This window comes from Alnus glutinosa, chromosome 3, assembly GCF_958979055.1.
Source record: "Alnus glutinosa chromosome 3, dhAlnGlut1.1, whole genome shotgun sequence".
Classification (NCBI taxonomy): domain Eukaryota; kingdom Viridiplantae; phylum Streptophyta; class Magnoliopsida; order Fagales; family Betulaceae; genus Alnus; species Alnus glutinosa.
The window spans coordinates 22,132,393-22,204,481 of NC_084888.1; the positions used below are offsets into that span (position 1 = coordinate 22,132,393).

Genomic DNA, 72,089 nt, shown 5'->3' on the forward strand with positions numbered 1-72,089 from the left:
AAAATAATGTGGTATTTAAGACGGTTGTCAAATGGATGCCAAAGAGAAATATAAGCAATGCAGCTACTCATAAGGCATAAATATATCAAGATCAGCCCAACACACAGACAGAGAAGGATTTTCATGCACACTATCTCAAGAAAATATCCCAACAAATATTCCAATATTCTAAAAGCACAAAGACTTAAAAGAATAACGAAAGACATAATGAAGATCATGGGATGAGAAGAGATGAGTAAAGAATGCCAAAATCTCTGGAGAAATCCACAAGAAATACACACAACATGCCATGAGAAATCAATAAACATGCAAATATGTGTATATGGCAGAAAAGGGAACGCAAGTCTTAAACCTGTTGAGAACCTGTCCGAACAAGTCACTTAACCATCTGAACGGCTATTGCTAGAATAGCGTATGGCAAGATTGCGCTCGTCCGGATGTAAGAATAGGTTCGTCCGGATGCTTCACACTGAAAAACAGAAGACTGAAGAAAAATTTACAGAATTTTAATTTTTCTCAAGTCAGTTTCAGAACACGCATGTATAATCCACTGATAACACAATCAGGGAGCATCTCAAAGCTAAGAAGAGATATAGAAGAGAGTTAAGCCTTCAATCATCACAAACATTTTCCTGGACATAGAAAATTCAAATAGATAGCTCAACTCATGCAATGTGTGTGTGTGTGTGTGTGTGTGTGTGTGTGAAGACTTAACCCACAAGGTATGACTATCACAGAAATGACAAAGTGCAACCAGATTTTCTAGACAAGAGAGAAAATCTGTGACAGATTAGCCAAAAGTCAAACCTTATAACTTACTAGGGCCTAGCCACCCTCATCTGATACACTCCCCCTGAGATGCAGCACCTAATTGTTTTACTGCTTGATTCTTATGGTTCTGCAACCTAGAGAGAATGCCAGAGTTTTTAGGTTTTAGGTTCAACTAGCATGTGGTCAATTTGACCATCTTATCAAAAACTTCTTCTCTTATCTAGAATTTCTAGAAACAAAAGTCAAAGAAGGAAAGATGTACCTTTAGGGGAGTCTTGGATAGTGCACATTTTCATCACATGAGAAAAGAAGTTATCCTACTTTTGCACATACAGGAAAACACTTGGCAAATTATAGTCATAAACTCTCAATTATATCTAAGCAAAGCAAATTAATACACAAAGAATTGAGAGATTAGGTGAAAATACATGCAATATCTGATATGCCAAGAGAAAAAAAAAATCCTACAAATTCTCCCCAATTTTATTTTTTTTTTTTTTATAAAAAAATAATGCAATATGGAAATGACATCATATGCACGGCAAGATCAAACTTGATGATGCCAATACAGAAAAACAGTCGCTCGACCTGATTTTTCTGTCTTCCCCAACAAGTGCCTGCAATGCTCTCTCAAGAGAATAGGGGGCACAACAAACTGGTTCCTAGATTGCATAGTAAGCACACAAATATAACAAGTGAAAGTGCAAGCAATTGAACCTGATGCCTTAGGATTATGAACTGAATCCTAGGCATGAGCACCTTCTCTAGCTAGGTGCATTCATTCCCCCTCATGGGGTGAATGGTCTCATCACTCTTAACTCATACCTGCTTAACTCGTGGGGATGGTTTGTGGGTCATGTCCATGTTGGCCATACTCCTGAGCATACCTTGTATTAGGCTCAGCAATCCTTCATAGCCATGGCTGCCATTGGGCTTCTGTGGCTTTCTCTTGTAGCGCCTTGATTTGTTCTTCTTTGGTTTGCCACTCTGATTGGTAGGAACAAACTTCTGCTGATGTCGTGGAGCCTGAAGAGCCATCGGAGGTAGAGTGCCTGATGTAGATCTTGTTAGCAGCTTCCTCTGAACCTTCAATTTCTGGAGCTGTGGACATTTGGATCGGATGTGACCGATGATGCCGCAGTGATAGTAGGTGGGCAAGCTTCTTTTGTTTGAATGCTTCTTGACATTCTCTGCAGAATTAAGGTTATCATTCTTAAAAACAACATTGCCCTTACCTTTTATATGTCTCCTATGCGGTGGGACATATTTTGATGAGGAAGAATCATCAACTTCACTTTTCCTCATAGCATCCTGCTTAATCCAAGGCCTGTGGGATTTCAACAAATAACAATTTGGCCTAATATGACCAATTTTCCCACAATTATGACAAGTAGGAACAAACTTACCTTGTGTTCCTGATTCCTTGGGCTTGGGCATCACACAATTATTCAAGCAAGAATTATCCAAACAAGCAGTGTCTACTATCACAGGCTTAATAATAGTGGAATCTAATTCAGAATCAGAAGCATGTGAAGTAGAAGCACTCAAATCATCAACAATTAAACCAGGCTTGTTAGGAACATATGAATGAATACAAAGCATGCTCTTCAAATTATCACTAGAGAATTTTTTTTCAAGAGATCTTCAGATTCTTTTAATTTATTCTCAAGTTTATCAATAATGTTAAATAGCATGGTATTCTCAGATTTCAAAGAGTCAATCAAAGCATGTGATTTAGACAACTGAACAATCAAAGACTATTTTTCTTGCTTCACCTTTTTGAGCACTTTTGGAGAAATAAGTTTATCGAATTTTGCAAAAACTTTAGAGAGCTCAAATCATAATTTTCTTCAGATGACTGAGAGAAATCCATGATAAAAGGTGCAATAAAAAAAAATAGAAGTCACAAGAGATGAGGATCACATTCAGGAAATAAATCCTTTCAACGGAGTGTGCCTGCTCTGATACCAATTGAAAAAAATACTGGACTTCTAAATTTAACAAGTGTGTGTGAACAGTGTGCAACAAAATATTAAATGCGGAATTAAAGGAGACAAATATTTTGTTGACGAAGTGGAAACTCAAGATGAGAAAAACTACTCCGGGGCAGCCAAACCCAGGATATCCACTATTCAGAAGACAAAACTAGATACAAGATAGTAACACTCACATACCCCTGATGCAGTGGTCGTACCTTGCTCTCTAACGTGTAACCCAACACGAACGCCTCCCAACCAGGTTTCCTACCTGAAGGGGTTTTCAATGGAATCCTTTACCTTATGGCCAACCCCTAAGATAGACTTCATAGCTGATCAAATCATACACTTGGCAAGAGCTAGAGAGCTAGCAGATCTTCAATATCTCCCTAAACACCCTCTCTAAGCTGTAGAGAATTCACCTCCGAATTCTATATTGAAAGCATGCCTCAAGCCTCTTATTTATAGGCTTTGGAAACCCAAAATCGAGTCAAAAATGGAGTCTGAGGCATGCGCGTCCGGATGGGAGCCTTGGGCCATCCGGACGGGCCAAGTTTTTCTTGTCCAAAAAGTAATTCTGGAATTTTTTGTAGGGCCATCCCAATGGGCAAATCTTTCCATCCGGAAGGAGGCCGTCCGTATGCTATTAATGGCCGTACATATTCTCAATTTACATAACTTTTTCTTAGCTTTCCAATGACACTGATTTCGTCCCAATCCGATATTTGAGTAAAAAGTTATGACCAAAATACCCAAGGGTGTCCGGACGGCTTGACCAAGCGTCAGGATGGTCAACTGCAACCGCCTTTCAAAATAGCGCTGAAAGCTTCCATAACAAGGCCGCGTTCGGACAGTGTTGCCCTAGCGTCTGGACGGTTGCACTTTAGCTACACATAATTACCATAATAAGGCTTTGACCGTCCGGACCCTGAAGGCTGATGTCCGGACGATTGAACTGGTGTACGTAATTTCCATATTTGAAGCTTGATCGTCCGGACCATGAAGCCTGATGTCCGGACGGTTGAACTTCGAGTGCACGACTTACCTTATGGAGGACATCGTCCGGACGGGATCACACATCGTCCAGACGGTAGCAACCGTCTTCCCATAACTATGTCTTGAGGCAGAAACCCTAATGCTTGTCAAACACTGAATGGCGTTCGGACGGTATAACCATGTTGTCCGGACTGATGAGCTGGAACACTGGGATCTTCTCGAACTCTGAAGAGCATCCGGACGATTTGCTATTACGTTCGGACGGATGCAACCTTGAACTGTTCGAAGCTTCTAGACACTGATGGGCATCCGGACGGAAAGTTCTCATCGTCCGGACGGATGACGCTTTGATAGAAGAGCGTCTGGACGAAATACCACGTCGTCCGGACGGATGTTGTTGACTGATGAGCATCCAGACGAAAGACCACGTTGTCCAGACGGCTGACAGGGACCTGAAATAAACTTCCTTAAAAACTTCACAGAATCTTCTTGAAGAACATAGCCGAAGAGTAGACTCTGGATAAAGCAGCATCCCTGTGAAAGCAGCAACATTACATAGAAGTGATTTTGTCCAACAGAATGCAGCCAACACAAAAACTAACACTATAAATCTGTTCTTAAACTTGTCCCTATAGAAACAGTCAATGACCAAATCATTGCAAAAATAGACGGTCATTAAAGGACTAAGTAAAGAACAGTGTTGCATCTTAGGGGGAGTGTATCAGATTAGGGTGGCTAAGCCCTAGTAAAATAAGGTTTGACTTTTGACTGATCTAACAATGATTTTCTCTCTTGTTTAGAAAATTCAGTTGTTTTAAATCATATCAGCAAACATCATACCTTATTGAGAAAGCTTTCACACACACACACCCCCACGCATAGCATGAGTTGAGTAAAACTATTTAAAATTTCTATCTGCAGGGAAATTTATGCTCATTGATTACTTGACTCTCAATTATATCTTTGCATATTTTTGAATTGCTATTTGACTGTTTTATCAGTTATTTATACATGCGTGTTCTGAAGCTAACTTTAGGGAAAATTATTTTTCTGCAAATTTTCATCTGAGTTTCAGCTTTTTCAGTGTGAAGTGTGGAGACAGACTTGCCTTATAGTCCGGACGCATGTAGTCCTGTCGATTGATAGTCTGGCTAGTGGACCGTCCAGACACATTGGTAACACATCTGGACGCAATCCTTATAAGTTTTTATCTGCCGCTTTCTTTCTCTGCCATCTGCACAACACTGCATTTTTTCATTCTTGTCTTTTTGTGTGCGGTTTTCTCGCGGATTTCTCTCGAGATTTTGGCATTCTCTGCACATCTCTTCTCTTTCCATGGTAATCTATTTGTCTTCCTCAGTTCTTTTAATTTTTTGTGCTTTTCAGAATATTTGAATATTTGTTGATTGGAATATTTTCTTGAGATATTGTCCATGAAAATCCTATTTTGTCTATGTGTTGGGTTGATATTTATATATTTGTACCATTTGGATTGTTATATTTGCTTTTGTATTTTTTGGGCATCCAATTGACAGCCGTCATAATACCACTTTTTTTTTTGGAACTAACAGCATCTAATCTTTCTTGGTGGTGTTATTTTTGGATATATTTCTGTTCAAATCTTTTCAGGAATATGTCATCCAGGGGCTCCCAACAAAGTGTCAAACAGATGGATCCTTTGGAAAACAAACTATTATTGAAGTCATATGTTCAAAATCCAAAGATTTTCAAGATTTAGATGAGCTTTTCCCTAGCTCATGCAGAGCCTTCCGTAGCATCCTTCTTCAAATCTGTACCAGTCTTGCAGACCAGTTGACTAGAGGATTTCAATCTGCAGATGATTAGTTTCAGGCTTTGTAGACTCAAGTGACTGAAGGTTTTCAGTCTATGAATTTTTCGCTTCGGGAGCAAGAAGCCGAAGTGGCTCAAATTCAAATCAATGTGCGGAACACTATCCGTCACTTGATGCCAGAGGACTAGTGAGATTTGGAGCATTGAGGTTTTTACTTTCCTCCTATGGTTATTTGAGCTTCTGTTGAGACACTTTACTATTATACTTGTTGTTTTGGATTTTAGTACTTTTTGTTTGTGGTTTTTACTACTCTGTTTACCCTTTGTCCTTTTGAGACAGAAAGGGGGAGTATTGTTTTTGGACCGGATTTGGATTTTTAACTGGTCAAGTGATTTTTGTCCCAGAATGACCAAAGGGGGAGTTTGTTTGTTTTATTGGATACATTTTGTTGACAAAATCACTGTCATGTAGGGTTGTTGCTTTATACAGGGTTGTTGTTTTATTCAGAGTCTTCAGATGAAATTGGAGTCGTTGGAAAGCTAATAAAAAATGATACAATTTGACTATCCGGACAACCAATAAAAATGTCTAGATGAAAAGTGAGTGTGTCCGGACGCTCGCCAGAGTTCAAGAAATTTCGGAATTCCTTTTTAGACACGGAAACAGCTAGTAACCGTCTGGACACCCTCAGACTCCATCCAGACGCAGCCTAGAGAACTCCGAATCAGAATTGTTAAAGGTCTTCTTAAGCTAATAAATAGAGGTTTCTAGGTGATAAGCGTTGAATGTTGCACATTCAAGCTCCTTAACTTGCATATGTTAATTCCTTAGCATTGTTATTTATTTGACTTTGTGTTGTTTTATTGTTTTTAAGTTTTAAATAAACATACAATTAATTCCATTGATTTTGGGCTTAAAGCACACTTTGAGAAGACCTAGAAGATATGGTTGAGTTTAGCCAATCATAATAGAAGACCTGTATGATGTGGTTAAGTTTAGTCAAATCAAGGGAATGATTAAATCGGAATTTCTCCAATAAGAGTCAAAATCGGATTGGATTCAAAAATTTGGACTCTGCAGACATCTCAATGTTTTAATCATAACTGTCTTCTCAAGTCTCGGATTGCAATAAAATTTGTGGCATTGTAAAGCTAATAAAAAACGAAACAAATAAGTCAGAAATAGCATTTTCCTAATTCGGACGTTTACTATGTCAAACTTGCCCCGCAATAAAAGACTGCAAATCTGGACGAATTTGGAATCCTTTTCCTACTTGGATTGAATTTTCAATCTCCCACTTGGATTGAGAGAAAAAGTTCCGATTTTTCTTGGATTTTTAGGGCTTCTAGGCCTCTTCTAACTTCTATAAATAGGCCTCCAAATATTGAATAAGACACACTGCTACCTAGAGCAAATTCACAAAAAAAAAAACTTCTTGAAAATAAGTAATCATGGCAGGAGGCCATTAGCAGCGTCATGAGTGGCTAAAAACCTTTGTAGGGTATTAATGTAGCCCTATCCGAGCACAATGGTTTGATTGTATTTTAATTTAGAGAATTTTAGTTTATGCATGTTGGTTGTATAATTATGAGAATTGCTATACTTTGATATTGCTCTCTTTTAATGCAATTGCTCTTCAATTCATAATCAATATTGGTAGAATTCTTCTCTTGCCTTAGAAAGCTTTTTACCTTTATTGAACTCAAATCATTCTTATTTTCTATGATTATGAGAATAATGATTATACAACGGGTTTAATTGGCATATGATCAAGAGGATTAGAAAGGTCATGCCTAGGGAAGATGAATCATACTACACCACAATTTAGTATAATTTAGGTAGACGATTCGTACCAACCAAAGATGGGTTATACTATTCCATTGATTGTATATATCCTATTAAAGACGTAGCTAATCCATGCATAGGGAAGACGGGTCGTACCGCATTTTAGTGGTTAGGTGGACGATCTGTGCCAACCGAAGATGGATTATACTTATGCTTTAATAAGGTAATTTCTTGTTTATATATAACATGCATAGAATGAATTTTTCAAATTAAATATGATTAACCATTGATGTGTGGATAACAGTGAAGTCAATACTCTACTCTTTTTCTCTCTCTTATATTTCAATTCTCTTTTATGTTTATTTTATACACTTTAGTTAATCACAAATTCAAAAATCTCTTCTTTAATTATTTTTAATCTTCATAAACTTGATAACAATACCCTTACAGTCCTTGAGGTTCGACACCCTCTCTATAGCATAATCCTATAAGGATTCATTCTATTGCGAGTGGTTATTTATTATTGATATATTTTGGTAAACAAAAGATCACATCACTAGGCATGTAATAATCCTGAATTCAATATTGAATTGTTTTGTACTTAAAGAGGGTGTTTAATTAGAAATGGTGAAGATCTACTAGCTCTCTAAGGGTTGTCAAGTGTGTGACTTGTTCATGTGAAATCTTAGGAAGGAGCCCTAAGATAAAGGAATCCATTGAAGACCCCTTCAAGTAGGTGTCTTGGTTGGGAGACGTTCACGTTTGATTAAGTGTAAGAGTGCAAGGTACAATCACTGCATAGGGTATGTGAGTGTTACTGCTTTGTCTTCTGAATAGTGGATATCCTGGGTTTGGCTGCCCTAGAGTGGTTTTTCTCTTAATTGAGTTTTCACTTCGTTAACAAAATATCTGTCTCATTTAAATTCCGTACTTTTGATATTTTGTTACACGTTGCACACACACACACACACCGTAATTTAGAAGTCATTTATATTTTTCAAATATGATATGATTGAGTATGAGATGTGATGAGCATGTACTTGGAGAGAAAATGTGAAATGAAAGAGAAAAAGTAAAATGAAAGACTATTGGATTGCGTCCCCTTTGGCAATGTGAAATGAAAAGATAAAAAATGTGAAGTGAAAAGAGAAAATGTGAAATGAAAGAGAAAAGTAAAATGAAATACCACTGGGCTGCATCCCCTTTGGCAAAGTAAAATGAAAGACTACTGGGCTGCATCCCATTTAGCAAAGTAAAATGAACAATTACTGGGATGCGTCTTCTTTGGCAAAGTAAAATGAAAGACCACTGGGCTGCGTCCCATTTGGCAAAGTAAAATGAAAGACCACTGGGTTGCGTCCTGAAAAATATAAAGACTTCTAATTTACAGTGTGTGTGTGAACAATGTGTAACAAAATATCAAAATGCGGAATTTAAATAAGACAGATATTTTGTTAACGAAGTGGAAACTCAATTAAGAAAAAAACCACTCCGGGGTAGCCAAACCCAGGAATTCCACTATTCAAAAGACAAAGCTTACAAAGTAATAACACTCACATGCCCCGATGTAGCGGTCGTACCTTGCACTCTGATGTGTGCCTATACAAGAACGCTTCCCAGCCAAGTCTCCTACCTGAAAGGGGTCTTTAATGGATTCTTTTAGCTTAGGGCTCCTACCTAAGCTAGACTTCACACGAACAATATCACACACCGGGCAACTCTTAGAGAGCTAGCAGATTTACATAATTTCTACCTAAACACCCTCTTTAACCTCTAGAGAATTCAATACTGAATTATATATAAAAAAAAAAATACATGCCTAGAGGCCTCTATTTATAGGCTTTAAAAGACCTAAATTGACACTATTTCGAATTTCTCTAGGCGGCGTCCGGACGGAGGCTAAGAGCATTTGGACAGTGAACTGTGCAACCGCCTTTCCATGACGCACTTCGCATGTTTCCATATTAAGGCCGCATCCAGACGGTGTTGCCTTGACGTCCCAACGGATGCACGTTGAGCTGTCATAATCTTCTTGACACAGGAGGTCGTCCAGACGCTTCATTGGACCGTCCGGATGGGAACAAGGGATCCAACTTTTGCTGAGTTGGAAACTTCACAAAATCTTCCTGGAACTCTAAATTTGCCTTCTAGAAGCTTTTGACACTGAAACTTGTCATAATAAGGCCATTTCCATATTAGAGAAATAATTCTCTGAATATTTAATGATTTTAAAATGATACGGTATCCCTGTTAAGACAGCAACATTACATGATAGTGATTTTGTCAACAGAATGCAGCCAATAAAACTAACAAACTCCCCATTTGGCCATTCTGGGACAAAAATCACTTGACCGGTTTAAAAATATAATCCCGGTCCAAAAATAAAAAATACTCCCCCTATTTGTCTCAAAAGGACAAAGAGTAAACAGAGTATATAAAATCTATAGTTATAAAATTACTAATATCCAAAAACATGAATAAAAGTAAATAGTCTTTAAAAGTATTGCAAGATAAATAGAAGTTTAACAAAAACCACAAAAAAAAAAAAAAAAAAAAAAAAAAAATTGAATGATCAAGCACTCAATCATCCTCATCCTCATCCTTAGGATCCAATTTTTTGAGGCAACGTCTGATGTTAATATGATTATGCTCAACACGGATACTCATATTGGAGACCTCTCGCTGAATGGAAAGCATAGTGTCATGAATGCGGGAGAGCATAGCATCAGTGGCTGGAGGAGGTGGAGCAGTCTGGGAGAAAAAAGCCACAGCAAGATCATCCTAAGCTGGAGGAGATACTACGTCCTGTTTATCCTCAATATGGAGCTGAGCATTAGATTTCATCATTGTATGCTTCCCAAGGGTATCCTTGGTTTTCTCCTTTGGCTCCGTAGCTGGAATGTCAGGTACAACCTGCATACAAATCTTTGTGACTAAGCACGCAAAGGGAAGACATGTTTGATGCTCATCTCACAGCTCAAGCATAGTAAGCACAATGTGCTTGTAGAGACAGAAAGGTATCTGCTAGATCAAAGCATATAAAAATCTCGCTCTTTTAAGGACTAGCTCACTCCGTCGAGCCATAGGCCATTGATTGTGTTGCACAATTTTTGCAAGAAGACGATGCAGAGAGGAAAATATGCCAATCCTGATTGAGTGAGAGACTCTGTCCGGAGCTCGATGCTGAGGATCAAAAAACATGTGCAGTTATTCCATGGAAGGGGGATCCACGGAATATGGGAAAGGGATGCCCTCAAATGGAACTGGATCAATTCCGATAAAAGACCCAATGAGGGCAACATCAACTCTGAAAGTCACTCCCCTGACAGTGACCTGCAATGTGAGACCGCTCTACTCATCCTATGCTACCTCCAAGTACCCATAGAAATCCTGGACCAGTCTGGGATAGACAATACCGAAGCCGTGGTACAAGTAATCCCAATGGTTCTCCTGGATTAACCGATCGATGAAGTCAAAAGGAGGGATCATAACGTCGACTCTAATGACGTTTTTGTCAATAATCACGGGTTTGATTTCTACCCTGGCCCTGGTAGCCTCAAGACCTTCCTCAGTCCTCTAACGAACTCTACACTGGGAACTGCTAGCTGACATAGTTCTGCAAAAATTTAACCAAATAATTGCAAAAGATAATACCAATGAAATTAGTTTCTATTAGTCCCAGAAAAATTTCGGCATTATGAAGGCTGAAAATTGGATGCCCAAAAAATATTACATATGGAAAAATAGCAATCCAACAACAAAGATAATGTTAACCCAACCCCAACAAGCAGTATCACCATTTCATGCACATTATCTAAACTTTATTCAAAATTAAATAATCCTAATATTTCAAAAGTATTAAAACTAATGACAAAATAAAAGGAACAAAAGAAATACTTGGAAATGGAGAAAATATGTAGGACGAAAACTCGTGAGAAGATCGCACAAAAACACAAAATAAAAAATGAGAGAAAACCGAGTTGTGCGGCGCAGGAGAAAGAGGTGCGATTTTTTAAACCTGTAGGGTACACGTCCGGACGTGTCACTTAACCGCCCGGGACAGCTACTGCAAAATCAGCATTCAGCAAGACCGCGCGCGTCAGGACGCAAGAACAAGTCCGTCTGGACGCTTCACACTGAAAAGCTGAAATTAGAGGAAAATTTACAGAAAAAATAATTTTTCCTAAAATTAGCTTCAAAACACAAATGTATAAATACTGATAAGACAGTCAAATAGCAATTTAAAAATATGCAAAGATATAATTGAGAGCTAAGTATTCAATAAGCACAAATTTCCCTACAGATAGAAATTTTAAATAGATTATTCAACTCATGCTATGAGTGTGTGTGTGAAAGCTTTCTCAATAAGGTATGATATTTGCTGATATGATTTAAAGCAACTGAATTTTCTAAACAAGAGAGAAAATCAATATTAGATCAGTCAAATCTTATTTTACTAGGGCCTAGCCACCCTCATCTGATACAGTTCTCCTAAGATGCAGCACTTTTCTTTTACTTAATCCTTTAATGACAGTCTATTTCCGTAATGATTTGGTCACTGACTGTTTCTATAGGGACAAGTTTAAGAACAGATTTATAGCACAATAAGCATTGAATCTTTTTAATTATCCATAATTTCTAAAATTTACGTACTTTTTATCACTTGGTGCTGCAACCTAGAGAGAATGCCAGAATTTATGAGTTCTAGGTTCAACTAGCGAGTTGGTCAATTTGACCATCTTAGCAAAAAAAAAAATCTCTCTCATCAGAATTTTCAAAAGCTAGAAATCAAAGAGTAAAAAAAAAATATACCTTAGGAGAGCTTTGGATAGTGCACAATTTTTCATCGCATAAGAAAAGCAACTATCTAGCATTAAGATGCAACAAGAAAACTTAGCAGATATCAGGCATAAACTCTCAATCATATATAAACATATTTAATTAAAGCACAATGAACTGAGAAATTAGGAACATGCAATATCTGTAAAGCTATTAAAAGAAAAAATAAAAATTCTGCACCTTCTCCCCCATTTTATTTATTTTTTTTTATATTGAAAAAAAAATAAGACAGAAAAACAACAAAGACATAAAAAAAACCATTTCTTAACTTAATAAGGCATTTTCGTCCCCGCATCGATGCTCTTCAACTCGTGATTTTGGAAAGGAATTTCTTTTGGCCATTCTGGGGATGCCTCTTCCAATTGGCTGAAGAGAGCCATGAATGCGCTTACCTCGCTAGTTTGCATTTGCTTTTTACCGAAAAAGGCTTTGAGTAAAAGAAACAATATCTAATGCTAGCATGTGTGGTAAGATCAAAGCTCTCATCAGGGAGAGAGGTTCAGAATTACCAAGACAAAAAAGCAACCGTCAGACGTGCTTCTTCTATCATCCCCATCAAATGTGGGGATAAAACAAATATGGTTCCTAAGAATGCAAAGCATGTGAACAGATATATGATAGGTGAAAATTAAATTGACTTCTAATTTAACCGTGTGTGTATGTGTAACGTGTAATAAAATATCAAAAGTGCAGAATTAAAAGAGATAGATATTTTGTTAACGAAGTGGAAACTCAATTAAGAGAAAAACCACTCCGGGGCAGCCAAACCTAGGAAATCCACTATCAGAAGACAAAGCTAGTACAAAGACAGTAACACTCACATACCCGATGCAGTGATCGTATCTTGCACTCTAACAAGTAACCCAACGTGAACATCTCCCAAACAAGTCTCCTACTTGAAAGGGTCTTCTATGGATTCCTTTATCTTAGGGCTCCTCCCTAAGATAGACTTCAACACGAGCACAGTAACAGCATACTGGCAACAACTTGAGAGCTAACAGATCTTCTCAATATCTCCCTAAACACCCTCTCTAAGCTAAAGAATTCAATACCGAATTCTAAAAAGAATACATGCCTAGAGACCTCTATTTATAGGCTAAGAAAACCTAAAATGAGTCTGTCTATGATTTCTCTAGGCATCATCCAAATAGAAGCATTGAGCGTCCAAACGGTCTTCTATGAAACTGGCTTTCCGTAACGTGCTCCACGCGTTTCCATATTAAGGCCGCGCCCAGATAGTGTTGCCCTAGGGCCCTGACAGTTGCACTTTGTCTGCACATAATTACCATAACAGGGCCGCGTCTAGACGGTGTTGCCTTGCCATCCAGACGGATGAAAAATGTATGCACGTAATTTCCTTATCAAGGATCTCGGCATCCGGACGATGTTGCCTTGACGTCCGAACAGGTGCAGGCTGTCTTCCCATACGTGTCTGAAAAGGAAAACCTAATTCTTCTCGAACTCTGAAGAGCGTCTGGACGTGTTGCCATGACATCCGGATGGATGCAACCTTGAATTGTTCGGCTTCTTGATACAGATGGGCGTCCAGACGCATGACTGAGCCGTCCGGATAGAATCTTGGGATCCAACTTCTCTGAGTTGGAATCTGCACAGAATCTTCCTTGAACATCTTAGAACACTTTTCTGAAATGAAGACTCTGAAAAATATGACATCTCTGGTTAAGACAACAACATTACATGATAGTGATTTTGTCAACAGAATGCAGCCAACACAAACTAACAAACAATAGGAAGAACCCAATGCAGTGCAAGCAAACCTGACATGCTCTAGGAATATGAACCAAAATCCTAGGCATGTATGACCTCACCAACTAGGTGGGTCCATTCCCACTCGAGGGGTGAGTGTCCTCATCCTTTCTATCACAACCCTGCCTTTCCTGTGGTGATGGTTGACAGTCTTTCAATTGGTTTTCCATCCATCTCAGCAAGCTATGCATAAACGGTGTTGCCCTAGCGTACAAACGGTTGCAAGCTACCTTTCCTAATCCGTGTCTGCAAAGGAGTCTAGATTCTTCTCGAACTCTGTAAAGCGTTCGGACAGTATTGCCCTGACGTTCGGACGGATGCACGCTGAGCTGTCAGAATCTTCTCGACACTGGAGGGCATCCAGATGCTTCACTGGACCTTCCGGACTGGAACAAGGGATCCGACTTTTGCTGAGTTGGAAACTTTATAGAATCTTCTTGGAACTCTGAATTTGCCTTCTTGAAGCTTATGACACTGAAACTTGTCATAATAAGGCCCTTTCCATATTAGAGAAATAATTCTCTGAATATTTAATGATTCTGAAATGATATGCTATCCTTGTTAAAACAGCAACATTACATGATAGTGATTTCATCAACAAAATGCAGTTAATAAAACTAACACGTCCCGTTTGGCAAAGTAAAATGAAAGACCACTGGACTGCGTTCCCTTTGGCAAAGTAAAATGAAAGACCACTGGACTGCGTTCCCTTTGGCAAAGTAAAATGAAAGACCACTGGACTGCGATCCCTTTGCCAAAGTAAAATGAAAGACCACTGGGTTGCGTCCCCTTTGGCAATGTGAATCAAAAGACCATTGGACCACGTCCCATTTGGCATTAAGAAGTGAAAGACCACTGGGCTGCATCTCCTTTGGCACCATGAAAAGAAAGACCATTGGGTTGCATCCCCTTTGGTACCAAAACGAGTTGAATGTGAATGATGTGCAAAGAGATGAAAATGGATGTTAAGCATGAAAAGAAAAAGGATGATGTGTAATGTGATGAAAATAATGTTGAGCATGAATATCATATAATGATGTGACATGTTTTATGTTGATACTAATTATGATAATGGTTGCTATACTTAGAAATGTTTTATGCTTGTAATCTATTGCGAAAACTAGTGTGTAATATACTCCTAAGTTGGTGGACTCATACTTTCACCTATGCGGACATGGCTAACACCACGACCATGTAGATACTAATGCTTTGACTGTGGGTACCACAGACATCGATGATGACCCTGATGCAGTCGAAAATTAATTCGAACACACGTGGATTTAAAATTTATAACCACTCGCAATAGTACGAATCTTTGCACTATAGTGAGGGTGTCGAACCTCAAGGACTGTGGTGGTTGTTTTGCTTTATGAAATATTCAGAATTTCTCCAATTTAACTCAGAAAATATATTTTGTTTTGAAAACTAAAACAACAAGATAAAAATGGAAATAAAGGAAAATATAGGGGAATGATTTCATCCAAACTGCATACCAATAGCAGATTGCGTCTCACAGGGATTTTCATTATATGCATAATATGAGCGCCTAATGGGTGTCAATCATATAACGATCTCGACATGAAAATACTTTAGTTAAAAGATAATAATAACCCATCGTAATTTCACATTAATCATCCACCTAACATCTACTTGTGAACTGATTTATGCTCCCTAGCATGGACTATAAAATCTCCTAATAAGCATACATAAAACATGAAAATACTTTAGTTAGGAAATAATGATAAGGCATCTTAGTTTCGCACCAATCGTTCACCACGTAAAACTACACTACAATGAAAAAGCATTTAAACTAAAAAGATGTGGAGTGCTTAGTATTCCCTAGCACGCCCTATAAAAATGACTCTAATAAGCATTCATGAACTTATGTCAAAAAGTATCATTATATAGCCATCGTTTCCTCAATCACAGGAAAAGAAAACGTTTGATTTTATTCAAGAATAAAAGAATTCTCATAGACAAGATAAACTTTTTTCTTCATGAATAAATATAAACTTTAAGATCAATTAACAAAAGTTTTGCAATCCTTTAGGCTACATAATCATTACGCATACACATAAAATCCTAAGAAAAACAATCAAGCCACGGCACTTGGAAAGAATTCCATCAAAACCCTATAATAAAATTAGTTACTCATAATTGATTTGGAAATCTCTTATAGAAGAAGAGAAACCCATGTCTTTTAGAGAAATCGAAAATTATGGGTAATATGTAAATAGACTTGAAAATGAAATAAAACAAAAGCTAATTTTTCTAGAAAATAAAACTAAAACTATTGAAGAAATAACTAAAAGAGATAAAATAAATAAAAACTGAAATTATTCTAAAGACAATGAAATATAAACTCTCTAGAAAGTATTCTACAAAATTTGCATCAAAGGAAACTAAATTAAAAGCTCTATGGAAAATAAACCACAAGGGAATCATGAAATAAAACTAAAAACTATTTGAAAAATAAACTAAAGCTATAGATGCTCTTTGGAAAATAAGCTCCAAAAACAAAACACCCTTTCTCACTCTCACGTCTGCTCCCTTTTATAGAGAAAGAGAAGTTTACAAATATCAAAGGAAAATGGAAGTCGGTGCCCATGTGAAGTTCCAGCCGTACAACTCTTGAAAAAAAAAATCTTAAAATGTAATCATTGTTATTTTCTTGACCGCACAAAACGAAGGAGACGTCACTTGAATTTCAGCCGCACACCTTTGTTTTTTCTTTCCACTACACAGAAGAAGACACGGAGTCAATCGATCGACCCTTACTGGTCGAGGGGAACGTGCTACCAGGTGTGGAATTTCCTCCTTATCACTTGTCTGCAGATATTTTGTAGATATTTTAATGCTTTTGATCAAGTGACCACTACTGGTGATGATTTCTGTTCGATCTTACTTTGACAATGATGAATCTTTACTTCTTCAGTTGAGCTTCATCATTCCTTGATATATTTTAGGCCTAATTTCAATGATTTTGCTCTTGTTTTCAATTAGAACCTAAAAATGAGTCAAAATACTAAAACATAATAAAATCTATATTTACAACACAAACTAAGGTTAACAAATGTGAATTAAGGGGTCTTGAATATAAATATTCGACACTTATCAGACCCTGTGGCACACTACTTGGGATACTACGACTAAAGCCTGTCGCGAAGGTTGTAGGTGTTGGACTTATAGATTGTCCGCGTTTTGTAAAGACATTTTATATATGGCTTGTGTCGTTGTGACACGTATTTTGGTACGACCATTCTTTTGAAGTGTAATTAACATTGTGATTGAGCATTAAACAGATAAACTATTGTATGTCTTTGTTGTTGTAATAACATTTGATAGTTTTATAAGATTTCATTTCAGCTACATAGTATTCTGTTGCATAGATGTTTATCTCTCATATATCATGTACATATTATGGGATGTGTACTTTGTGTTGGCTGAGTGACTAATTGTCATGCCACTGTGCAATTCCATATTGTATAAAAAAAAAATGGGTCATCACACTGACTCTTTAAGTATAAAGTCATCAATCGAATTCGTAACCCTAAGTATTTCTCAACCTCAGTTGATAATGGAGCTCGAGAGACTAAAACTGGAGGTTCACCAATACTTCTCTCAAGTATGGTGATTCAACCAAAACTACTGGAAAGGATCAAGGATATACCCAGAAGAACGATCCCGAATGTCAGCGAATCAAGAAGCAACTCCAGGAGGGTAAAGCAAAGGAGTTTCGTTTGAAAGATGATGGGACGCTTACCCACTTCAATCAAATTTGTGTGCCAAGAAGCGAGGAGCAAAGGAAGAAGATCATGAGTGAGGCTCATCGATCTATGTACACTGTGCATTCTAGAAGTACCAAGATGTACAAAGATCTGAAGATGACCTATTGGTGGAACAACATGAAAAGGGAGATTGCCAAGTACGTGGAGCCGTGCCCACGTGCTAGCAAGTTAAGGCAGAACACCAAAGGTCGGTAGAAATGCTCAAGCCCCTATTGATACCTAAGTGGTAATGGGGTGAAATTGTGATGGATTTCATCCTAGGTCTACCATGGGCAACGACCGAAAAAGATTCCATTTGGGTAGTAGTGGATCGTCTGATGAAAAGCACGTACTTCATTCCTGTGAAAATAAAGGACCCTATGGATAAGTTGGTAAGGCTATATGTGCAGAACATAGCACGACTACACGGAATACCATTAGTAATCGTTTCATATAGAGATTCACAATTTACTTCAAGTTTTTGACAAAGTTTAAATAAGGAAATGGGGACAGACGTGAAGTTCAGTATTGCATTTCACCCCCAGATTGATGGCTAATCAGAACTAACCAATCAAATTTTGCAGGATATGTTGCGTGCTTGCGTATTGGATTTCAAGGGCAGTTGGATCCAATACCTACCAGTGATTGAGTTCTCTTACAACAATAGTTACAAGAACACAATTGGAATGCCACCCTATGAAGCACTCTATGGACAAAAATGTCAATTGCCCCTGTATTGGAGTAACGTCGAAGAATGACAATTATTGGGGCCAAAGATTATTCAGGACACTAGGGACAAGATAGTTGTTATTAGACAAAGGATGGCAGTAGCACAAAGTCGACAGAAGAGCTACACTGATAACCGAAGGCGAGCATTAGAGTTTAAGGTAGGAGGTCAAGTGTTCCTAAAGATATCTCCAATGAAAGCAGTGATGCGATTTGGCAAGAAGGGAAAGTTAAGCCCTCAATCATTTGACCGTCTGAGGTAACCCAAAGAGTTGAGGAGTTAACTTACCAAGTTTCCCTACCGCCAGATTTTGCAGGAACACATGACGTCTTCCATGTGTCGATGTTAAGGAAATACTTCCCTAACCCCGATCTGGTAGTGGAGTACGAACCTTTGGGAATAGAAGATGAGCTAACCTACGAAGAGAAGCCCATACAAATATTAGATCGTAAGGAGTAAATTTTGCGCACTAAGATGGTTCCCATTGTAAAGGTAATATGGCGCAATCATGGAGTAGAAGAAGCATTTTAGGAAGTGAAGCAGGACATGAGGAACTCCTACCCTCAATTGTTTGAGAATCATGTGTGTATTCTTTAAGATTCTTAAAGATTATGTTGGGATTGATGGGAATAACTAAAAGGAATGTTTTCTTGTCCAGGGAGAATAAGGACTATGACAAGAATACCTACAGACCTAGGCTGTGTATGGAACTACTCTTTTTGTGAGTCAATGGATTTGGGAGTCGAGATAGATGAAGATTGGTACAGTGTAGGCAACTTCGACTACGATGCATTTGATGGCTTACGAGACGATTAGCCACACCTATTTGATGACAAAGCTGTGGAGATCAAGATACCAGCAAATGGATGGAATGAGATTACTCAAGATATTACTAATGAGCATTGAATATTGCATATTTAAGCCACTTAACTCACATATGTTAGGCCCTTAGTTTAGTTATTATATGATGCTTTGCATTGTTTTTATGTTAACAAAATTCTTCGGACCTAAGGAAAAACACAAGTATTTCTTTGGTTTTTAAGCTTTAAAAGTAGCAAAAGCAAAATCCAACTTAAAGGGCTCGAGCGCACCTCAAGATAGGCTCGATCGCAACTTGCGCTTGAGCGCATATCTAATTGGGATTGTGCACAGTCACGCGGTAGACATTGACAACAAGGCAAAATCAAAAAGTGGAAAGAGTTTTCCTTCTCCTACTTGGACTAGAAGTCCTAAAAGACCACAAATTAGACTAGGGTTGCTTTTGTACTCTATAAATAGACCTCTAATGCATTCTTTAAGGGTATGCTACAATAGAGAATATAAATCAATAGGATTAGTGGCTAGTTTTAGGGAGAAAAATGCTTCAAAGTTCTAGCAGCTTCTTGCTTCAAAGTTCTAGCAGCTTCTTGGGATGGATTTTTCTCTAACAAAGACAATTTTCAGCAACTCCATGAGCGACTAATTCGTCCGTAGGGTATTGATGTAACCTTTTCCAAGTACTTATGGTGTAATCATGTTTTTCTTTGGGAATTCTATGAATATGAATGATAATTGTTTAATCTTGAGATTATTCCTTGTGTTGATATTCAATATTGATAAACCTTTTATCTTGTCTTAGAAAATTGTTTATCTTGATTGAACTCAACGTTCATATTTTGTGTGATTATGCGAACAATGGTTTTATAACGGTATTAATGGACATGAAATCAAGAGGATTTCATAGGCCATGCCTAGGAAGAATAAATTACTTTACACCCTAGTTAGTTTAATTAAGGTAAATCAATTTATGCTTGTCGAAAGATGAGTTATGCTTATCCCTTGATTATGTGTAAACTAATTAGAAGATTTGATAGCTCATGCCTAGAAATGATGAATTGTTCTACTCCCTAGTTTAGGTAAAACATTCATACCTTGCCGAAAGATGAGCTATTCTTATTTCTTAATAAAAGAAATTTCTTAACGACATCGTTGGGTGCTTGACAAATACACACGAGTCATATCATTCATGTAAGTGAAATTCCCATGTTAAATTGAATTTACCATTATTATGAGGTTAGTAGTGAAATCAATTCTCTATAACTTCTCCATACTATCTTACTTTTATGTTTTTATTTAATTTCAATTAAAAAAAAACCGAAACTGAATATCTTTTCTAAATGAGATTAGAGTTAATTTCAATAACTTAACAACGACATACAGTACTTGAGGTTCGACCCACTCACATAGACCTTATCCTACAAAGATTCGTTCTATTGTGAGCGGTTTATTTTATTATTGATATGCTCACGACCACATCAATTTTTGGTACCGTTGTCGGGGACTGTTACGGTTACGTCGTTAAGTTTTTGGGATTAGATCTAATTTGATTCATAATTTAGGAAATTGTATATATTTAATTTTTAAATTTATGTTCTAGTTTTTCTGTTTTAGGTTCAACACTGTCAGATTGGGCTCGAGCGCATTCTAGTTGGGCTTGAGTGCAACACTGCTGCACAGAAGGGCTTGAGTGCAATTAATTGGGCTCAAGCGCACCTTCCCAGATCAGTAGTACTGAAGATACTGCCCTGCAAAGAGTGGTACACTTGGATTTTTTTTTTGTGATTTTTTTTATATTTTATTTTATGTATATATTTATTTGTTTTACTTAATTATGATTGGTCGCTGTTCTTTGTCACTTCTATCTTTGCAACCTTGAACTTGAACCATGGCTATGGACCCATGTGAAGGTTATCAAACTCACTTTGACTTTGATCACTTTGATTTAGAGCCAGTGGTTTTCTCTAGACCGGCGAATAATCCTTCGATTATTATGACCCAGGATGGAGAAACCATCTTAATTTCTCTTGGCAAGATCAAGCTATGGGAAATTAAGCCCCACAATGTCACGAACTACACAATGAAATGACCAATACTCCAGCCAAAAGAGATATGGGAAAAAAGAAACAAGATGAGAGGACAAAAAAATTGCATGTCAATAGGGATAGAGTAGCAATTGGTCCTACTCCTCCATTGGATGTAACCAACGCTTTTGTTAGCGATGATGGCATTGAGAAAATGTTTCCAACAGGGGCATTGCAGCAGCTATTTCTTGACAAGTTTTGCGGTTGTAAGGCAATTGTTGAGCATCCTATCTCCCTTCTTGATTTCACTTCTAATGAGTTTTCTTTCTTCCCTCCCATCTTGAAGGTCAGGGTTGGCTCGGTGAAATTCTCCCTCTCGTTGTTTATATTGACTTGGTTCGTGAATTCTACACAAACATCTCCTAGTATAGTAAAGCTACCTTTTCTCTTACCACTTTCGTAAGGGGGTAAGGTTATTTCTTTAACCCAGGCTCTCTAGCTAAGATTTTTAACTTTCCTTTTGTGCCATGACTTAAGTACCCTTACACCCCTAACAAAGCTCCTTCTTGTGAAGAGCTTGGTGTGTTCTTTAATCTTGTTCCTTGGCCTAACTCTTTGGCATCTTTTTTCCTGTCAATGCTATTTGACTCCCTGCTCGCATTCTTCTTTTTTTTTTTGGATGAATTAAAATCATATTAAAACCAAAACAAACGTCTTACAACTCTCCAGAAACTGAACCACCATTACATCAAGGCAAAGGCCATACTTGCTGAAAACATCAACACAAAACAACAAGAACTAAAAAACCCGCAAAACCTCCAGCAACTTAAACTCAGTTACGGCAAGATAAAAGGTTCCATTTAGCCACAAGAACCTTCTGTTTATTAAGTCTCTTAAAATGCCCTTTAGCCATAATCCTCATTCTGACTTCCCATCGAACTTGAGCCAAAATTGCTTCCTCCGTCCGAGGATTATTACTATGTAAGAAGGCATTACGTTGCTGCCATAGGTGATACACTACAACAGCAAAACAAAGTCTCTCCAAGCATGACTGCAGACTTTTTCCCCTTAACACTTTAGGACCCCAAATTTCAACATCATTCCAACTAGTCGGAACATTAATGAAGGAACAATCACTCATGATTTCCATCCAGATCCTTCTACTGAAACTAAAACCAAAGAAGAGGTGGTAACTGCTCGCATTCTTGCTCACATGATTATGAATAATTTGTTGCATGTCCTAAGGCGTACTGATTTTACATATGATTGTGCTTTATTCATGCATGCCTTGATGACAAGTCGCAAGATTGACCTTTGCTCTTGCATCATAGATCTTATTGCTTCCATTTATGAACCTAAAAATCTTGCCCTTGCTTATGGTGGTGTAATACGCAAGGTATTGACCCACTTCAAGGTTCCCTGGTGAGCCTATTGCCCCTATTAGTGGTCCTTAGGGTCGAGTTTCTACTGCCCAATCCACTGTCAAGACAAAAGGGAAACCTCTTGGTTCTCAACCTTCCTCCTCTCATGTTGGTCCTTCTTTTCTTGTTGTTGTTGCTCTTGCTGCACCTGATGTTTTGTCATCAGCTGAGTTTCTCAGTCATCTTGCTCAGTTATTTGAAACTCCAAGAGAATTCGTTGGAAGTCAAGTGGATGATTTGAAGAAGGAAAATGCCTCATTGAAGATGGAAGTTGTTGCTTTGAAGACTCAAGTTTACAGTCTCTTCACTGTTGTCTCTAACAAAGTTGCCCAAGTTGAAGTTACCTTGACATCCCTTCTCAAGAAATTTGGACAAAAACAATAAGGGTATGATGAATCCAAAGAATATGATGTCTATGAAAAGACTTCCGTTGTTGGTTCACCTTGAGTCATGGATTTTGGTCAAGTGCGACATGAGCTTGTAGATCCCTTAGTTTCTACCTTGGCTTTTCAAGATTTGTATCGAGATGGTTAGGATCCTCTTCAGCCTCCTCTCCAGGACACCCATGATCCCCTTGAGGACCCTACTGATCGATCACACTCCTGGGGATGGAGAGTAGCGTGCTATGGTACTTTTGCCTTTGTCCTTCGTGACAAAAAGGGGGAGAAGTTTTGTAGTGTGGAGGACTCTACTAGTGAGATGATCTACTTGAGTGTGAGATGATTTTCTTGAGGGGGGAGTCTGTGTTGATAATAGAAGTATTAATTTTTCTTGTGACATTTTGAGCTTTGTATACTTTTTGTACCTTGACTGTTGTTAACTTTTTTTTTTTGTTCTTGCTTTATGTTAAAATTGTTATAATAGTAGTTGAATTGGTACATGTTTGTAATTCAAATTCATGCATGCTTTATGTTATCACACCCTTTGTGTGTGATACATCATTTCAAATCTCAATGCGTTTAAGGAGTTTGCTCTAGAGAACATGTACATGACTCATTTGTTCTACCTTAGTTTAGTTGTGGTTTGATAAACTTGGGTGAGGTTGTATTTAGCTATTGTTTTCCCTATATTTTTGTTTTGTCTATGTTGTAGTAAGTTTTGTCATCGAATGGCTAAATGGGAGATTATTAGATTCTAAAAATTGGCTTCATTTGGTGTGCAAAAATCTCTTGTTTAATTTCTTTGATTACCAAATGTTTCGGTATGAAAGTGTAAAGGGTTTGAGATTTTTTTTTTTTTTAGAGGTTTTGGGCTGTTCTGTTCAAAACCTATTACGACGGACAAGTGATGAAGAGCCATAGAGATGTCTCGACTTTCTCCTGTTTAAAGCCCATCATAATGGACAAGTGACAGAGGCATTGTTTGCCAAGTGACATTACAGTACACAGTAATGCGTGTACTATTCATGTACTTTTTTTAAAAAACTTTTTCATATTTTTTAATATCAATCAACATAAAAACATTCTCACTTTTTTCACTTTTTATATCACATCAATAATATTTTATTACTATTCAAATAAAAAACTCACTACAATATAAAATTTTTTCATTTTTTTATACAAATTCTTTTTATTTTATATCAGATTATCATTTTTTATTAATTTCAAAATTAACAATTCACTATTCTATTATGTTCTGTTGTGTAATGTCACTTGGCAAACAAGGCAGAGATTTACAAAGAAGTCTCGACCTTCTTTTGTTCAAAGTCCATCACAACGGACTAGTGACGTGAAGCACATAGAGCTCTTGGCCTACTCTTTTTTTTTTTTTTTTTTTTTTTTTTTTTTTGAGGGAAACGTGTAAACATTTCGTTAAAAATACCCAAAGGGTAACAGATGTACAGATTACAAGGGATCAGGGACTCAACATAATACATGAGTCACATAACAGTTACTTAAATCACAGAATATATCAACAGCTGCTACTAATAAGCCTAATCAACAGAAATGTGCCTTTGCGTTGAGATATGAACCTCTACTTGCACTATGGAGTCGGTCACAAAGCTGTGCATACAAGCAAAGACTAGGCTAAATTAAACCCAAAGCAAAACTGTTAAATACATTATGTAGAAGCAAAAAAAACACCCAAACAGCAACTGCCGACGGAGGAAACACCCACCGGAGACGGCGCGTGCAGCACACGCGCCGCCTCGGAGCCAACCCCAGCAACCGCCTAAAGCAAGAAAACCCCTGGGAAACCACCTTGCACGGCAAAGACACGAAACATGCCTATACGCGCGGCCAAAAAGTGAAGAGCACCCTGGCGCGTGGAAACCACGCGCCGATCACCGCTGAGCACCCCGGCTGTAGAAGGCAGTGTCTGGACCAGAGGAAGATGATGAGCATGGAAAGGGGGCGCGTGTTACCTGGGGGGCTGTGGAACAGCGCAGATTTGGCAACAAAGGATGAAAAAATTGAGACCCAACCATAACTACCGCCAACCGCAGAAACGGCGGAATCTCCCCCTCCGACGCCTCACTGGGATGTTTTCCTGACAACCAAAGGAAACAAAAAACTAAAAAACTACACAAACCTCCATAGTCCAAACGGACTAAGGAGGGCTAAACTCCACCACCGGAACAAGTCTGGGGGAGACTCAAAACTCCAAACAGCCCTAGTGGCTGGGAGACTCTAAACTCTCTAGCCCAAAAAGGGTAGAGAGAAGAAACAAAAAAACCAAAAAAACCGAGAGGAGGGAGACTTGAAGCCTCCCTCCCCCGGCAAGCAGCAAGACCAAACGGTGGGAAGAAGTTTCTGGAGAGGGGAGAAAGAGAGAGAGAGAGAGAGAGAGAGAGAGAGAGAGTGTTTCTTAGCTCTTGGTCTACTTCTATTTAAAACCTGTTACTCTTTTTTAAATTTTAGTATTATTATTATTATTATTATTATTATTATTATTTATTTTCGTTTTCAAAATGCTTTGCCAAACGAATGAGAGAAAAACGCATTTTTTGGTGATGAAAAGAAAAAGAAAAATGTTTCCAAAACAGCTGCTTAAAAAAAAAAAAAAAAAAATGCAGATCTGTTTAATTTCCGGACTCACTCTCAGTCTCTCGAGCTCGTAATAAGACAGTCACTCGTACTCAGATCCAAATCCAGCGATTGGGAATTCCCGGAATCTGATTTCAGCCTCCGATCTGAGACTTGCAGTCCATAAACAAAGAAGGGACATTTCCTCTAAATCCCTCTCTCGGAAGGAAAGAAATGGAGAAATCGTGCACACTTCTGGTCCATTTCGACAAGGGCACGCCTGCGCTGGCCAGCGAGATCAAAGAAGCCCTGGAAGGGAACGACTTGGAGGCGAAGAGCGAAGCCCTGAAGAAGGCCATCATGCTTCTGCTCAACGGCGAGACCATCCCCCAGCTCTTCATCACCATCATCCGCTACGTACTCCCCTCCGAGGACCACACCGTGCAGAAGCTCCTCCTCTTCTACCTCGAGATCATCGAGAAGACGGACTCCCGCGGCAAGGTCCTCCCGGAGATGATCCTCATCTGCCAGAACCTCCGCAACAATCTGCAGCACCCCAACGAGTACATCCGCGGCGTCACGCTCCGCTTCCTCTGCCGCCTGAACGAGACCGAGATCGTCGAGCCTCTCATCCCCTCCATCTTGGCCAACCTTGAGCACCGCCACCCCTTCGTGCGCCGGAACGCCGTGCTCGCCGTCATGTCCGTGTACAAGCTCCCCCAAGGCGAGCAGCTGCTGGACTCCGCGCCGGATATCATCGAGAAGTTCTTGTCCACCGAGCAGGACCAATCCAGTAAGCGAAACGCTTTCCTTATGCTCTTTACTTGCGCCCAGGACAGGGCTGTCAATTACCTTTTTACCCACATCGATCGAGTTATCGATTGGGGGGAGCAACTCCAGATGGTGGTGTTGGAGTTGATCAGGAGGGTTTGTCGGGCCAATAAGTCCGAGAAGGGAAAGTATATTAAGATTATCATATCTCTGTTGAATGCGCCATCCGCCGCCGTCATTTACGAGTGCGCCGGAACGCTCGTGTCGCTGTCGTCCGCGCCCACCGCGATACGGGCGGCCGCGACTACCTACTGCCAGCTGCTGTTGTCGCAGAGCGACAACAATGTGAAGCTCATTGTGCTCGAACAGCTCAACGAGCTTAAGCGTTCGCACAGGGAGATCATGATGGAGACGGTGATGGACGTGCTTAGAGCGCTTTCGAGTCCGAATGTGGACATTAGGAGGAAGACTCTTGATATCGTGCTGGACTTGATCACGCCGAGGAATGTGGATGAGGTTGTTATGATGTTGAAGAAGGAGGTCGTGAAGACTCAGAGCGGCGAGCACGAGAAGAATGGGGAGTATCGGCAGATGTTGGTACAGGCGATACATTCTTGTGCGATTAAGTTCCCGGAGGTGGCGAGCACGGTGGTACATCTCCTGATGGATTTCTTGGGCGATACCAATGTGGCTTCGGCTATGGACGTGGTTGTTTTTGTGCGTGAGATTATTGAGACGAACCCCAAGTTACGGGTTTCCATAATCACAAGGCTGTTGGACACCTTTTACCAGATTCGGGCTGCCCGGGTGTGTTCATGCGCTCTTTGGATTATTGGTGAGTACTGCCTCTCGCTTTCGGAAGTTGAGAGTGGAATTGCAACCATTAAGCAGTGTCTTGGGGAGCTCCCATTCTACACGGTCACCGAGGAAGGGGAGGTGCAGGATGCTTCCAAGAAAACACAGCAGGTCAGTTCCACGATGGTGTCTTCTAGGAGGCCCGCAATTCTCGCGGATGGGACCTATGCCACCCAAAGTGCTGCGCTGGAAACTGCCATGTCGCCTCCGACCCTTGTTCATGGGTCCCTCTCATCTATAGGGAACTTGAGATCCCTGATTCTTGCTGGCGACTTTTTCCTCGGGGCAGTTGTGGCTTGCACGCTGACCAAGCTTGTTTTGAGATTGGAAGAGGTTCAGCCATCGAAAGTTGAAGTGAACAGAGCATCTATACAGGCCTTACTTATCATGGTCTCGATGCTCCAACTAGGCGAATCTTCTGTCCTTTCACATCCGATTGATGATGACTCTCGTGATAGGATTGTTCTCTGCATTAGGTTGCTGTGCAATACCGGTGATGAGATAAGGAAGATATGGCTGCAGTCCTGCAGACAGAGCTTTGTGAAAATGCTTGCAGATAAGCAGCACCGGGAAACAGAAGAAATAAAAGCTAAGGCCCAGATATCTAATGTACAGCCAGATGATCTTATTGATTTCTACCATCTGAAGAGCAGGAAGGTAAGGCAACATTGCTTATCTTATCTCCTTCAGCCCTCTAGTGAAATGTTTTTATCATTTCTTTCGGATTTTAAATACTCGTGGTTTCCCTATCATTGTTGATGTTTGATAGATAATGCTGACTATAGTTCATGAAATTATATTTGTTTGACTTGGTGCATATTTAGGTCAATAATGGTATTTAGTTTCTTACTTTTTCCTCTCAAACGAAATTTCTTTTGGTTGTCCTGCCCCTTTCTTCAAGTTTTATTCAATTACTTCCTGTACGCATTCTATATTCTTTAAGCCCATAGGTTTGTCTTGTCTTTTCTTTCTTTCTCTCTCTCTCTCTCTCTTCAGTTTTGAATTTTTTTGTCATCTATCTGAAGTTAGAGCACTATTTGTTTTTTTCCCCCCCTCCTTTTCTCTATTTCCATTTTTTTTTTTATGAGTAAGTAAAATTTCATTAAAGCGCAAAGAGCGATCAAGTACACAGGGAGTATATAAGAACGACAACTAAGAAGAAGAGGAAAACAATACAAGAAAATCATAATAACTAATCATTATAGGGGCAAGGAACGTAGCTGTCCAAGAAAACAAAGAATGAAAGAAAAAAGAAATGAGCTCCTCAATAGTTATTTCTTTGTCCTCGAACTGTCTATCGTTGCGCTCCCTCCACAAGCACCATCAGACGCAACCAGGGACCATCTTCCACACAACCGCATTCTAAGAGCGACCACCCGTCCACCAACAAGCAAATAGATTTACCACCCGACGAGGCATAACCTAAGACAGACTGAAGCGACTAAAAATGACATTCCAAAGAACGCAAGCGACCTCACAATGAAGGAGTAGATGATCTTCAGACTTCCCATTCTTTTTACACATGCAACATCTATCAATCACAATGACTTGCCTCTTTCTGAGATTGTCCAAAGTAAGGATTTTCTCTAGAGCTGCCACCCAAGCGAAAAAAAAAGCCACTTTTAAAGGAACATTTGTCCGCCAAATACTTTTTCAGGGGAAATGAGCTGTTTCCTTGTAAGCAAGAATCTTATAGAAAGATCTAACATTAAACTTCCCTTGGCATGAAGGAGACCACCAAAGTTTATCTTCCCCATCACGATCAGATTTGATAGAATACAATAAGGTGAAGAAGGAAGCCAAGACGTCCACCTCCCAATCGTGGGCCACTCAAAGGAACCTGGCATCCCACTGAAAAGATCCGTTCTCATATCATATGGGCTGCAACGAGCGAGTTCTTGTCGCAAGCAATGTCATACAAACCTGGGAAAGCTTTCTTAAGGGGCATCTCTTCGCACCAGACATCATCCTAGAATCTGATCCTGGATCCATCTCCCAAAACAAGTTTGGTATGGCTACTAAATAAGCTCCACCCCTTCCTGATATTCTTTCAAAGCCTTACTCCGTGAGACCCAGGGGGATCAAAGGAACACTAACCAGCCCAAGTAGAACTGTACTTAGCATCCACAATTGATTTCCACAAAGCCTCTCTCTCATGCTCGTAACGCCACAACCACTTCCCTAATAAAGCCTCATTAAAGGTCGTCAAATTTCGAATACCCAAACCACCTTTTGAAATAGGGGAACAAACCGTGGACCAGCTAACCAAATGATATTTGAAATCTTCACCTAGACCTCCCCACAAAAAAATCACGATAAAGCTTCTCTATATGGCTAGCAGAAGGAATGGGGAAGAGAGAGAGGAAATACGTGGGGCGATTAAATGTTTGGATATTTATTCAATATTCAAACCGGGTTTTTATTCAAAAACCCGAAATCCGGATCCAAGTTGAATAAAACCTGGTTGGCACTTGAATTTAGTTTGAATTTCAAGGTGAGTGGTTGACGCGTTAATTCCGAGCTGGCAGAAATCAGACTTTCTGGGGACTACAACTCGAACAGCAAAGTAGCTATAGAGGATTCAATTACCTAGAAACTAGTCTGGCAGCGTTGCAGGTAGCCTTCTTCGAGATCAACACGTTTCAACCCTCTCCTCACACGGCTGTGATGCACCAAATTCCTGCAAAATCCCATTTTCCTTTTTGCCTTCTTTTCCCATCAAGTTACAGCACACAAGGACGAGAAAGTCAAAAAGTAACTGAAAATTCTGCTATATATATATTTCAAAGAAAAATAGGAAAATGGGGGTGGCTCGTAGGCCGCTCCCCTCCCAAAGGGATGGCTGCCACCTATATTTTCTTCTTTTTTTTTTTTTCTCTTTTTTTTTTTTTAAAAAAAAAATAAGAATAAGAATAAAAATGAAAATAAAAATGTAATCTTACTTTTTTTAGTTTTAGTTTTTAATTTTTAATTTTTTTGTTATTTTTTATTATTAGTTTTATTATTTTTTACCATACCAATCATTATGCACAACTTTTCATACAAACCAATCATTTTCAATCATTTCCTACTATTAAAAAACATTTTTTTTTCAATTTTTAAAAATTAACACTTATTTTCATAACACCAATCATTATACACAACTTTTCATACAATCCAATCATTTCCAACCACTTTCTACCATTATAAAACACTTTTTTTCAATCTTCCAAATTCAACACCCAAACACATTTTCGAAAAGAATTTGAATTATATTCAACATCCAAACACATTTTCATTGCCTTGAAATCCGTGATCAGATTCAGAATATTATTCATATTCGAAATATTCGATACCCAAATGCACCATAGAGTACTCTTTATAAGGGTAACTCTACCACCCTTTAGACAAATACATCTTCTTCCAACTAGCCAACCGTTTTTCAATTTTGCCCACTACATCATCTCAAATGGACTTAGCCTTGAAAGGGGCCCCTAACGGAAGACCAAGATACTTTAAAGGAAAAGAGGAAACTTTACACCCCAAAATGCCAGCCAAATCATCCATAATAACATCACCCACTAGAACCAATATTGACTTGGCCAAATTAATCTTTAAACTGGAAACAGCTTCAAAATACAAAAAAAACAACTCGAAGAAAACGGAAGTGATCAAGATTAGCCCCGCAAAAGACTAAAGTGTCATTCGCAAACAATAAATGAGAAATATCAAGCAGCCCATTGCCACCAGAACCCACTGAGAAACCTTATAGAAAACCCTCGTGAACAGCAATAGTGAACAATTTACTTAGGGCCTCTATCATAATGACAAACAAAAGAGGCAATAGGGGATCACCTTGTGTTAGACCACGAGAGCTATTAAAAAAACCTGAAGGGGTACCATTCACCAAAATAGAGAATCGAACCGAGGAAATACAATGCGCTATCCACGAACACCATCTATCACCAAAACTACATCTTCTCAACAAATACAGTAAGTTCTTGTTGAAATGATCGTATGCCTTCTCAATATCCAACTTGCAGATCAACCCTGGTTCACTTGATTTAATACGACTATCCAAACACTCATTAGCAATAATAACTGATCAAGAATTTGTCTACCTTTAACAAAAGCATTTTGGGGCTTCGAGATTATCTTATCCACAACCTTTCTAAGTCTATTAGCAAGAACTTTTGCAATGATCTTATAAACCCCACCAACAAGACTAATAAGCCGAAAATCTTTAAGATCCTAGCCCCAAACTTCTTCGGAATTAGAGCAAGAAAGGAGGCATTAATGCTTTTAACAAACTTGTTATGAGTGTAAAAGTCCTAAAAAACCCCCATGATACCTTTCTTGATTACATCCCAACAATCTTGGAAGAATGCTACAGAGAACCCATCAGGACCTGGAGCTTTATCACGGTTCATGCCCTTAACCACCTCTAAGACTTCCTTTTCCTCGAAAGGAAATTCCAAAGAAGAAGCCTCAATCGCATCCAAAGAGTCAAAAGCAAGGTTGTCTAACCCAGGCCTCCAAGGTTAAGGCTCTATAAAGAGGGACTCATAAAAATGAGCAACATGAGCCCTAATAGCCTGCTGGTCGGAAGAAATAGAGCCATTAACTAATGGCATTGGATCTCCTATTCGAGTTAGCTATCTGATGAAAAAATTTAGTGCATTTATCACCCTCTTTAAGCCAAAGAACCCTAGACTTTTTATTTTTTATTTTTTATTTTTTTATAAGTAAATAGATTTATTGAAAGCGTAAGGCGCCCCTAAGTATACTAGAAGCATACGAAAGGAAACACTTAACTAGAAAAAGAAAAACGAACAAGAAAATCAGAATAGCTAATCGACGTGGGTGACGAAAAGGCCACCGTCCACAGATACAACGTATGAAAAAATGAAGTTAAAATATCCTCCATAGTATTCTCCTGATCTTCGAAACACCTAAGATTTCTTTCCTTCCAAACACACCAGAAAATGCAGATAGACACCATCTTCCAAACCGCAGCACTCCTTGGCCTTCCAGACTTCCACCAACAAGCAAATAAATCGATAACTCTTTTAGGCATAACCCAAGACATACTAAACCGAGAAAAAACGTGAATCCACAGAGTGTCGGTGGATCATCTTCTGGTGTGTTTGGAAGGAAAGAAATGATAGGTGTTTTGAGGATTTGGAGAGATCCTCGGAGGATATTTTAGCTTCTTTTTTTCATACGTTGTATCTTTGGACGGTGGCTTTTGTGTCACCGTTGTCGTTTACCTTTGATGAATTTCTTGTTCGTTTTTCACTTTCTAGCTAGGTGCGTTCTCTTGTATACTGCCGGTGTATTTAGGGGCGCCTTACGCTTTTAAAAAGACCAACTTATTACTTATAAAAAAAAAAAGGAAGCCACATCACAGTGAAGAAGAAGGTGATCTACAGTTTCCCCATTTCTCTTACACAAGCAGCATCTATCCACAAAGATGAACCCTAGACTTCTGTCTCCAACTAATCTCCTCTTGCAAAGTAGCGTCCTCCATATCTCTGATGACCTCACTTTTCCTGAACTTTTCTTCGGGGGCTAAACCACGTTGTTCCTCCAACCTATCAAGGGCATACAATTCTTCCAAAACTCTTTGCTTGCGAAACTCCACATTGCCAAACTCCTTTTCGTTCCATCTCTTAAGATCATTCTTTAAGGCCTTAAGCTTTTGAGAGAAAATGAAGCTAGGTGAACCTTGGAAATGGTAAGATATCCACCAAAGTCGCACCCTATCCACAAACCCGTCGGCTTTCAACCACATATTCTCAAACTTGAACGGTCTGGGACTCCAATGAATTCCTCCACAATCAAGAAGAATCAGGAAATGATTCGAACACAATCTAGGAAGCCTTTTCTGTAAAGAACCTGGAAACTTAACTTACCAATCAGGGGAAACAAGAAATCCACCAAGGCCAGACCAAGTGGGATTCTCCTGATTATTAGACCACGTAAACGACCCTCCAGCAAGAGGGAGATCCATAAGACCTTGCTAAAAAATAAAGTCCGAAAACTCCATCATGGCGGTATTTAGGCGAACATCACTCAATCTTTCAGCAGGAAAACGATGACGTTAAAGTCTCCCCCAATACACCAAGGCAGCACCCACCAAGAAGAGAGGCCAGCCAACTCATCCCAAAGAGAACTTCTAAGAGCATCTAAGTTTGGACCATAGACCCCAGCAAAAGCCCAAGAAAAATCATTTTCAACACTTCTAAGAGAGCATGCAAGAACAAACTCACCCACGAACACATCAATCTTCTCTACAATTATTTTGTCCCACATAATCAACATACCACCAGAGGCACCACAAGAGGCTAAGTGACATCATTCCGCGAAGGGACAGCTCCAAAGATTTCTCACTAAGGTGTCAGAAATAAACTCCAGTTTAGTTTCTTGCAAACAAATAATATCTGCTTTTCATTGCCTCAGTAAATTTCTAACTCTTAAACGTTTCTCACCCACGTTTAACCCTCTAACATTCTAAGAAAGGATTTTAGGCTTCATATCAAACTACCATGCACCCTCCCTTTACGTCTACCATTGGAAGAGTTACCGCTATGAGCATCATAATTAATAGAACAGAAAAGTCTGTTTAGCTCCCTCGTGCCTTTGGTGCCCGATTCGAACCCAAACCCTCTTCCTTATCATGATTGGCAATGAGATCCATAAACAAAGGTTGGAGCTGACCTTCAGATCCAACACACGTAATTCCCATCAGAGTGCTGTACTCTAAGGCCATCTTCAGCAGCAACTCCGAAGACTCCTTATTAGAAAATCCCCTGACCTTAACACTGGGGCAGCAGGACAAAGGAGAAGGCTGTTCCTCAGGGATCGAAACAAAATCCAGCCCATTCCTAAACCCCAAACCAGAAAATAATTTATGGGAGAAAGGGCCAGATACCAACGAAGAAACAGAGGGAGAAGAATCCGACTCAACCAAAGTGTCCGATGGATCCAAACCAGCCCAGACAACCAGCACACCTTCTATATTCATCGGAGAGTCGACCAAAGCAACTGAATTAGTGAGATTGGCCTCCAGACCAAGAATGGAAGACACTACCCTAGAACTTGGTTCCAGTTGAGAGACCAAGCCTACCAATTCAGGGACAACAGTGGAAGAAGACGACCCACTGGATACCTCTGGAATCACCGGAAAAGTACCCATCATCTCAGACGGAAGTATCCATCATCTCAACATTCAACTCATGGTTCTGTTTCTCACTTCATTTTTTATGCTTGATGCTACAGTCGTGCTTTCTTTCTTTGTTCTTTCACTGTCTGAATTGCATCAGATAATTAAGGTGACAAAAAATGACAGCCTAGGGCAGGCACATCTTGAAAAAAAAGGCCTTATTTCTTTTATTATTCCTTCAAATTTTGTTTTAGAAATATGAGAGTTCCGACAGGTTCTTCTATAAAACTCAACTTCACAATAAATTCTATCAAATCCCAAGGGTTCTTGGCTTCAACATCAAATTCGATCAAATCTTGTTATCAGTGGAACGTAAGCTTTATTAGAGCGGCACATGATTGGGAGGTTGATGTCTTGGCTTCATTCTTCAAGTTATACTCCCTGAGAGTGAGATGGGGAGGTAAAGATAAGTTTTGTTGGCCCACTCTAAAAGATGGCTGTTCGATGTTAGATCCATCTATAGTATCCTTGTATGCAAAGATAGCCCTCCCTTCCCTTGTAAGAGTATTTGGCAAAACAAGGCTCTCTTGAGAGTGGCTTTCTTTGCTTGGTTGGCTACCTTAGGGAAGATTCTTAACATGGATAACCTTGAAAAGCAATGTGTCATTGTGATCAATTGGTGGTGTTGTATGTGCAAGAGGGACATGGAGTCTGTGGATCATTTCCTTCTCCATTGTGAGGTTGCTTGTGCCTTATGGAATATTATTTTCTGTTGTGTTGGGTTGTCTTGGGTTATACCTAAATGAGTAGTAGACTTGCTTGCTTGTTGGAGGGAGTTATTTGGAGGGGGTTGCTTGGCTCATCTGATCTTTCACTAGGGAGGTGGGTGACATTGAAATTGCCCCCAATGCACCAAGGTAAATCCTACCAGCTGATCAAACCTGTGAACTCCTCCCATAATAAGTGATGGTCCACATCTGAGTTAGGGCCATAGACATTGGCGAAAGCCCACTCAAATTAGTCGTTAACACTTATAAAGTTACATGCAACCGAGAAGCTACCCATACAGACTTAGATTGTTTCCACTATTCTCCTATCCCAGATCAATAAAATACCACCGGAAGCCCCCTCCTAGAATCCAACTAACACCAATCTAAATGTTGAACTCCTCACCAACTCTGCATGGTATTCTTGGGAATCTGCTCCAATTTAGTCTCCTGTAAAGCCACTATATCAACTTTCCTCGATACAAGGAAATTTCTAATACGCATATGTTTATTCACTTCATGCAACTGTGTCACAGTCCACGAAATAACTTTTAGCTTCATAAAGGAACATATGACACCCTCCTTCTCCCACCAGACTTCGATGCAGAATCTTTTGGAGCAATTTAACCTTTTCAATTCCTCACTACCTTTGGGAACTAGGAGAAGCGGTGCTTAGAGCATCCTTCTTGTGACTGGCTTCAATAAATGCAAAAAGGGCCATAATCTCCTCAAATTTATTTCAAGGCATTCCCATATATTTACTAAAACCGCTCAGAAAATCTGGTTTCCTCGATGTTGTCAGAGGATGTTGTCAGAGGGTAAACATTAATAGGCTTGCAGAAGATTGGCTCACTCCACGGAGGGTTGAGCAAAGCTGGCATATCATTTTCACACTCTACCCCACTACCCCCAAAGCCGGAATAGGAAGCAATTCCTTTCCCAAGCTGCCTCTACTATGTGATCAACCAAAGAGAGAGCTACAACATGAGCTATTCCTAGGCACAAGCCTTTCCTAACATCATGAAACCTCCACAGAGAGTACAGTGTTGTTGTGACCGGTTTTGGCCATTTTTCAGTCGGTTCAGTTCATGTTTGACAGATGTGGTGGTTTTATGGCCAGGTTCATGGTGTTTTTGGCATGTTCTTCTTGTTTTTCAACCAATTTAATGGTATTTCAGCCTGTAAACGGGTATTTACAAAGTGTTTGTGTCAATAAGAATTTATTTGTTGCAAGAATTATATAAGCTCCAGCTTGAGGGCTTGTATTCTTCCGTATGAATGAAATGTAATGAAAGAGTGCATGTTTTTGGTGAAATACACAAATCTTAACAGAATGGATAGTTTCAAAAAAGAAAAGAAAAACCTGAAACTTATCATAGTCTTTCATGCTGCAAACTGAACTTAATCCTGGTCTCTCTCTCTCTCTACTTAATGCTAGAGTCACATGGGACTCTCACATCAAATATTTGATTAATCTATGCTTTCTTTATATGCACATTTATTTTAGGGTATGAGCCAGCTTGAGTTGGAAGATGAGGTCCAAGATGATCTCAAGCGTGCCACTGGTGAGTTCACAAAGGATGGAGATGATGCAAATAAACTCAATCGAATTCTTCAGCTTACAGGATTCAGTGATCCTGTCTATGCTGAAGCATATGTTACAGTTCATCATTATGACGTAGTCCTAGATGTTACTGTTATCAACCGAACAAAGGAGACCCTCCAAAGTTTGTGCTTGGAGTTGGCAACCATGGGGGATCTGAAACTCGTTGAGCGACCACAAAACTACACACTAGCTCCAGAGTCGAGCAAACAGATTAAGGCGAATATTAAGGTCTCTTCAACCGAAACAGGAGTCATATTTGGTAACATTGTATATGAGACTTCTTCAAATGTTCTTGAGAGAAATGTTATTGTCCTCAATGACATCCATATTGATATAATGGATTACATCTCCCCTGCATCATGTGCTGATGTGGCATTTAGAACAATGTGGGCAGAGTTTGAGTGGGAAAACAAGGTACGTCTTTGCTGTTACTTTCAACTTTGTTCTTCACTATATTGTTTATGTATAAGTTTTCGAAACTGTTTCACTAATTTGAAACTAATATGATAGGCTGCTTCTATTTTATTATTCTTCTTTGAATTGATCATACATGCTGCATTCAGATATATTTAGAATGATCCTGAAGGATAATTGTGTTCTTCACTGCCTGATTGTTTGACGTCATTTCATTCAAACATGAATTGTTGATGTTGTGGTCTGTCAATGCTGAGATAGGATTTGAGATACCTGCTTAGTCAGTTGTTTTTGGAACAAATGGTATCTTCTCCCTCATAATAAGGGATGGCAGGTTGGATCATAAACATTAAGAGTTGCATTCAACTGTTGATTTCTCAAACCTTGACACGACCTATTTAAATAAGCGGGTGACACGACCCATTTGACCCATTAATTGATAAACTCAAAAAAAAAAAAATCACAAATATAAACTCAAAAAATTCATCAATATACAAAACTAATCCAGGTCTCCAATATAATACAAAGATAATACATTCTAATTAAGGTTTGATACATTCAAAATTAAATCTTTGAGCATGTGATGTGAGAAAAATACTCAAAACAAATACTGTTAAAGTTATACAACTTTAATTAGAGGAAGAGACTAGAAACCTATAAAACAATCTTGATATTTTTTTTTTTTAAAAAAAAAAACATTTTCGAATAGCGTATCATAATCTTCAGGAAAGTCTGAAGATAAAATATATATATTAGAAAAAAGAAAAACACTGAGAAACCAATGGTCTCAATCGTTCTTGAAAAAAGCAGAGGATGTTGCATCCTTTGATAAAACAGGGTATTCCCAAACCCTATAGAAAACAAAGAAACCCAAACAGTGATGAGAATGGGTTTGGGCCAAAACAAATGAGATATATCTCATAAAGGATAGGTGCCCAACAAGGAAATTAGATACTCTGAGTATACACATAAATGGAAGCATAAAAATTGGGACAGAAAAAGAAGGATAAGAATTAAAAGAGGATGGTTTTTGTGCACAGTAGGTCACGGAGAGGAGTAGATAAAAGGAAAATATTCGTTGGGAGAGATCAAACGGGTCACCCATGGGTTAAAGTGGGTCGACCCATGATTGACCCATTTATTAAATAGGAATAAATGGGTCAAGCGGGTTGACCTAAACCTGATTATACCAAATCCTAACCCTTTAATTTTGTGTCGAGTTTGTCTTGGATTCGCAGGTCGAGTTAAAAATTGTCAGCCCTATAAATAAGAGGTGTCAAGATAAAATGGTAACATTCTTATTACTGTATGTTGATGATGCAGGAACAATGTCGACGATCAAGATATGGTTGTCTAACCAGTTTGATATGAAGGGCTTATGAGAAGCAAGCTACATCTTAGGGATCAAGCTTTTGCGAGATCGAAAAAGAATAGGATGTTAGGCTTATCCTAGATTCCTATTCTTTTTCGATCTCGCAAAAAGAATAGGAATCTAGGATAAGCCTAAGAAAAAGAATAGGAATCTAGGATAAGCCTAATATCCTATTCTTTTTTGATCTCGCAAAAGCTTGATCCCTAGGATGTAGTATATCCTAAATTACTTATCAAAAAAAAAAAAATCCTAGATTGCATACACAGACAAGATTCTGTCGTTTGGCATTCAGGACTCCAAGGAGGGTTACTTCCCTTCAGGCATGAAGTCCCTCTTTCTAAGGAGTGATGAGCTGAGTGAAGCTTGAACTTTTCTTGAAGCCACGGTCAAGACTCTGTTTGCTGGTGGCGCTTTGGTGGGCGATTGCCTGGGAAAGGCAGCGGGCCCTCTGTTGTTCGCGGACGTGGTGCGTTCAAAGCCTACCTTCCCTTTCATCGGTGGTGGGCTTCTGGTTCAGTCATCAGAGGTGGCTTGGTGTGAGGTGGAGAAGCTTCTTCCGTTGAGTCTGGAACAGGCGATGGTTTGGCAAGCAGTGGACTATTCTGCCTTGGAGACATCCCCGATTGTTCCTTTGGGTATTGTATGTCGTGCTAATGGCTCCTTGGATCAAAGCAACAATAGAGTTTCAAGGTTTTGATGTAGTAGCAAAGGCTCCAGCAAAGGCAGGCGTGACGTTGTGTGTGCAGGTGAAGCTTAGGGTCAAGAGGGGAAAAGGGTTTTTAGGAAGCTTCTCGATATGTTTGGTGTTTGGGTGGATTGGGTTTGCGGGACCAAACGTAACTTGGCAGGTTTTTTCTTTTTTTTTTGATAAGTAACTTGGCAGGTTTTTTCTTGTTGGGCTAAAACGCTTCTTAGGCAGTAGGGGCTTGAGCCGAGTTTTTAAGAGAGCTTATTTTGTGGTTAGAGGGGCCCGGTTACGGGCTGGATCCAAGACTTGGGGCTTTAGGCCTAGCGTTAAGAAGGCCAATAAGTTGGGTCTTGTTCCGGGTTCTGGTTTTTTTTTTTTCTCTGTGGGTATGGGTTTTGATCTATCGCGTTAGGGTGTCTCCTCACCTTCAGCAGCCTTTTCTCCTCTGCCGGAAGGTGGGTTCTCCTGGCCGGTCGTCTGGAGTGCCAGTAGCTTCTCCGGCAGTTGTTGAGCTGCCCTCGGTTGGGTTTGCTTTAGTGGGGTCTAGTTGCTTGTCCCAATTAGCATCCTCTAGTCGGGTGTCTTCTCTGGCGTCTCCAGATTCCGCTGATGGTGATTCTAGTCTGGCCAGACTTTGTCCAAGCCAGGTGAGGTCTCTGCTATATCGGGTCCAACACCTTCTTCACTGGTCCCTCCCCTCTCTTCTCCGGAGTTGCTGAGCCAAGGCCTTGGTTCACTTGCCCCAGATCTAGTTTCTGTCTTGTGTTCTTCGTAGCAAGCTTCTCCTGCTTTTGCCCAGGCTTGGAAAGCAGACTATGGGTCAGCTTTTCCTGGTGTTTCCTCAAGGGCAGAAGAGTTGGGTGAACGGCTTCGTCTCTCGCTTCCCGTGATGTTGGAGTCTGGGGCGCCTATCTATCATTTTGAGTCTAAGTCGATGATGAGGTATTCTTGGAAGTGAAAGGATGCGCAGCTGAACAAGTTTTTGTTAGCCGAGTCTTTGGCGGTGATCAATGCCTCTCCTTCTCTGCTAGGCCATCATCCTTTTCTACATTTGGAGTCCGGGGCAATAAGGGAGCCTCCAGTCAGCTTTTGTCGACGTGGGTTCCTTCTTCCGTGCAACTGTTCTTCCTAGCCGGTTGAGGTAGGTGAATCTTTGAGGGAAGGTGTTTTCGAAAAGGTTGTAGGTTCTTTAGGGGCAGTGTTTGACACTGCGCTGTGCCTTTAAACTATGGGGATTTCCTTTGAGAGGAACGTAAAAGGTTTTTTGGATGTCATGGCTCAAGTGGTTGAGGGGCAGCGTCTTGAGGTCCTAGTCTCCACTCCTAAGGTTAAAGGGAATAGAGAACTTCATAACCTTGAGTGCGATATCAATTATAATGCTAGGAGTCTTGATTCTACTCGGAACAAAAGCAAGAGGGTTGTTGTGATGTAATGTTAGAGGGTTTTTGGGTTTTGGTTGGGGTGCTTTGAGTTTTCTGCTGTGGTTGAGTCTTTGTGGTTTTTTTTTTCCCTTATTTCTCGTCTTTTTTGTTCTCTTTGTTCTTGCATCCTTTTGTATACGCCTTGTATCCTCAGTGGCACTTTCATCTTTTATAAAAAATTTCTTATAAAAAAAAAAAAAATAATAAAAAAATAAATTTAGAATCTCTTCATATTCACGTGATTCTAGTATCTCAATTTTTTGGATGATTTGATGATTGGTCTGCATTCTCATTTTAAATAAGCACAACAAATATTTTTTCAGGTTGCTGTAAATACTATCATTCAAGATGAGAAGGAGTTTCTGAACCACATTATCAAGTCAACGAACATGAAATGCCTCACTCCATTGTAAGTTCTATGACCCTTGGTTCACCCTTCTATACCTTACACTACATGAGAGTTATTCATCTAAATTTTTTCTTTCTTTATTATTATTTTGTGTTTTTTGGGGATTTTTTTTTTTTTTGGGGGGGGGGGGGGGGGGTGGGTAAATGAACAGTGGATTTTGTCACTATTTAAGTGGTTTATTTATTTTCCCTTTTGTTGAATTTAACTGTAGTAAATTGTGACATACAACAAGAGTAATAGCGTTTTAACCTTGTTGGCAGTCTTGGGATATGTTACGTACAATTTTTTTTTTTTTTTTTTTTTTTTTTTTTTTTTTTTGTGGGGAGGGGGGTGTGATTTGTAGGGGTATTAACATTCATGAATCATGATATGTAAACGATGCAGCATAGTTTGGGCTAGAAACCTATAATGTTTCCTATGAAAATAGTCGTATATTACCAACTTTTTCTTGTAAAATGCACATGATATCATTGCCTTTTATATTTTAATCATGCATACCCGCTTGCTCCCCACCCTTTGACATTCTCTTTCTTTCCCAAGCTATTGATTAATTATAATTAGAAAGTAAAATAAGTGCCCAGTCACCAAGATAATTTTTCTTGGAGCTTAGTTTAGAGCATCTCCAACATAATAGGCAAATGACCTATAATAGCCAAATTTGACCATTATGAGCCATTTTTTGTGTCCAGTAGAGTAGCTACTTTAACATCGAGGGAAAAAGGTCACTATTTGTTGTTTATTGTGTTCAGGAGAATAGTGAAGAGCCTATTCACTATTCACTGTGGGAAAACGGTTGTTTTTGGTTGCTTTTATTTTTATGATACTTTACTGATCACATGTATGGCTTTATTTTTGTTGGTTTTATGAGGTTATTTGTTACCCTTTGTTGGTACAGTTTTCGGTACGGTGACGTGTTGCCTTGTGATTCGATGCCTTCCTTGATCTTCGCTCTCCTCGGAATCTGCAAAATAATAAACGGCTCGTCGGCTCGTGGGGGTGCCGACCATACCCCCACTCCGATGCCTAAGTCAGTTCAAAACTGTTTATTTTTCTGGAGAGTATCAATAATCTCAGAGCATAGAGAATCTGCATTTTTTTTCAAAATACCTGACGTAGTAGTCTTATTTATAGACTCACAGTTCACAGTTATGAAACTACTGGAGTGCTTGGAGCATAATCTAATTAGGAGTCTGAGTCCTAGATCACATAGTCTTTAATCTTATCTTCATAGAATTCAAATTGGGTAGTAGAGTCCAAACTGGATATGACACTAATTGGGTAGTAGAGTCCAAACTGGATATGACACTCTCTTTAGCTAATGTCATTCTATTAGGTGCCTTATCCCATATTTGATGGGATAGAAGTCTATCTTGATATATTTGGGATATGCGGCTTTTTAGAGATAATGGATGGTCTTGTACTTAAGTCTAATCTGGCCGGGTCAACCCGATGGGCTCAGCCCCCCATACTACCTTAGGCCCACGCGTCTTTGGAGCTGATTATTTCTCCAACACCCTTCATTGATCACACCTATGCTTAATGATGCTGGAGAATAACTAAGTGAATTTTTTTAATGAATTTTCACTGTATGGTGCAGCGAAAAGAATATGAAATCCACTGTAGGTGACTCCGTCAATGTGGAAATCCAATATTTTCACTTTGATTGAGTGTTGGTAAGAATATAATTAAAAAAAATGAGAAATAATATTTAAAAGCAAGTAGAGAATAAAATAGAGAATCTATTGAAGATGGTATAGAAAAAACATTAGTTAAAGTAGAGAGTTGTACTTTTTTAGTAGCTATTTTGGCTATTATTCCTGGAGATGCTCTTAGACAACATTGATATCAATTCTTATTTAAAAAAAGAAAAAGAAAAAGAAGAAGAAGCGATCACCTTGATAGTGACTTGATGCATACTTTCTAATCCTAAACTAAAGAAATGCTTGTTGACATTGATGGTCCTCCCAATTCTTTAGGGAGCTCCTCCGTTGACAGGCGTTCTCATATTCCATCTCCTTGTGGAGCAGCGTTGCTTCCTTTACCATTGGGACTGACCATGAGACATACATTCACTGAATCTTGTTACATGTTACTTATTAAAAACAAATATAAATTTACCTTTTCAGCCTTGATGTATTAGTAGTAGTAATGGCATGATGCAATGTCAGATTCTTTTTTTTTTGGGTTACCATTCTTTGAAAAAAACTCAAAAAAGTGTGGCTTTTATGTATTGACATCTCTGTATGAACTCTATCACTCAGCACATATGGTTTTATCTTTTGTAGTCCATTCTGTGTTGGTTTTTATTTTCGGTGTTTGCTTGGGAGTATGATGAGTATCTGATGGGGCCATATTTATCATAGTATTCAAATGTTGTGATATCACAATCTTATATAGGAATTATATTGTTTTGATTTCTAGTAACTCTTTGTGTTATATATTAAATACTTCTGAAATAGGTAATGTAATGTTGCAGTACTAATGAGAACTCCAGATTTAGTGAACCACTTCCAAAATGCTATTTAATATTGGATTACCTCAACTAATAGTTATTTCAAGCTTCTAAACTTTAAAATTATAGATATTCTTTCAAAGCCTCTAAAATATCCATATCCTGTAATAAAAATCCATAAGCTTTTCTGAAGTTTTGGAGGCTAAGTCTCTGATCACTATTTTTCCTCTTTGCTGTCCAAAGTTTCAAGATTTAGGTTAAGATTGATAAAGGAATGAAAAAGGAGAAACGGGAATAAAAGTATCAGAATCGTACTGCCAATAGACTGTGGCCCAAATGGCACTTCGACCCTACTTAAAAACCAGGTTGTGGGTAAAGAGGTTTGTGTTCTGTTTTTATACTTCTCAAATTGAGTTCAACGGGAATTCTTAGACACTGCCATTATGAATGATTCCCGTGCTATCATTGAGGTGCTATATGTTTCCTGAAATCAGTTTTTGAATCCATTGTTGTAGATCGCACAAAAGTGCTCTTATACCAAACTGGTTGCTGGATTTTATCTGGCAGCAGGTGTGAATTGTAGTGTTTGGGATAACTAGGGCTAGGGTTTGTGGTTGAAAAGACTTGAAACAATTAGGAATTAGGGTTTATAATAGGGCAAGGGACATGGTGAGTTTGGAGGTGAAACGAAGAGGGAAAACTCAAGGTTTGGTTTGCTGTTCATGGGCCCCTGAGAGCGGTATTTGGGTCTCCTTGGTTGAGTAATTTTTGTTCTGTTTTTGGTATGGGTCTGAGAGAAGAATCGGAGCAAAATCAGCTCGGATACTTTGGATTGCATCACACAAACTTCATTGAAAGTTTGATAGTTCTGAAATTTTAGCAAAATGTATTCTCCCTTAGATGGAGAGAATTACATGAATGTTTTTTTTTTGATAAGTAGAATTACATGAATGTTTGCAGAAAACTAAATGAAATCCTAGTAAAACCTGGACCCCATGTGCTACTAAACCTTAGTTGATAAAACCATCAAATACCTAATGGCATGTGAAAACCCGTAACAAGACGCAATAGCCACAACTACACCCCATATCCAGCAATTCTAAAATATTACAGAAATACCCCTAACTCTTAAAATTAATAAAGCTATATTAAAGCAAAACCATCTCCTTGCTGTTCGTGTCAAGACCTTTATTTTGCCAATATAAGGGGCAGCTTCTAACTACAAAACAATACTAACTTATTATGCTTAATGGATATAAAGAAGCTTCATCTGAATTTGTTACTACCCTATCTAATTCATTATGCTTGAGTAATTTTTGTTATGCTTGTTCTCATCATTCCTTGCTAATGGGGATCAGATCGGCTCTAGAAGGGGAGTGTGGGTTCCTTGCTGCTAACCTGTACGCAAAGAGTGTTTTTGGGGAGGATGCTCTGGTGAATGTGAGCGTTGAGAAACAAGCAGATGGTAAGCTGGGTGGATACATAAGGATAAGAAGTAAAACTCAAGGTATTGCCCTAAGTCTTGGGGACAAGATCACTTTGAAACAAAAGGGTGGTGGCACTTGACTGGACCGGATGCCTACTTTTTGTCTATTTTCTTGAAGCTCTCTTAGGCTTTATTTACTTCTACCTTGTTTGTTTTCGTTTGGGAGCAACGTTATTCTTGTCTCCCTTCGAATCACTTGTAATTGCATGTATATTATCTTGAGATCCAAAGACATTGTTATCACTTTGGATCTTTGCACGAGTCATTTGCTCTTTTAGAAATAGGGACAGATACCATATATTGGCGTCCATTGATCTCTGATACAAGTTGTCCGCTTGGGCCTCATATTTTTTGATTTTGTAGATGACAGTTACTTCCCATCCATTTCTGAATGTCACTAATCTCTCTCTCTCTCTCTCTCTCAACGCATATTTATATTTTTTGCTACCAATACAACAATTTTATGGAGAAAAAGGTGCTAGGAGTTGTCCTGATATCCTGCGAGTTGTTTTTCCAGTTTAGATCACTTTTTCCTGGTTACATTTATTTGTCAATCAATTTAGAATGGATTTTGAGTTGGAACTTTCCCTGTAGAATATTATTTATTAAATGGTGAATTAATTTAAAAACAGACACAAGTTGAACTGAATGTGGAAGGGCAAGAACGGCCCAACGGGATCTAATGGTGGATGGCCGTGTAAATATAGCAGAGTTATTAGTAAACCATAAAACCGGGTTGTATTATTTGGTTTTTAGTTTTATTATTTTCATATTCAATATTAAAATAATGCGATTTATTCTTGTAATTCCCCTAGAGACTCTAGTTAGTCTCCTTGATCTTTCACCTATAATTTCCTCAACTCTGGGAAGAAGGCCATTAAGTTCAATATGAGGAGAAGTCTAGCTGCTCAAGAAATTGCCATCGCATGGTTGTTGTTGCAAGTAAGGTTTGGTTTGAATTTGGTCGTCTTCCTCTTTTACTCTTTATTTGGTGAGTTTGGTTAAGAAAAGTATATGGGTGTGTTATAAAAGAAACTATCTATCTATCTATCTATGATCTATCTATATTTGTACTAGTTGGGTCCATTCAAAAACATAGATAAAGATAAAAATTAAAAATTAAAAAAAAAAATGGCGGAGGTGGGAAGCATCCAGAATCTTGTAGCTGCTAGGCAGTTGTTGGAGTGTAGCTTGGAGAAATCAAGAGCTTATGCTTCTGAGCTAGACGAGATGGGGCTAAGATTGGAAATGATTAGCCAAAGATTGCCATCCTTGGAAGCCGCAGCAAGATCCATCTCTGTGCAAAAGAGTGCATGCAGAGACCATATTGATCCTGCCATGGCACCTGCTGCCGCAGTTCTGAAGGTCTTTGACACGGCTCTTGCGCTTGAGAAGTCACTCTTGTCTCACAAATGTTCTGATGATCTCTTCAACTACCTCTCACTCATGAAACGGCTTGAACAAGTATTGAGATTTCTTGCTGATAATTGCGGGCTAGCAATCAAGTGGTTGGAGGGCATAATTGAAGACATGGAGGACAATGCAAGCACCAACGTGAAGAAATGTTTGGGAATTCTACAAGAGTTGCAGGCCAAAGAGGAATGTTCGGGAGTTCTTAGTGCCGCATTCGAAAAGCTAGAAATTGAATTCAAGAGACTTGTGACAGAAAACAGCGTACCTCTTGCTTTGGCAACCTCCAATCCCAATATTGCTTCTTCATGCTCTGGCTTGCCAGCGCCTACCATACAGAAGAAGCTGCAGGCAATAGTTGAAACATTAAATTCCCATAACCAACTCGGGATGTGCATATCTGTATATGTTGACGTTCGGAGTTCAAACGCCAAACAGAGTTTACAAGCTCTTGGTTTGGATTACCTTGAGATGTCCAAATTTGATGATCACATAGAGCAATGGAGTAAGCATTTGGTGTTGGCTGTGAAGCACCTATTTGAGCTCGAGTATAGACTGTGCCGTGACGTCTTCAAGAATATAGGAGGAGGACCAGATGTTGGAATGAGATGCTTTGCAAAGATCGCTGCTCAATCTGGCATCCTTGCATTTCTGCAATTTGGGAAACATGTTACTCAAAGTAACAAGGATCCCATCATGCTCTTGAAGCTGTTGGACATGTTCGCTTCTTTGGACAATCTGAGAATAGATTTCAACCGGCTTTTTGGTGGAGAAGACTGCACTGAAATCCAAAAACTGACAAGGGATCTCGTGAAAAGGATTGTTGATGGTGCCTGCCAGATTTTTTGGCAACTTCCTCTCCAAGTGGGATTGCAAGGGCGAAGTTCTCCTCCTTCAGATGGCAGTCTTCCATGGCTGGTGAGCTCTGTAACAAGCTATTGTAATCAGCTGCTAGGTGATGAGTACAGGCCACTCCTGGCCCAGGTTCTTGTGATCCATCACAGCTGGAAACAAGAGAGTTATGAAGAGGGTCTTATTTCCTACCAGGTGTGTAAAATAATGAAAGAAATCGGGCTAAATTTGGATCGATGGTCCAAGGACTACGAGGATATCTCCTTGTCATATCTGTTCATGATGAATAATCACTGCCATTTTTGGAATCTCAAAGGCACCAAGCTTGGGGAGGTGATGGGAGATTCTTGGTTAACGGCACATGGGCAATACACAGATTATTATGCAGCACTCTACTTGAGGGAGAGCTGGGGAAATGTTGTGACACTGGTAGTAACCCAAAAGGGCGCTGGTCAAGACTTGGTCAAGAAAAGGCTCAAGGCATTCAATGAGGCTTTTAATGAAAGGTATAAGAAGCAATCCAAGTGGATCATCCCCAACGAAAACTTGAGGAAGAAAGTGTGCCAACATCTACAGCAAGCAATTCTACCTGTTTATGGGAGCTACATGCAAAATTACAGGCTTTTGGTTGAACAAGATGATGCTACACCCTGCCCCAGCAAGTACGTGAAATACAGCGTGCAAAATTTGGAGAAATTGCTGAGCTGTATGTTCCAGCCAACGCTTAGTAATGGAGACTTGGTGGAATACACTGCATCGGCATGGAGTTTCGGGAAGATACTCAACTCTCTGTTCCCGCTGAAGCAGATAAGAAAGTATGGCAGCACCAAACACGCACAGTGGATGAACAGAATCACTCTTACTGCTATTTGACACCTTCATTTTTGTTTGAATTCTAAATACACAGCACAAACATAATTTTCAGTACCGAAAACAAGATCTGATCTACTTCTCACAGGGATAATAGAGCGATGCCCACAATATTCACGCTCTAAATTCAACACGCCGACAGAAAACAAGACAGATTTACTATGGGTGCCCCTTAATTTACTACATCCCCCACTCGCACATAGTGGGCACGACCCAGCCATGCATCCATCTCTATACCTATTTTCAATCATGTTCATATTGGCTAATAGACTGTGCGACCATCAAGCACACCTTCATAAAAGGTTGTGAGGACTATACCAAATCTTGTAAAGACTAGCATAGTAATATTCCTAAAAGTGTCTCATTATGCCCTGGCTCATTTGGTCACATTAGATTAAGCATCTCTAATCCCTCTCGAGTCCAATATCTTAAAGCAATGCTTAACCTCCACAATTCATGATGTACCCACATTGATGTCGCAACATTCAATAAGCAGCATGACTTGTCGGCAGTGAGTACAAACACAATACGAATGTGTTGCTGAATAGTCTTCTCTTTGCCTTCATGCCAATCCCTTTCCCAACAATGCCTCTTTAGATTGCATCATACATGGTCGTAGGCAACATGATGAAATAGCATACCTAAAACCTCAACCTCGCGACATAGTCAAAGGTCACAAATGGCATAAATAAGGTCATTAACAAAGACATATGGGACTCACACGGTGAAGAAGTAGGGATTAATTCACTCACCTCCATTGTCAGTCAAACAAGCACATTTTGTATGAAATACATGCTATGATGGAGTTCTCTTTCGAAAAGAGCATATGTCTAAACTCAATACATTGTACATGTCTTAGTCTAGTCGCTACCTAAGTGCCTAACCCAAGTCCTTTATTTGCTCGCCACCTCAGGCGCCAAATTAAGGTCTTGCATCTGGCTAATTACAAGTTATATGGATTGTGGTTGTGGGCTATCTATGTTTGGTTTTAACAAAAATAAAGATCTCATCTTAGCCCTAGCTAAGGCGACATATCTATGTGTCAACCAACTCTATATGCTATATAAGCATCAAGGGACACAATGTCTCATTTATGCTTGCTACCTGAGCGCCAGAGGCGGTTGCTCATGTTAGTGAGCTAAGCTTGTCGACATACCATTTCGTACTTGATTACTCAAGAGATGTAGATATCGATTCCACGTATCTAGCTCGAGTTCCCACGAAGCTTCTTCCACACCATGTTTCTGCCGTAGAACCTTCACTAATGGAGTAGATTTCATCCTTAGTTGTTGCTCTTTGTGATCAATAATTTGCACTGGGAGCTCTTCATATGTCAAGTTAGCTTGAATATCATGAGGCTAGTAGTTGATAATGTGCGAAGGATCGTGTACGCACTTCCGTAGTTGCGATACATGGAATTCATTGTGTAATCTATCCAAATTAGGAGGCAACTCAACTCTTTAAGCCACCAGACTTGCACGTTTTTCCACTTGGAAGGGTCCAACGGACGTTGGATTGAGCTTTCATTTCTTTCCAAAACGTATGACACCCCTCATTGGTGACACCTTGAAATACACAAGGTTTCCCATCTTAAACTTGAGCATGCGACGATTTTTATCTGCATAGCTCTTCTATTTACTTTGTGTGGTGAGCATTTGCTTTCGAATAAGCGCAACCTTGCCTTTTGTGTCTTGAACCATTTCTAGTTCTAACAATTGCCTTTCACTGACTTCATCCCAAAACAAGGGCGATCCACAAGTGCACCCATACAAAGCTCCATACGGTGTCATACCAATTTGCTTGGTAGCTATTGTTATAGGCAAATTCAACTCAAGGCAAGTATTAAATCCAATTACCTTTAAATTCAAGCACACATAGCCTACATATATCCTCAAGGATTTGGACGATTCTCTTGGATTTCCATCGGTTAGTGGATGGTATGCCGGGCTAAAATTTAGCTTGGTTCCCATCACTTCATGTAGCCTTTTCAAAAAATTCGATATGAATAGAGTATCACGGTCAGAAACTATGGGCACAGGCACACCATGGAGTCTATCTATCTCCTACACATCCATGCTCACCAACTTCTCCATTGAGTTTGTAGTAAAGGAAATGGACATTCTTAGTAAGCCTATCAATTACACCCATATAGCGTCTTGTCTACTAGGTGCCTTTGGCAATCCCACAACCAAATCCATTACAACTTGATCCCATTTCCACATTGGGATTTCCAACGGTTGCAATTGTCCTATAGGCCTTTGATGTTCAACTTTTACAAGATGGTGATAATAGCTTAAATGTACCTATTTTCTCTATTAAAGTAAGCATTATCATACCTTATTATGTTCTAATTATTTCCTTTTTAATTAATTGTGAAATATTATTTAATTATTAAACTTTAACTTAGATGAAGTACTAATGCAAGTAATTGCATTTTTTATAAGAATTTGTGGAACTCATGGAAAACAAATGAGACTTTAGTTTCTTAGAAGAAGGGCGAGATAGGCACACCATGGAGTCTATCTATCTCCCCCACATACATGCTCACCAACTTCTCCATTGAGTTTGTAGTCTTGATTGGAAGGAAGTTGACACTCTTAGTAAGTTTGTCAATTACACCCATCTAGCGTCTTGTCCACTAGGTGCCTTTAGCAATCCCATAACAAAATCCATTGTGAAAAATAAACAGACATCTGTGTAACGTGTAACAAAATATCAAAAGTGCGAAATTTAAATGAGACAAATATTTTGTTAACGAAGTGGAAACTCAATTAAGAGAAAAAACACTCCGAGGCAACCAAACCTAGAAAATCCACTATTTAGAAGACAAAGCTAATACAAAGACAGTAAGTAGCACTCACATACTCATATGCAGTGATCGTATATTGCACTCTGACATGTAACCTAACGTGAACACCTCCCAACCAAGTCACCTACTTGAAGGAGTCTTCAATGGATTCATTTACCTCAAGGCTCATTCTTAAGATAGACTTCACATGAAACAATAACAGTACATCGGCAACAGTTTGAGAACTAGCAGATCTTCACAATATCTCCCTAAACACCCTCTCTAAGCTATAGAGAATTCAATACCAAATTCTATAAAGAATACATGTCTAGAGGACTCTATTTATAGGCTAAGAAGACCTAAATTGAGTCTGTCTCTGATTTCTCTAAGCAACGTCAGGATAGAACCATTGAGTGTCTGGACGGTCAGCTGTGCAACCTGCTTTTCATAACACGCTTCACGCATTTCCATATTAAGGCCGTGTCCGAAGGTGTTGCCCTAGAGTTCGGACGGATGCACTCTATCTGCAAGTAATTGCCATAACAAGGACCGCGTCCAGACGGTGTTGCCTTGTCTTCCAGATGGATGCAGAATGTATGCATGCAATTTCCTTATCAAGGATCTCTGTGTCCGGACGGGTGCAAGCTGTCTTCCCAATCCGTGTCTGCAAAGGAGAGCTAAAATATTCTCGAACTCTGAAGAGCGTCTGGATGTGTTACCATGACATCTAGACGGATGCAACCTTGAACTGTTCAAAGCTTCTCGACACTGATAGGCGTCCGGACACATGACTAGGCCGTCCAGACGGAAACATAGGATCTGACTTCTCTGAGTTAGAATCTGCACAGAATCTTCCTTGAACACTTGAAATAGCTTTTCTGAAATACTTTTGAAGACTCTGAAATATACGACATCCTTGATTATGACAGCAACATTACATGATAGTGATTTTGTCAACAAAATGCAGCCAACAAAACTAACAAACTTCCCATTTGGCCATTTTGAGACAAAAATCACTTAATCGGTTTAAAAATACATTCCTGATCCAAATAAAAATACTCCCCCTTTTTGTCTTAAAAGGACAAAGGGTAAACAGAGTATAGAAAAATCATAGTCAAAAAGTTCTAAAATCCAAAAATAACAGGGATAATAGAGAAGTGTCTACAAGTAGCCCAAATAATCATAAGTTTGAAAAACAACTGATAGAGAAAGGAACAAAAATCCTCCATGTACCAAATCCTGCTAATCCACTGAAAGCAAGTGACCGAGAAAAGCAACCGCCCGACGTGCTTATTTGTCATCCCCAAAAAGTGTCTGCAGAAGTTTCTCAAGACAAACAAGAGGAAATATAGGGATAGAAAAAAAAAATGGTTCCTCAAACAAAATGCAAGGCATGAGTAAGATATGACATAATAAACAATGCAATACAATGCAAACATACCTGACATGCACTAGAATTTAGGAACCAAAATCCTAGGCATGGTGAGACTGCACCTCTACTAGGTGAGTCCATTTCCCTAAAGGGGTGAATGGTCTCATCCTTTCTGACATAACTGCCTTACTCGTGTGTGTGTGTGTGTGTGTGTGTGTGTGTGTGTGTGAAAGCTTTTTCAATAAGGTATGATGTTTGCTGATATAATTTAAAGCAACTAAATTTTCTAAACAAGAGAGAAAATCAATGTTAGATCAGTGAAAAGTCAAACTTTGTTTTACTAGGGCCTAGCCACCCTCATCTAATACACTCCCCCTAAGATGCAACATTTTTCTTTTACTTAGTCCTTTAGTGACCATCTATTTCCACAATGATTTGGTCACTGACTGTTTCTATAGGGACAAGTATAAGAACAGATTTATAGCACAATAAGCAGTGGATCTTTTTATTTATCCATATTTACTGAAATTTAAATGTTTTTTATCACTTGGTGCTGCAACCTAAAGAAAATGCCAGAATTTTTAAGTTCTAGGTTCAATTAGCGAGTTAGTCAATTTGACCATCTTTGCCAAAAAAAAAAAAAAAAACAACTCTCTCATCATAATTTTCAAAAGCTAAAAATCAGATAGTAAAAAAAAATGTACCTTAGGGGAGCTTTGGATAGTACACAATTTTTCATCGCATGAGAAAAACAACTATCTAGCATTAAGATGCAACAAGAAAACTTAGCAGATATCAAGCATAAACTCTGAACCATATATAAGCATATTCAATCAATGCACAATGAACTGAGATATCAGGAAAAAATACATACAATATCTGAAAAGCTATCAAAAGAGAAAATAAAAATTCTACATCTCCTCCCCCAATTATTATTATTATTATTTTTTTATGTTGAAAAAAAATAGACAGAAAAACAACAAAAACATGCTATGAGGAAAAGAAACAATATCTAGTCCTAGCATGTGAGGTAAAATTAAACCTGTCCTCAGGGAGAGAGGTTTAGAAATATCAAAACTGAAAAGCAACCGCCCGACGTGCTTATTTGTCATCCCCAAAAAGTGTCTGCAGAAGTTTCTCAAGACAAACAAGAGGAAATATAGGGATAGAAAAAAAAATGGTTCCTCAAACAAAATGCAAGGCATGAGTAAGATATGACATAATAAACAATGCAATACAATGCAAACATACCTGACATGCACTAGAATTTAGGAACCAAAATCCTAGGCATGGTGAGACTGCACCTCTACTAGGTGAGTCCATTTCCCTAAAGGGGTGAATGGTCTCATCCTTTCTGACATAACTGCCTTACTCGTGTGTGTGTGTGTGTGTGTGTGTGTGTGTGTGTGTGTGTGAAAGCTTTTTCAATAAGGTATGATGTTTGCTGATATGATTTAAAGCAACTAAATTTTCTAAACAAGAGAGAAAATCAATGTTAGATCAGTGAAAAGTCAAACTTTGTTTTACTAGGGCCTAGCCAACCTCATCTAATACACTCCCCCTAAGATGCAACATTTTTCTTTTACTTAGTCCTTTAGTGACCATCTATTTCCACAATGATTTGGTCACTGACTGTTTCTATAGGGACAAGTATAAGAACAGATTTATAGCACAATAAGCAATGGATCTTTTTATTTATCCATATTTACTGAAATTTAAATGTTTTTTATCACTTGGTGCTGCAACCTAAAGAAAATGCCAGAATTTTTAAGTTCTAGGTTCAATTAGCGAGTTAGTCAATTTGACCATCTTTGCCAAAAAAAAAAAAAAACAACTCTCTCATCATAATTTTCAAAAGCTAAAAATCAGATAGTAAAAAAAAATGTACCTTAGGGGAGCTTTGGATAGTACACAATTTTTCATCGCATGAGAAAAACAACTATCTAGCATTAAGATGCAACAAGAAAACTTAGCAGATATCAAGCATAAACTCTGAACCATATATAAGCATATTCAATCAATGCACAATGAACTGAGATATCAGGAAAAAATACATACAATATCTGAAAAGCTATCAAAAGAGAAAATAAAAATTCTACATCTCCTCCCGCAATTATTATTATTATTATTTTTTTATGTTGAAAAAAAATAGACAGAAAAACAACAAAAACATGCTATGAGGAAAAGAAACAATATCTAGTCCTAGCATGTGAGGTAAAATTAAACCTGTCCTCTGGGAGAGAGGTTTAGAAATACCAAAACAGAAAAGCAACCGCCCGACATGCTTATTTGTCATCCCCAAAAAGTGTCTGCAGAAGTTTCTCAAGACAAACAAGAGGAAATATAGGGATAGAAAAAAAAAATGGTTCCTCAAACAAAATGCAAGGCATGAGTAAGATATGACATAATAAACAATGCAATACAATGCAAACATACCTGACATGCACTAGAATTTAGGAACCAAAATCCTAGGCATGGTGAGACTGCACCTCTACTAGGTGAGTCCATTTCCCTAAAGGGGTGAATGGTCTCATCCTTTCTGACATAACTGCCTTACTCGTGTGTGTGTGTGTGTGTGTGTGTGTGTGTGTGTGTGTGTGTGTGTGTGAAAGCTTTTTCAATAAGGTATGATGTTTGCTGATATGATTTAAAGCAACTAAATTTTCTAAACAAGAGAGAAAATCAATGTTAGATCAGTGAAAAGTCAAACTTTGTTTTACTAGGGCCTAGCCACCCTCATCTAATACACTCCCCCTAAGATGCAACATTTTTCTTTTACTTAGTCCTTTAGTGACCATCTATTTCCACAATGATTTGGTCACTGACTGTTTCTATAGGGACAAGTATAAGAACAGATTTATAGCACAATAAGCAATGGATCTTTTTATTTATCCATATTTACTGAAATTTAAATGTTTTTTATCACTTGGTGCTGCAACCTAAAGAAAATGCCAGAATTTTTAAGTTCTAGGTTCAATTAGCGAGTTAGTCAATTTGACCATCTTTGCCAAAAAAAAAAAAAAACAACTCTCTCATCATAATTTTCAAAAGCTAAAAATCAGATAGTAAAAAAAAATGTACCTTAGGGGAGCTTTGGATAGTACACAATTTTTCATCGCATGAGAAAAACAACTATCTAGCATTAAGATGCAACAAGAAAACTTAGCAGATATCAAGCATAAACTCTGAACCATATATAAGCATATTCAATCAATGCACAATGAACTGAGATATCAGGAAAAAATACATACAATATCTGAAAAGCTATCAAAAGAGAAAATAAAAATTCTACATCTCCTCCCCCAATTATTATTATTATTATTTTTTTATGTTGAAAAAAAATAGACAGAAAAACAACAAAAACATGCTATGAGGAAAAGAAACAATATCTAGTCCTAGCATGTGAGGTAAAATTAAACCTGTCCTCTGGGAGAGAGGTTTAGAAATACCAAAACAGAAAAGCAACCGCCCGACGTGCTTATTTGTCATCCCCAAAAAGTGTCTGCAGAAGTTTCTCAAGACAAACAAGAGGAAATATAGGGATAGAAAAAAAAAATGGTTCCTCAAACAAAATGCAAGGCATGAGTAAGATATGACATAATAAACAATGCAATACAATGCAAACATACCTGACATGCACTAGAATTTAGGAACCAAAATCCTAGGCATGGTGAGACTGCACCTCTACTAGGTGAGTCCATTTCCCTAAAGGGGTGAATGGTCTCATCCTTTCTGACATAACTGCCTTACTCGTGTGTGTGTGTGTGTGTGTGTGTGTGTGTGTGTGTGTGTGTGTGTGTGTGTGAAAGCTTTTTCAATAAGGTATGATGTTTGCTGATATGATTTAAAGCAACTAAATTTTCTAAACAAGAGAGAAAATCAATGTTAGATCAGTGAAAAGTCAAACTTTGTTTTACTAGGGCCTAGCCACCCTCATCTAATACACTCCCCCTAAGATGCAACATTTTTCTTTTACTTAGTCCTTTAGTGACCATCTATTTCCACAATGATTTGGTCACTGACTGTTTCTATAGGGACAAGTATAAGAACAGATTTATAGCACAATAAGCAATGGATCTTTTTATTTATCCATATTTACTGAAATTTAAATGTTTTTTATCACTTGGTGCTGCAACCTAAAGAAAATGCCAGAATTTTTAAGTTCTAGGTTCAATTAGCGAGTTAGTCAATTTGACCATCTTTGCCAAAAAAAAAAAAAAACAACTCTCTCATCATAATTTTCAAAAGCTAAAAATCAGATAGTAAAAAAAAATGTACCTTAGGGGAGCTTTGGATAGTACACAATTTTTCATCGCATGAGAAAAACAACTATCTAGCATTAAGATGCAACAAGAAAACTTAGCAGATATCAAGCATAAACTCTGAACCATATATAAGCATATTCAATCAATGCACAATGAACTGAGATATCAGGAAAAAATACATACAATATCTGAAAAGCTATCAAAAGAGAAAATAAAAATTCTACATCTCCTCCCCCAATTATTATTATTATTATTTTTTTATGTTGAAAAAAAATAGACAGAAAAACAACAAAAACATGCTATGAGGAAAAGAAACAATATCTAGTCCTAGCATGTGAGGTAAAATTAAACCTGTCCTCTGGGAGAGAGGTTTAGAAATACCAAAACAGAAAAGCAACCGCCCGACGTGCTTATTTGTCATCCCCAAAAAGTGTCTGCAGAAGTTTCTCAAGACAAACAAGAGGAAATATAGGGATAGAAAAAAAAATGGTTCCTCAAACAAAATGCAAGGCATGAGTAAGATATGACATAATAAACAATGCAATACAATGCAAACATACCTGACATGCACTAGAATTTAGGAACCAAAATCCTAGGCATGGTGAGACTGCACCTCTACTAGGTGAGTCCATTTCCCTAAAGGGGTGAATGGTCTCATCCTTTCTGACATAACTGCCTTACTCGTGTGTGTGTGTGTGTGTGTGTGTGTGTGTGTGTGTGTGTGTGTGAAAGCTTTTTCAATAAGGTATGATGTTTGCTGATATGATTTAAAGCAACTAAATTTTCTAAACAAGAGAGAAAATCAATGTTAGATCAGTGAAAAGTCAAACTTTATTTTACTAGGGCCTAGCCACCCTCATCTAATACACTCCCCCTAAGATGCAACATTTTTCTTTTACTTAGTCCTTTAGTGACCATCTATTTCCACAATGATTTGGTCACTGACTGTTTCTATAGGGACAAGTATAAGAACAGATTTATAGCACAATAAGCAATGGATCTTTTTATTTATCCATATTTACTGAAATTTAAATGTTTTTTATCACTTGGTGCTGCAACCTAAAGAAAATGCCAGAATTTTTAAGTTCTAGGTTCAATTAGCGAGTTAGTCAATTTGACCATCTTTGCCAAAAAAAAAAAAAAACAACTCTCTCATCATAATTTTCAAAAGCTAAAAATCAGATAGTAAAAAAAAATGTACCTTAGGGGAGCTTTGGATAGTACACAATTTTTCATCGCATGAGAAAAACAACTATCTAGCATTAAGATGCAACAAGAAAACTTAGCAGATATCAAGCATAAACTCTGAACCATATATAAGCATATTCAATCAATGCACAATGAACTGAGATATCAGGAAAAAATACATACAATATCTGAAAAGCTATCAAAAGAGAAAATAAAAATTCTACATCTCCTCCCCCAATTATTATTATTATTATTTTTTTATGTTGAAAAAAAATAGACAGAAAAACAACAAAAACATGCTATGAGGAAAAGAAACAATATCTAGTCCTAGCATGTGAGGTAAAATTAAACCTGTCCTCTGGGAGAGAGGTTTAGAAATACCAAAACAGAAAAGCAACCGCCCGACGTGCTTATTTGTCATCCCCAAAAAGTGTCTGCAGAAGTTTCTCAAGACAAACAAGAGGAAATATAGGGATAGAAAAAAAAATGGTTCCTCAAACAAAATGCAAGGCATGAGTAAGATATGACATAATAAACAATGCAATACAATGCAAACATACCTGACATGCACTAGAATTTAGGAACCAAAATCCTAGGCATGGTGAGACTGCACCTCTACTAGGTGAGTCCATTTCCCTAAAGGGGTGAATGGTCTCATCCTTTCTGACATAACTGCCTTACTCGTGTGTGTGTGTGTGTGTGTGTGTGTGTGTGTGTGTGTGTGTGTGAAAGCTTTTTCAATAAGGTATGATGTTTGCTGATATGATTTAAAGCAACTAAATTTTCTAAACAAGAGAGAAAATCAATGTTAGATCAGTGAAAAGTCAAACTTTGTTTTACTAGGGCCTAGCCACCCTCATCTAATACACTCCCCCTAAGATGCAACATTTTTCTTTTACTTAGTCCTTTAGTGACCATCTATTTCCACAATGATTTGGTCACTGACTGTTTCTATAGGGACAAGTATAAGAACAGATTTATAGCACAATAAGCAATGGATCTTTTTATTTATCCATATTTACTGAAATTTAAATGTTTTTTATCACTTGGTGCTGCAACCTAAAGAAAATGCCAGAATTTTTAAGTTCTAGGTTCAATTAGCGAGTTAGTCAATTTGACCATCTTTGCCAAAAAAAAAAAAAAACAACTCTCTCATCATAATTTTCAAAAGCTAAAAATCAGATAGTAAAAAAAAATGTACCTTAGGGGAGCTTTGGATAGTACACAATTTTTCATCGCATGAGAAAAACAACTATCTAGCATTAAGATGCAACAAGAAAACTTAGCAGATATCAAGCATAAACTCTGAACCATATATAAGCATATTCAATCAATGCACAATGAACTGAGATATCAGGAAAAAATACATACAATATCTGAAAAGCTATCAAAAGAGAAAATAAAAATTCTACATCTCCTCCCCCAATTATTATTATTATTATTTTTTTATGTTGAAAAAAAATAGACAGAAAAACAACAAAAACATGCTATGAGGAAAAGAAACAATATCTAGTCCTAGCATGTGAGGTAAAATTAAACCTGTCCTCTGGGAGAGAGGTTTAGAAATACCAAAACAGAAAAGCAACCGCCCGACGTGCTTATTTGTCATCCCCAAAAAGTGTCTGCAGAAGTTTCTCAAGACAAACAAGAGGAAATATAGGGATAGAAAAAAAAATGGTTCCTCAAACAAAATGCAAGGCATGAGTAAGATATGACATAATAAACAATGCAATACAATGCAAACATACCTGACATGCACTAGAATTTAGGAACCAAAATCCTAGGCATGGTGAGACTGCACCTCTACTAGGTGAGTCCATTTCCCTAAAGGGGTGAATGGTCTCATCCTTTCTGACATAACTGCCTTACTCGTGTGTGTGTGTGTGTGTGTGTGTGTGTGTGTGTGTGTGTGAAAGCTTTTTCAATAAGGTATGATGTTTGCTGATATGATTTAAAGCAACTAAATTTTCTAAACAAGAGAGAAAATCAATGTTAGATCAGTGAAAAGTCAAACTTTGTTTTACTAGGGCCTAGCCACCCTCATCTAATACACTCCCCCTAAGATGCAACATTTTTCTTTTACTTAGTCCTTTAGTGACCATCTATTTCCACAATGATTTGGTCACTGACTGTTTCTATAGGGACAAGTATAAGAACAGATTTATAGCACAATAAGCAATGGATCTTTTTATTTATCCATATTTACTGAAATTTAAATGTTTTTTATCACTTGGTGCTGCAACCTAAAGAAAATGCCAGAATTTTTAAGTTCTAGGTTCAATTAGCGAGTTAGTCAATTTGACCATCTTTGCCAAAAAAAAAAAAAAACAACTCTCTCATCATAATTTTCAAAAGCTAAAAATCAGATAGTAAAAAAAAATGTACCTTAGGGGAGCTTTGGATAGTACACAATTTTTCATCGCATGAGAAAAACAACTATCTAGCATTAAGATGCAACAAGAAAACTTAGCAGATATCAAGCATAAACTCTGAACCATATATAAGCATATTCAATCAATGCACAATGAACTGAGATATCAGGAAAAAATACATACAATATCTGAAAAGCTATCAAAAGAGAAAATAAAAATTCTACATCTCCTCCCCCAATTATTATTATTATTATTTTTTTATGTTGAAAAAAAATAGACAGAAAAACAACAAAAACATGCTATGAGGAAAAGAAACAATATCTAGTCCTAGCATGTGAGGTAAAATTAAACCTGTCCTCAGGGAGAGAGGTTTAGAAATACCAAAACAGAAAAGCAACCGCCCGACGTGCTTATTTGTCATCCCCAAAAAGTGTCTGCAGAAGTTTCTCAAGACAAACAAGAGGAAATATAGGGATAGAAAAAAAAAATGGTTCCTCAAACAAAATGCAAGGCATGAGTAAGATATGACATAATAAACAATGCAATACAATGCAAACATACCTGACATGCACTAGAATTTAGGAACCAAAATCCTAGGCATGGTGAGACTGCACCTCTACTAGGTGAGTCCATTTCCCTAAAGGGGTGAATGGTCTCATCCTTTCTGACATAACTGCCTTACTCGTGTGTGTGTGTGTGTGTGTGTGTGTGTGTGTGTGTGTGTGTGAAAGCTTTTTCAATAAGGTATGATGTTTGCTGATATGATTTAAAGCAACTAAATTTTCTAAACAAGAGAGAAAATCAATGTTAGATCAGTGAAAAGTCAAACTTTGTTTTACTAGGGCCTAGCCACCCTCATCTAATACACTCCCCCTAAGATGCAACATTTTTCTTTTACTTAGTCCTTTAGTGACCATCTATTTCCACAATGATTTGGTCACTGACTGTTTCTATAGGGACAAGTATAAGAACAGATTTATAGCACAATAAGCAATGGATCTTTTTATTTATCCATATTTACTGAAATTTAAATGTTTTTTATCACTTGGTGCTGCAACCTAAAGAAAATGCCAGAATTTTTAAGTTCTAGGTTAAATTAGCGAGTTAGTCAATTTGACCATCTTTGCCAAAAAAAAAAAAAAACAACTCTCTCATCATAATTTTCAAAAGCTAAAAATCAGATAGTAAAAAAAAATGTACCTTAGGGGAGCTTTGGATAGTACACAATTTTTCATCGCATGAGAAAAACAACTATCTAGCATTAAGATGCAACAAGAAAACTTAGCAGATATCAAGCATAAACTCTGAACCATATATAAGCATATTCAATCAATGCACAATGAACTGAGATATCAGGAAAAAATACATACAATATCTGAAAAGCTATCAAAAGAGAAAATAAAAATTCTACATCTCCTCCCCCAATTATTATTATTATTATTTTTTTATGTTGAAAAAAAATAGACAGAAAAACAACAAAAACATGCTATGAGGAAAAGAAACAATATCTAGTCCTAGCATGTGAGGTAAAATTAAACCTGTCCTCAGGGAGAGATGTTTAGAAATACCAAAACAGAAAAGCAACCGCCCGACGTGCTTATTTGTCATCCCCAAAAAGTGTCTGCAGAAGTTTCTCAAGACAAACAAGAGGAAATATAGGGATAGAAAAAAAAATGGTTCCTCAAACAAAATGCAAGGCATGAGTAAGATATGACATAATAAACAATGCAATACAATGCAAACATACCTGACATGCACTAGAATTTAGGAACCAAAATCCTAGGCATGGTGAGACTGCACCTCTACTAGGTGAGTCCATTTCCCTAAAGGGGTGAATGGTCTCATCCTTTCTGACATAACTGCCTTACTCGTGTGTGTGTGTGTGTGTGTGTGTGTGTGTGTGTGTGTGTGTGTGAAAGCTTTTTCAATAAGGTATGATGTTTGCTGATATGATTTAAAGCAACTAAATTTTCTAAACAAGAGAGAAAATCAATGTTAGATCAGTGAAAAGTCAAACTTTGTTTTACTAGGGCCTAGCCACCCTCATCTAATACACTCCCCCTAAGATGCAACATTTTTCTTTTACTTAGTCCTTTAGTGACCATCTATTTCCACAATGATTTGGTCACTGACTGTTTCTATAGGGACAAGTATAAGAACAGATTTATAGCACAATAAGCAATGGATCTTTTTATTTATCCATATTTACTGAAATTTAAATGTTTTTTATCACTTGGTGCTGCAACCTAAAGAAAATGCCAGAATTTTTAAGTTCTAGGTTCAATTAGCGAGTTAGTCAATTTGACCATCTTTGCCAAAAAAAAAAAAAAACAACTCTCTCATCATAATTTTCAAAAGCTAAAAATCAGATAGTAAAAAAAAATGTACCTTAGGGGAGCTTTGGATAGTACACAATTTTTCATCGCATGAGAAAAACAACTATCTAGCATTAAGATGCAACAAGAAAACTTAGCAGATATCAAGCATAAACTCTGAACCATATATAAGCATATTCAATCAATGCACAATGAACTGAGATATCAGGAAAAAATACATACAATATCTGAAAAACTATCAAAAGAGAAAATAAAAATTCTACATCTCCTCCCCCAATAATTATTATTATTATTTTTTTATGTTGAAAAAAAATAGACAGAAAAACAACAAAAACATGCTATGAGGAAAAGAAACAATATCTAGTCCTAGCATGTGAGGTAAAATTAAACCTGTCCTCAGGGAGAGAGGTTTAGAAATACCAAAACAGAAAAGCAACCGCCCGACGTGCTTATTTGTCATCCCCAAAAAGTGTCTGCAGAAGTTTCTCAAGACAAACAAGAGGAAATATAGGGATAGAAAAAAAAATGGTTCCTCAAACAAAATGCAAGGCATGAGTAAGATATGACATAATAAACAATGCAATACAATGCAAACATACCTGACATGCACTAGAATTTAGGAACCAAAATCCTAGGCATGGTGAGACTGCACCTCTACTAGGTGAGTCCATTTCCCTAAAGGGGTGAATGGTCTCATCCTTTCTGACATAACTGCCTTACTCGTGTGTGTGTGTGTGTGTGTGTGTGTGTGTGTGTGTGTGTGTGTGTGTGTGAAAGCTTTTTCAATAAGGTATGATGTTTGCTGATATGATTTAAAGCAACTAAATTTTCTAAACAAGAGAGAAAATCAATGTTAGATCAGTGAAAAGTCAAACTTTGTTTTACTAGGGCCTAGCCACCCTCATCTAATACACTCCCCCTAAGATGCAACATTTTTCTTTTACTTAGTCCTTTAGTGACCATCTATTTCCACAATGATTTGGTCACTGACTGTTTCTATAGGGACAAGTATAAGAACAGATTTATAGCACAATAAGCAATGGATCTTTTTATTTATCCATATTTACTGAAATTTAAATGTTTTTTATCACTTGGTGCTGCAACCTAAAGAAAATGCCAGAATTTTTAAGTTCTAGGTTCAATTAGCGAGTAAGTCAATTTGACCATCTTTGCCAAAAAAAAAAAAAAAACAACTCTCTCATCATAATTTTCAAAAGCTAAAAATCAGATAGTAAAAAAAAATGTACCTTAGGGGAGCTTTGGATAGTACACAATTTTTCATCGCATGAGAAAAACAACTATCTAGCATTAAGATGCAACAAGAAAACTTAGCAGATATCAAGCATAAACTCTGAACCATATATAAGCATATTCAATCAATGCACAATGAACTGAGATATCAGGAAAAAATACATACAATATCTGAAAAGCTATCAAAAGAGAAAATAAAAATTCTACATCTCCTCCCCCAATTATTATTATTATTGTTTTTTTATGTTGAAAAAAAATAGACAGAAAAACAACAAAAACATGCTATGAGGAAAAGAAACAATATCTAGTCCTAGCATGTGAGGTAAAATTAAACCTGTCCTCAGGGAGAGAGGTTTAGAAATACCAAAACAGAAAAGCAACCGCCCGACGTGCTTATTTGTCATCCTCAAAAAGTGTCTGCAGAAGTTTCTCAAGACAAACAAGAGGAAATATAGGGATAGAAAAAAAAATGGTTTCTCAAACAAAATGCAAGGCATGAGTAAGATATGACATAATAAACAATGCAATACAATGCAAACATACCTGACATGCACTAGAATTTAGGAACCAAAATCCTAGGCATGGTGAGACTGCACCTCTACTAGGTGAGTCCATTTCCCTAAAGGGGTGAATGGTCTCATCCTTTCTGACATAACTGCCTTACTCGTGTGTGTGTGTGTGTGTGTGTGTGTGTGTGTGTGTGTGTGTGTGTGTGTGTGTGTGTGTGTGTGTGAAAGCTTTTTCAATAAGGTATGATGTTTGCTGATATGATTTAAAGCAACTAAATTTTCTAAACAAGAGAGAAAATCAATGTTAGATCAGTAAAAAGTCAAACTTTATTTTACTAGGGCCTAGCCACCCTCATCTAATACACTCCCCCTAAGATGCAACATTTTTCTTTTACTTAGTCCTTTAGTAACCATCTATTTCCACAATGATTTGGTCACTGACTGTTTCTATAGGGACAAGTATAAGAACATATTTATAGCACAATAAGCAGTGGATCTTTTTATTTATCCATATTTACTGAAATTTAAATGTTTTTTATCACTTGGTGCTGCAACTTAAAGAAAATGCCAGAATTTTTAAGTTCTAGGTTCAATTAGCGAGTTAGTCAATTTGACCATCTTTGCCAAAAAAAAAAAAAAAAAAAACAACTCTCTCATCATAATTTTCAAAAGCTAAAAATCAGATAGTAAAAAAAAATGTACCTTAGGGGAGCTTTGGATAGTACACAATTTTTCATCGCATGAGAAAAACAACTATCTAGCATTAAGATGCAACAAGAAAACTTAGCAGATCTCAGGCATAAACTCTGAACCATATATAAGCATATTCAATCAATGCACAATGAACTGAAATATCAAGAAAAAATACATACAATATCTGAAAAGCTATCAAAAGAAAAAATAAAAATTCTACATCTCCTCCCCCAATTATTATTATTATTATTATTTTATGTTGAAAAAAAATAGACAGAAAAACAACAAAAACATGCTATGAGGAAAAGAAACAATATCTAATCCTAGCATGTGAGGTAAAATTAAACCTGTCCTCAGGGAGAGAGGTTTAGAAATACCAAAACAGAAAAGCAACCGCCCGACGTGCTTATTTGTCATCCCTAAAAAGTGTCTGCAAAAGTTTCTCAAGACAAACAAGAGGAAATATGGGGATAGAAAAAAAAAATGGTTCCTCAAACAAAATGCAAGGCATGAGTAAGATATGACATGATAAACAATGCAATACAATGCAAACATACCTGACATGCACTAGAATTTAGGAACCAAAATCCTAGGCATGGTGAGACTGCACCTCTACTAGGTGAGTCCATTTCCCTAAAGGGGTGAATGGTCTCATCCTTTCTGACATAACTGCCTTACTCGTGGCGGTTGTTGACAGGCCGTCATCTAGTTGTCCATCCATCTCAGCAAGCTCTACATCAAAATAGGCAACCTCTCATAAGATTGGTAACTTTCGAGCTTCTGCGGCTTCTTCTTGTAATGCCTTGATTGTTCTTCCTAGGTTTTGCCATTCTGATTGGCAGGAACAAATTGCTGTTGTTGCCGCTGATGCTGTGGAGCCTGATGCTCCTTTAGAGGTCTAGTGACAGATGTAACTTTCTTTGGTGGCTCTTTCTTGACCTTCAATTTCTGAGCATGGAGTCGACACTTGGGTCGGATGTGACCATTTAAGCCACAGTGGTGGCATATAGGAGGCTCTCTCTTGGTAGGAGGTATCTGAGTAGGCTCTGAAACAGCCGGAACATCTCTACCAATGACAGCCTTTCCCTTTTCCATGTAGGCGGGTGGAGGCTTGGGAACTGTGGGCTTGACATACATAGTCTTGGAAGTAGAAGGCTACATACCCGAGTCCTGTCTTGTCAGTTAGGAACTTTTGAATTGATAGCATATGTGTGAGCTTTTCATCAGTAACTCTCTTCAACTGTAGTTATGTCTCCAACAGATCTTCTTCTAGATCAGTGATCTTCATCAACATTGTTTTTCTTTCTGTCTTTAGATTGTTTAGCTCCTACACGTGCTGTTGGTGTGTCTCCCTCAACTTCAAGAACTTCACATAGAGGATTTTGTAGGCCTTTTTAAGTTCTTCCCTATCTTCATCGCTGCTCTCTGAGTAGTATGACTGTGACCCCTCAGATTCTTCATGAGGTGCTACGAAGGCCAAAAATTTCTAATCCTTATCTGAGGTCTCCTCTTCTTCAGATCCCCTGAGAGTAGCATTGTAAGTCTTCCCCTTGGCCTACTTGAGATTCCCGCAATCAGCCCTCACGTGCCCAAAGCCCAAGCACTCATAACATCTAGGACCTCTAGGATCCTTCTTCTCATCTTCTTCTGATTTGGCTTCTCTGGGAGTTTCCCTCAGTCTTTCGGTGAATTTCTTCTTGGATTTATTATTCTTTATCAATCTATTTTGGCGAGCATGGCAATTGCATCTTCTTCTTATTTGTCTGAGTCTTCATCAGAGGAGACTCTGCTTTTATTCTTAGCCACCTTGAGGGCAATCGCCTTTGCCTTTCTGACTGGGGGTAGAGAATACTCATAAGTTTGAAGAGATCCTACCAGCTCTTCAATTTTCATCGAATCCAGGTCTTTGCTTTCTTCAATTGTTGTAACTTTGATCCTGAAACGTTCTGGCAAAGACCTTAGAATCTTTCGAATGAGTTTTACATCAGAGACTGTCTTCTTGAGACTCACCATCAAGTTCCTCAGGTCGCTGATCTTGGTGTAAAACTCACCGAATGTCTCGTCCTCTAGCATCTTAATTTCTTCAAATCTAGAAATCAACATTTGGAGCTTGGCAAATTTAACAAGCTTGGTGCCCTCATATGTTGTTTCTAAGATTTGCCACGCTTCTTGAGCAGATTCACAGTTTGAAATTCTTGCGAATTCAGACGGTGAAAGCGCTTGACATAGAGCATGTAGGGCTTTATCATTGGAAAGTCGTGTGCTGTTTTGAATAACAGATAGTTCGACAGTTGTAGCATTAGTTTAGTCCAACCAGTTTCCACAATTTGCCAAACATCAATAGATTTTAAAAAGAAGCGCATACGAGATTTCCAATAGCCATAGTTAGTGCCATCAAAGGTAGGAATGGAATTAAGAGATTGAGACATCATAAAAATAATTAGAAGTCAAAAGATCACACTCAAGAAATTAATCCAAAAAGAGTGTACCAAGCTCTAATACCAATTGAAAAATAAACAAACTTTTAATTTACGGTGTGTGTGTGTGTGTGTGTGCAACTTGTAACAGAATATCAAAAGTGCGGAATTTAAATGAGAAAAATATTTTGTCAACAAAGTGGAAACTCAATTAAGAGAAAAACCACTCCAGGGCAGCCAAACCCAGAAAATCTACTATTTAGAAGACAAAGTTAGTACAAAGACAATAACACTCACATACCCATATGCAACGATCGTATCTTGTACTCTAACACGTAACCCAACGTGAACGCCTCCCAACCAAGTCACCTACTTGAAGGGGTCTTTAATAGATTCCTTTAACTTAGGACTCCTCCCCAAGATAGACTTCACACAAAATAGCAACAGCTTGAGTGCTATCAGATCTTTACAATATCTCTCTAAACACCCTCTCTAAGCTATAGAGAATTCAATACCGAATTCTGTAAAGAATACATGCCTAGAAGCCTCTATTTATAGGCTAAGAAGACCTAAATCGAGTCTATCTCTAATTACTCTAGGCGGCGTCCGGACGGAAGCATTGAGCGTCCGAACGGTCAGCTGTGCAATCGGCTTTCCATAACGCGCTTCACGCGTTTCCATATTCAGGCCGCGTCCGGACGATGTAACCCTAGACTCCGGATGGTTGCACTCTGTTTGCACACAATTGCCATAACAAAGACCGCGTCCAGACGGTGTTGCCCTGTCGTCCGGACGGATGCAGAATGTATGCACACAATTTCCTTATCAAGGATCTCGGCATCTAGACGGTGTTGCCCTGTCGTCCGGACGAGGCCAAGCTGTCTTCCCAATCCGTGTCTGCAAAGGAGAGCTGAAATCTTCTCGAACACTGAAAAGTGTCCAAACGTGTTGCCATGATGTCTGGAAGGATGCAACCTTGAACTATTCAAAGCTTCTCGACACTGATGGGCGTCCAGATGCATGATTGGGATGTCCGGACGGAAACATAGGATCTGACTTCTCTGAGTTGGAATTTGTACAGAATCTTCGTTGAACACTTGAAATAGCTTTTTTGAAATACTTTTGAAAACTCTAAAATATACGACATCCTTGATTATGACAGCAACATTACATGATAGTGATTTGTTAACAGAATGCAGCCAACAAAACTAACACATTGCAACTTGATCACATTTTCACATTGGGATTTCCAATAGTTGCAGTTGTCCTGTAGGCCTTTGATGTTCAGCTTTTACAAGATGGTGATAATAGCTTTAATGTACCTATTTTCTCTATTAAAAAAAGTATTATCATACCTTATTATATTCTAATTATTTCATTTTTAATTAATTGTGAAATATTATTTAATTATTAAACTTGAACTTAAATGAAGTATTAATGCATGTAATTTCATTTTTATAAGAATTTTGGAACTCATGGAAAACACGCAAGACTTTAGTTTCTCGAAAGAAGGGAAAAAGTTGACAAAAAGACAAACAAGAAATATATATTTTTTTTTTTTAGAAAATAATTTTTTTTAAGCCTAGTTGGCAAAAAGACAACAAAAAGAAAGAAGAAAAAGGTGGGACCTAACATTTACACAAATCCTGCAAAATAAAGCCTTCAATAGTCCTTTAGTGCCAAGATTCTCCAAACACCAATAAATGTGAAGATCATACCTACGACTTGGGACTCTCTTGATATTCAGTGAATGCGTACAATGAAAGAAAGACGTTCTTATCTCTTGAAAAATAGCCAGCCAGTTGAAGAAAGAGAGGTAAATAAGGGAACGTGAAAGTCAGCATAAATCAAGGAAGAAAGTGTGAAAGGAAATAAAAGACAAGGACGGAGTTGAATACAAAATTAAGAAGAAAAAGGTTTCCTTCCTTTATAAAAGAAGACTCTGCACAAACACAAGTGGAGAGCTTTTTATTTTCAACCTTATGTAACAGTTCTGAAATCTGTTGATGAATTCTAGGGTTTGATTTATGGAATTGTAAATGGAATGGATGAATGAAACTAGAGACTATGATGAATTGATGAAAGAAATGGAAGAACAATAAATCAGTAATGAAAACTATATTGAAATTGGACAATTCGAGATGTCCGGTCTCCTAGAGGGATTCAAGGTGCTCAACCTCCAATTAACAATTCACTCATCAGATACCTCTACAATTATACTTATGGGCCTTATATACACATAGTCCCTAAGCTAACAAAGTAACAACTCTAACAATTGAAATGGGCTTTGCTACTAACTACTAAAACCTAGCCAATCCAGCCCACTGCTAAAACTAAGCCCATCTAGCTAATGGTACTATTACATTACACACTCCTTCAAAACACCTTGCCCACAAGGTGCAAGTTTTTAAAAGAAAATGTAAACCCATTATTTTCTTCCACCCATTTAGCCTGTAATAGTTTGCATTATCGGCTTAAGTTGCCTCCAGCTGTATGCAACACTTCTTCAATCTTCATTCTCTCGCTGCCACTTAGCAGCTTAGCTTTATGCAGTTGCACCTCAACAAAATGCAGCTTTGTGCTGTAATGTGGTAATGCCTTTCCACTGAAAATGACACCCGCTACTTAACAAAACGTAGACCTCTTTCCACACCCGTTTGATCAATTTTGCATGCACCATTTGTTCATCCAGCTATAAGCATCAAGTTACCTCCAATTGGTCTACACGATTTGATACGAATCATTCTCCTATTGACACGTATTAGCTTATCTTTACGCCTTGCAGCTTCTAGGTTCTTCAGCTTCCTTCTTCACTTCCTATCCTTACGCAGCAGCCAAAGCCGAGTAAGACCCCGAGACGACGTCGTAAGAGTTGGAATCTTTGGGCTTCTCATGACCAATAAATGAGGTGGAGTATCGCGAGTTGTGGGGGTGAAAATCGGTGCTCAGAACTGGTGATCAGGAAAGCTCGATCCTTCCTATTTCCCATAGAACTATGGAGTATACACCATGCAGGTAGCTCGGCTTCTCAAATGCATTGTTCAAGAGGTGCACATGAGCTACACCATGGAGGTAGCACGGCATCGCAATTGCATTGTTCAAGAGGCGCACAACACATGCCTTCTCATCTTTCGGTGATTCCTCTTCAGCCACCGCATCCTCTTCTTCTTCCACTTGTTTCCAATGCCATTTTTGCTTCAAGACAACAATATCCACTTCATCCTCCTTCAAGTATTGAGACACAAACGAACGCAAATAGTGATTTGAGGCCTTCAGTATGTTCACACAAGGTACTGCACAGACTCCAATTTGATGCGGTACTGTTCTTGAAATTGCATAGACTCCATACTGATCTTGATGCTTCACCAAGATAGATTCTGAAAAGCGTGGTTGAGGAATTCCGTCGAATAGTTGGTAGGTGGTTTCAACCGGATCTGTTTCTTGAATCAATGTTGAAAATTAAATGACTTCTAATTTATCGTGTATGTGTGCACAATATGTAACAAAATATTGTAAATGCGAAATTTAAAGAACACAAATATTTTGTTAACCAAGTTGAAACTCAATTAAGAGAAAAACCACTCTGGGGCAGCCAAACCTAGGAAATCCACTATCAAAAGACAAAGCTAGTACATAGACAGTAACATTCACATACCCGATGCAGCAATCGTATATAGCACTCTAATACGTAACCCAACGTGAACACCTCCCAACCAAGTCTCCTACTTGAAGGGGTCTTCTATGGATTCATTTACCTTTGGGCTCCTCCATAAGATAGACTTCATTTATGAGCACAGCAATAGCACAACGATAACAGCTTGAGAGCTAGCGGATCTTCACAATTTCTCCCTAAAATATACTCCCTAAGCTATAAAGAATTTAATACTGAATTCTGTAAATAATACATGCCTAGATGCCTCTATTTATAGGCTATAGAAGACCTAAATTGACACTGATTTAGCTTTCTCTAGGAGGCGTCCGGATGCAAGCTAAGGCCGTTCGGAAGGACAATTGTGCAACCAGCTTTCCATAACGCGCTCCAAGCGATTCCATATCAGGGCTGTGTTCGGACGGTGTTGCCCTAGCATTCAGACGATTGCACTTATAGTGCACGTAATTACCATAATAAGGACCATGTCTGGACAGTGTTGCTCTAACGTCCGGACGGTATTGCTCTGACGTCTAGACGGTTGTAATTCTTCTCCAAGTCTTACCTTATCTAGGATCGCGTCCAGATGGTGTTGCCCTGTCGTCTGAACAGATGCAATTTTCTTCCCATATCTGTGTCTATGAAGGAAATCCGATTTCTTGTCGAACTCTAATGAGCATTCAAACGTGTTGCCATGACATCTAGATGGATGCAACCTTAAACTGTTCGAATCTTCTAGACACTTATGAGTGTCCGGACGCATGACTGGGCCGTCAGGACAGAATCTTGGGATCTGACTTCTCTGAGTTAGAATCTGCACAAAATCTTCTTTTGAGCATCTTGGACCACTTTTCTGAAATGAAGACTCTGAAATAAATGGCATCCCTGATTATGTAGCAACATTACATAATAGTGATTTTGTCAAACAGAATGCAGCCAACACAAACTAACAAACTCCCAATTTGGCCATTTTGGGACAAAAATTACTTGACCGGTTTAAAAATACTTTCCTGGTCTAAAACAAAAAATACTCTCCCTTTTTGTCTCAAATGACAAAGGGTAAAAAAAGAGCATAGAAAAACCAG

The 72,089-nt window shown here is 38.3% G+C and overlaps 2 protein-coding genes across 3 annotated transcripts; both read left to right on the forward strand.

Annotated features, from left to right (window-relative positions):
* The first annotated feature begins 25,668 nt into the window (after positions 1-25,668).
* On the forward strand, positions 25,669-45,416 carry LOC133862739 (coatomer subunit beta-1-like). 2 transcript variants are annotated; one of them, XM_062298588.1, is made up of 5 exons: positions 25,669-27,930; positions 36,692-37,204; positions 41,009-41,094; positions 41,990-42,121; positions 44,905-45,416. In XM_062298588.1, the coding sequence occupies exons 1-5, from the start codon at positions 25,882-25,884 to the stop codon at positions 45,110-45,112; spliced, it is 2,988 nt and encodes a 995-aa protein (XP_062154572.1). In that variant the 5' UTR covers positions 25,669-25,881; the 3' UTR covers positions 45,113-45,416. The 2 variants fall into 2 exon arrangements, with proteins under 2 accessions (XP_062154572.1, XP_062154573.1); XM_062298589.1 differs by lacking the exon at positions 41,990-42,121 and having other exon boundaries at positions 25,676-27,930.
* Positions 45,417-46,126: 710 nt separating this feature from the next.
* LOC133862740 (exocyst complex component EXO70A1-like) lies at positions 46,127-48,471 on the forward strand. Its single transcript, XM_062298591.1, has one exon. The coding sequence runs from the start codon at positions 46,164-46,166 to the stop codon at positions 48,165-48,167; it is 2,004 nt and encodes a 667-aa protein (XP_062154575.1). The 5' UTR covers positions 46,127-46,163; the 3' UTR covers positions 48,168-48,471.
* Positions 48,472-72,089: the final 23,618 nt, after the last annotated feature.

Coding starts and splice junctions, on each gene's coding strand:
- LOC133862739 (XM_062298588.1), top strand. CDS start 25,882: ATGGAGAAATCGTGCACACTTCTGGTCCATTTCGACAAGGGCACGCCT. Junction 41,095..41,989: donor ATGAAATGCCTCACTCCATT/GTAAGTTCTATG, acceptor TTGTTGGTACAG/TTTTCGGTACGGTGACGTGT. Junction 42,122..44,904: donor ACCCCCACTCCGATGCCTAA/GTCAGTTCAAAA, acceptor AATGGGGATCAG/ATCGGCTCTAGAAGGGGAGT.
- LOC133862740 (XM_062298591.1), top strand. CDS start 46,164: ATGGCGGAGGTGGGAAGCATCCAGAATCTTGTAGCTGCTAGGCAGTTG.